This window comes from Pseudorasbora parva, chromosome 2 (assembly GCF_024679245.1).
Source record: "Pseudorasbora parva isolate DD20220531a chromosome 2, ASM2467924v1, whole genome shotgun sequence".
Taxonomy (NCBI): domain Eukaryota; kingdom Metazoa; phylum Chordata; class Actinopteri; order Cypriniformes; family Gobionidae; genus Pseudorasbora; species Pseudorasbora parva.
Window position 1 is genome coordinate 61,666,646 of NC_090173.1, and position 60,948 is coordinate 61,727,593.

The 60,948-nt window shown below is 41.2% G+C and overlaps 1 long non-coding RNA gene across 1 annotated transcript; it reads right to left on the reverse strand.

Moving 5' to 3' along the window:
- Positions 1 to 43,254: 43,254 nt before the first annotated feature.
- On the reverse strand, positions 43,255 to 45,429 carry LOC137055647 (uncharacterized). Its single transcript, XR_010900046.1, has 3 exons — positions 44,619 to 45,429; positions 44,210 to 44,360; positions 43,255 to 43,950 (listed from the first exon to the last, which is right to left on the reverse strand). It is a non-coding gene; the product is annotated as an uncharacterized lncRNA (long non-coding RNA).
- Positions 45,430 to 60,948: the final 15,519 nt, after the last annotated feature.

A 60,948-nucleotide genomic window follows, 5' to 3' on the forward strand; every position in this document is an offset into this window, starting at 1 on the left:
GAATTCTCTCCCAGACCATTTAAAATGTATGCCAACATTACCATTTTTTTTTTTAAATACTAAAATGTGGTTAATTCAAGAACAATCTCGCTCGCATCTGTAGTTGTGTTTTGTTTTTTGATTAAATCCCCACTAGGGACAAGTGTTGTAAATTAGCTTTAGCTAAAAACACTATGCTGCATACATCAGATGAATGTTCAAGTTTATCAATGTTTCAATGTTTTTATCTGTCCCTATTCAAAAAATAAAATAAAATGGAACCTTTGGTAGTTTGGCCTACCCACCAGGCAGGCTCATGTGCTCCCCTCTCTGAAGGACGTCTATGAGCACACAGCCACCCCTCACGTGGCCTCCCTGTTAGTTAATTCTGTAGGCCTGTCTGGCCTCCTGAGCACTTCTGTCAGATAAGTGCTCGGTAGATCCTAAGATCGAGCAGGTGATCTCCACTGGCTAGCAAGGGTTAGGAAAGTGCTACGCTGAGTACTGCTCTCTAGGATACCCATCTCTGAGATCCGGTCTGAGGAGGATACTGCCAGTTCGCAGTCCCTCAGTCTGGATGCCTCACCAGAAGGCGACTTTCCAGAGGCTCTGTTTCAAACAGAAAGGGTTGGCCAGGCCGAAGTGTCCCACAGAAGCGACACCAGGTCTGGCCTCCCTGGTGGCATACGGGAAAGGTTTTTCCAAATAGTGACTGGCTGGGGTGCCCTTGGGCCCCCTGGCCACATTCCCTTAAAGGGACCCTTCTGTTGAAGAAGTTGGTCCCAGGCCTTTGAGCAGTCTGGGTAGGACCTCATGCGTATGCATTAAGGTTTCTCTTGAGGCTTATAGCTTGGGCTATGACCGTAGGGAGTGCTGTCACGGACAGCCCAGTGTGACCAGTAGAGGCTGACATTTTTCCGGGAATCCCACGGGTCACGGGATTCCCGTGGGATTCCTGCAGGATGGGAGTCATCTTTGCTATTAATCACAGGATTTGGACGGTACAGGATAAATGGTTAACGGGAGCAGACGGGAGCGGGAATCAACCAATAGCAAAGACGAAAAAAAAAAAAGTATATGCAACATTTTGTAGTTTCCTTTTAATACACCTACTAGGGCTGTCATTTTTGGAAAAAAACTAATTTGAACGGATATCAAATATCAAGCAATGTATTCAAATATAAAGCTTTCAGTTTGTCTACCGCATCAGATGTCGACGCGGTCCTCTCCAGCAGCCGGAATTTGTTTACAGATGCCATAGCAACTCTCAACGGCCACTAGGACTTATCTTACTGTCTATGGGACTTATACGGTTTTATAAAAGATGTTTATTTGTTGTAAAGTGTAATAATCATCTCAGAAAAAAATAAATTCTAATGTCAGGCGCAGTTGAAGGTACACAGCAAAATCCCCAGTGTTAAATCAACACTGCTCAGAGTGTATTTGGTCCCACTCCACAGAGAGTTAAAATAACACTGAAGCGGTGTTAAAGTTAATGAGATAATTAAGAGATGAATTAAGGGGTGATTGAACCATTAGTGATGAACACCTGATGATAACGAGCAGAATCACTGAAGGACAGAGAAACACAACTGACTTCAGCCACAGCTTTAGATGAAATCAACTGAAGATAAAAGAAGACATTAAATCTCTGAAGATCTCAGCAGAGGATTAAACAACTCCAGAGTTATTCCTGTCATACTGTTCATCTACATACGCTCTTATTGAGAATTAACAGATTTAGATGTTGATGTTTTTTTGGAAAATGTTTGGTCACCATTATGCTGATCAGTGTTTCCTTTAGTTGGGCAGTTTGACTTGGCTTTTTGAAGAGTGGTGTTGTTAACAGTGTTTTCTAAAACACTTACTTAGTTACAATGGAAGCCAGAAGCATATCAGTTAATATAGTTTTCATAATGAAACAGAATGATTTACTAATCTCATCACTGACCAAATGTGCTATTTAGTAGATTGGTTTGCCACAGATCAAATTTTGAATTTAGATTTTTTTTTTTTTTTCAAAATTACAGAACCAAAGATTTTAGCCAGACATCAAGAATCAGCATATGATTCTCAACAATGGTGACATGGTGCATGCTGCAATGCATACTGGGAGCCAGGCGTTTTATAATTGGGTGGCTCCCAGAATGCATTGTAACATAAAACATTTTCACCATTGTTGAGATTCATATGCTGATTCTTGTTGTCTGTATCCAAATAATTTTTTCCCCTATAATTAAGAAATCTAAATTTGGTCTGATTTGTGGCAAGAATTTCATGTTGTCGAATGATTTACTTAAAATCAAATAACTGCTTTTGTTCAGTATAAGATTGGTGATCTTGACCTTTAAAACTTTTCTTAACAACAAACGGTATGAGGCATAAAACAGATCACACTTCTTTGCAAAAAAAAAGTGTTTTGGCAAACACTGTTACAAAGATATAAATGTTAGTTTAAAGTCAAACTGCCCAACTAGATGAAACACTAATCACCATAATGGTGACCAAAGGATTTCCTTAAAACATCAGTATCTAAACCTCTGTTCATTCTCAATAAAAACGTATGTAGAAGTACAGTATGACAAAAGTAATTGTGAAGTAGTTTAATCCTACTCCGCTGACATCTTCAGAGATTTAATGTCTTCTTTTATCTTCAGTTGATTTCATCTAAGGCTGTGGCTGAAGTCAGTTTTAGTAATTCTTGTGTTTCTCTTTTCTTCAGTGATTCTGCTCATTATCATCAGGTGTTCATCACTAATGGTCAATCATTACTTAATGAAACTCTTAATCTCTTAATTATCTCATTAACTTTAACACCGCTTCAGTGTTATTTTAACTCTCTGTGGAGTGGGACCAAATACACTCTGAGCAGTGTTGATTTAACACTGGGGATTTTACTGTGTAGTTGATTGTTTGCTTACATAAGTTGGTAGGTTTAGGACAGTGTCATTATGCCAACATTATCTTCATAACTTCTTACGAAATAAAAAGTTTATCCCTCAGACAAATGTATTTTCCTCTCTTGTCAACATTATAGCTTGGTGCATGTGAGCGCTGTGCGCGCTCTTTAGTGGTGAAGGCGCGCGCTGTGTCCGTCATAAAAGGACGCACACTCAAAAGTTTTTGTCAAAGGCTTCCCGCCAGAATTCAAAGAGCAGTGCTCTAAGAACTATAACTAAAACTGTAAATGTAAACTATAAATGTATTGTTTACTCAACAATAAATGAGTAAAATGCAGCTTTGTGTGCTGTTTGGATTTATTAAACTATTGTAGACATGGTGTGAACTATGTACTGTTTTTCTTTTATTTGCTGTCTTCCATTTTCTGAAGAAAATCTAGAAACGGGCTCAGCAGCTGGTCTAAAACAGGATGGAGAGCAGATTAAATCAAATGCTATGTATTAAACACTAATTGAAGAAAAAAATATATGGGAGCGGTACAGGAGCGGGAGTCAGTTTACCAGGAGCGGGATGGGATGGGATTATTTTTTCAACTTTGGTCTGGGAGTGGGACGGGACAAGATTTATTTCTATGGGAGTGGGACGGGCACAGGAGTTAAAATCCACTTCTGTGTCATCCTCTAGTGACCAGAGGGGGAGTGGTTTAGGCTTTTCAAGTTTTATTTTGCTTGTCCTGACAGTTATCACTGCCAGTGGGCATATACTCCCCTCAGCATGGCGGTGTTGGTATATCGTTCCCCGAAGCATTCTAGGACGCAGTGCAAGTTCCGTTTCGAAAGGGAACGTCTCAGGTTAAGTATGTAACCTATGTTCCCTGAGAACAGGGAACGAGACACTCTGTCTCGTTGCCATGCCTCGGGGCCTGCCTGCCAAACACTCCCTTCAGACTAAAGATGGTGTCATGTTTGCAAGGCACCCTTATATATTTCCTGGTCGCACATTGATGATGTCATGGGCTGTCGCCGGTCAATAGGATTGACGTGATTCGATAGTTTAGCTTCAGACACCTGTCACGCTGGAGGCGTTCCCCGAAGTGCTCTAGGACGCAGTGTCTCGTTCCCTGTTCTCAGGAAACATAGGTTACATACGTAACCTGAGACTAGACATGTGCCGATTTTCGATAATGCGATTTATCACGATAATGAATATGCACGATATTGTTATCGTGGGCACTTTGAAATTTATTAATTTATTAACAATTTATAATTTTTTTATAATGAACTCAAGAATACTTTGCCCATCAACAGTATAAATGCTCAACACCGCTGTATTCTGCGTCAAAGGGACACGCGCTCAGATATAAACAACCCCAACGTGCGTTTGCACATGACTGAACCGGTGGAGGAGACGCGCTGCTGAAGTGCCGCTCAGTGACAGCAGAGGGCGCTGATGAACTGCAGAATGAAGCCGGTTACCCCGGAAACCAGCAAACAAACAAAAAACGCGTGTAGTTTTTAAAACATCCATTCGTTTTTGTAATCTCAATGTTGTTCATCACAGCACCAAATACTTAATACTTAAAGACTTAATAGGCTATTTATTTTCAAATTTAAACATTTTTATGTTTTAATCTGGACAACAACATACCCTAATGATTAGAACTGTTCTAATTATTTGTTATTGTTCAGTAAAACTTTGAGATATGACTTCATTAGTTAACATGTTAATTCATTATTACCAAACACAATGAAAAATACTTATAAAGAATTAGGCCTAATCATTCTATGTTAATTTCTTAGTTACTTTTTAATAACATTAAAATCAAAATCAAAATAACTTTTTTAATGGACCTAAGATAAAACTAACAATGATCAGTATTTCTTAACTAACATTACCAAAAACATTATACTTTCTGTACAAAAATGTAGCTATTGCTCAATCTTAGTTAATGCATAATTTAATGAGCCCTTATTGTAATTTGTAAGCCTACCTGTTGTTCTTTATAGCCTAATTCTTTTGCACTTTAATCTGTTTGAAAATTATACTTTTACAGCTCTGAAAAAATCAAGAGACCACTTAACATTGATTTCTCAATGAGGGGTCTCTTAATTTTTTTACCAGAGCTGTATATATTTTTAGTGCATTATTGTATTTAAACATTCAGTTATTTTTGTTCTTACAAAAATAGATCTTAAAGCTGTTATGCTATGGCAACACTTTTTTTTTGCAACTTATTTCAATATCGTGATAATATCGTATATCGCGATAAAACTTCATCAATTAATCGCAACATAAAAAATTGATATCGGCACATGCCTACCTGAGACGTTTTCGGACATTGGGTCACAAGTGATAGAAGACATGTACTCTTTTAAGGAAAATGATTTTCTTGAGACAACAAACTTTTTTGGTAAAGTTGTAGAGGTAGAACAATTTTTTCCAGATGTGGATACATTTATCACATCAGTGGTGTGGCTGCAAAAAACTGTGAGCTATGAAGCTTTGGAAAAGAAAAAGATGATAACGAAATTAAGGAGAGGAAAAGTGAATGTTTCAAAAAAATTGAGATGAACAAATCACAAGTGGTGTTCTTTACTCAGTGCTTTTTCTTTTCAGTTTCTTTCCATTTCTTATTTATCTATATGGATGTGTGGAGAGTAGTGATCGACCGATATATCGGATTCCTGATATTTTTCCCGATATTTAAGCATTTCCCACAATCGGGTATCGGTTTTGTAATATTGGATTTCCCGATAAATGGCGCCGTCTTGTGGACGTTTTGAGAATTGCATACAAGCGTGCCATTAACGGACTGTCTGAGGAGAGATGAGTCAACAACAGTGTTCAAAGGTAAAACCTGCATCCCTCAATTAATAAACTTTGTTTGACATAACATTAATGCACAATTGAGATATGCACAAATACGATGTTATGAGATGATATTATGTAGTTTAAACTTGGCACTGTAGAGACAAACTCACTGACAGTCGTCAGGTAATCCATCATGTCACAATAAAGACGTAACTTCACATGAATGAAAAACAGCCATGAAAGACAGCATGTTGGAAGTAAAAGCACTGAATTTCTTTCTCTTGGTGTTGTTTATGCTCTATCGCATTCAGCCGTTCTCTCACCGAGTTGCTGCTCCAGCATAGGATAGTCACCGTATGTAAACAAGACTGACTCATTTAAAACTCCTTAAATTATATTAACGTCTGCTATATAACATTTATATAATAAATATCTATTTAATTACAGCTCTGTATTAAACCTATCTCCGTGAGACTTGTAAGTTAAACGCAGAGATGAAAACAGCGCTGTCGTCAGCATTTCATACCGTACTAGATGAGATTGACTCTGTAAGAAAAAGAAACAAACCCGTGAATACATCATACCTATAACAATTCCAGAGAATATTCAATCTTTAGTCTATTAAACACATAAACCTTTTAAAACTGTATTTTAAAATGAATGCTTATATCTATGCTCATAGTTATGGGGATTTGATAGACTCAACTCTCATTTATGTTCTCCATTTGAAAATATTAGACTTAAGAAATGTATTTTGCCTGTTGTTAATATGGCTGTATTTATAAATAAAAAGGTGAAACAGCATTAATGTTAAAAAGACTGCACTGTATTTTAAAAAATGCAATTTTTTAAGATTTTTTTTAGAAAAAATCTCTGGATGGACTAATTACTTTTCAAGAGATTACCGAGGCAATGAGACAGTTATCAAATGGACGTTCTCCAGGAATTGATGGATTGCCAGCAGAATTTTATCAGACATTCTGGAATGTATTAGGAAGTGATTTGTACGAAGTGTTACTAGAAAGTATAAAGAAGAAGTTACTTCCTAGAAGTTGTCGAAGAGCAGCCCTATCTTTGCTCCCTAAAAAGGAGGATTTATGTCTTCTAAAGAACTGGAGACCTGTCTCTTTACTGTGTATGGACTATAAAATACTCTCAAAATGTTTAGCAAATAGGATGAAACATATTTTGGATTTATTGGTTCACAGAGATCAAACATATTGTATCCCGAATAGGTCAATTATGGACAATCTTTTTTTGTTAAGAGATGTAATTGATTTTAATCAATTCAATAATGTTGACCTGGGTGTGCTTTCATTAGACCAAGAGAAAGCTTTCGATAGAGTTAATCGTGCATATCTGTTTGAGGTTTTGAAAAATTTGGGGTTTGGAAAGTATTTTATATCATATATTCAACTGTTATATTCTGACGTTTCTGTGATTTTAAAAGCTGTGCCCCAATACCCGTATTAAAAGTGATTAGGCAAGGCTGTCCACTTTCTGGACAATTATACAGCCTTGTTATTGAACCGCTGTTGTGCGGGCTAAGGGTGCTTTCCCATCTCTAGTTCGGTTCATTTGGTCCGAACCAAGGGCAAACAATTATACATTGTTGCATTTTTCAGCTTTTTTGGTTCCTTTTCACACGACATTGATTGCTTTGGGCCGAACCAGTTGAAATGAACCAAAACGCAGGCACGTGACAACATCCACATCACTCATTGGCCATGGCATATTTCCTAAACTGCTTTTCGATTGGTCAGAATTTACGTGTGGGAAAATTCCAACAGAAGAGGCAAAGCCAGCAAACTATAATAACACTATGGATAGACGACTGCGGGCTGGTTTTGTCCCTGGCCATAATCTACTACACTGTGTGTATTTACCACAGTATGCAAACAAAACATTTCTATAATGTGCGGATGCGACATGAAAACAACGCTCTAATGCACTGCAGACGGCGAGCGCACGTCGCTCGTCACGTCAAGGAGAGGTATGCATTAATTATTCTTAACTGAAATGCTCATCTTCCCGAAAATATTGCCAATGATCTATCAGGTAATAATGTCATGCACACAATGGCCCTCATTTATCAATCTTGCGTAGAAACGGGCGTATATGTTGGCGTAAGATTATGCTTACACTCCTCTCACCGCCTGATTTATGAAGCTGTGTGCACCTCTGCAATCCAGGTGTACGCAATACCTGCCCTTGATAAATGCCGCGGCTGAAAACGATCGTCATTAGAATAACACGCCCCTATATATTCAAGTCTCCGCCTCCCCCACGCCCTCATTTTACGCCATGGACACACGGAAGATGGCAAAGAAGCGAAACTTGTCCGACGTGGAGATCGGGCGCGCTCAATCATCTCACTACTCCACTAGTCAGGGCAGTGATTAGGACATAAGTCAATGGGCTGACTCCCTGGAACTAGTGAGATGATTGAGACGCGCCCATCGAGACCATCCCCAGGGAAGTGGGAAAAACACAATTGTTTTATTTGGGAGTTTAAAGAGTGGGAAGGGCACCCAAAAAACAAACAAATATGGACCTAAATTATGAGTAGCCTACTGTTAATAGTGTGGAGGTTGAGAAGCGCACTCCAGCAGTTTAAAGCTGTTTGGATGAGAAATTACCTCACAATGCATTATTTTACAGCACATGTTTTGAAACAATTAGCATTTAATTTCGTATCACGGCACATGTATTGGGGTGTACGATATGATGATGATGTGATGTGGAGTAGCCTCCATTTTGTCAGTCTGAATTATTCAGTCCCAGCGCAGCTGCCGCACAGGCTCGCAACTGGAGAAATACATCAAATGCTTTGGTAGCCTATAGTCACACATTGAAGTCTACGTTGCACAAAAATAAACACTGAAGTTTATAATTACTATGTTGTTGTTGTTGTTTTACAGTGGGTCATAATATAGCATATCTTTGTCAGTGCGTTTTGTGGTGTTAGGAATAGTTTTTCTGCGCATTTTCGCACAAACTCAAACGTGCGTACACCACCTCCTGAGCTGGCGTAGGATTGGAGTGTGTGTGTGAGTGTGTGTGTGAGTACACCGCCTCCTGAGCTGGCGTAGGATTGGAGTGTGTGTGTGAGTGTGTGTGTGAGTACACCGCCTCCTGAGCTGGCGTAGGATTGGAGTGTGTGTGTGAGTGTGTGTGTGAGTACACCGCCTCCTGAGCTGGCGTAGGATTGGAGTGTGTGTGTGAGTGTGTGTGTGAGTACACCGCCTCCTGAGCTGGCGTAGGATTGGAGTGTGCGGTACGTCAATGTCCATATTGATAAATCTCAAAGTCACCGTGGGTTTGGGTGTACGCTGGAAATTTGGTGTACGCACTTTTGATAAATGAGGGCCATTGTCAGCACAGCTAACTACGGCAGCTGGTTCAGTCCAAAAATCATCAGTACTTTTGCAGTTGGTTCTGTTCGAGGTCGGATCACGTTCTCACCACAAATGAACCGCTCCAGAGTTTGTTTGAAAGCGTACCGAGACCAGCTCTTCAAGGAGGTCTCGGTACGCTTGTTTGGTCCGCTTTTGGTGCGCACCCGCGTGCGATTGCTGCTTTCAGACCTGACCAAACGAACCGCACCAAAGAGGGAGACGAACTCTAGTACGATTCAACCGAACTAAATGAGGCAGGTGTGAAAGCACCCTAAGAAGGGATCTTAAAGGGATTTATACTCCTGATGTAAACATCATGCATGATATCTAAATATCTGCTTATGCTGATGATGTTACTGTTTTTATTTCAGATCAAAATTATGTTAATATTTTAACAGAAACTGTGAAATATGAAAAAGCATCATCAGTAAGGGTAAACTGGGGAAAGAGTGAGGGACTTGTTATTGGTCAATGGAAAGGAGGACAAGGACCTCCAAAATTACCTGGTTGATTGTTGTGGGAAAGAGACTTGAAGGGCTTAAAATGCTAGGTGTTCATTTTGGAAATGAGCAATTTCAGAAAAAAAAATGGAAGGGAATGTTGGAAAAGGTGTCTGCCCGACTTGGTAAATGGAAGTCCATATTGCCACTAATGTCATACAGAGGAAGTGTCCTTGTTGTAAATAACTTGGCTGCCTCAACTTTACGGCATAGACTTATTGCAATGGAACCACCTAAGGAATTGACTTGTAAAATACAGAGGACATTTGTGGAGTTTATTTTGGAGTGGTGAACATTGGATTCGTGCAGCAGCACTCTACCTTCCTGTTTATGTGGGAGCTGGGCAAGGTCTGGTAGATGTGCGAAGTAAGATCTGTGCTTTTCGAATACAAGCAGCAAAAAGATTCCCGTATTATAAGGACTTAGCCTGGACTCAGACTGCAAAAATGATTCTACAAACAGCAGGTGGTCTTAGATAAGAGACATCTGTTTCTAATGGAACTGGAAAAAGGGAATCTGTCTGAAATTACCCCATTTTATCGGTCAATGTTGCACTCTTGGAGACCAGTTTTTAAAGTGGAAAGAGATATTGATGACTCTGGGAGTTGGATACGAGAGGAATCGTTGTTTTTTAACCCAATGTTACAGACAAGACTTTTATCTTCTGTAAGCGTGAGAGGATGCTTGATTTTTCTGATTAGGCAATGTTTATTACGGGCGTTTTCACACCTGAAAGTCCGCACCGAGGTCTGAACCAAAGTTCGTGTTTTGATGCATTGTATCCGTTTTGTTACTTTTGGTTTGCTTTCACATTGCCGTTATGCAAGCGCACTAATGAACTTTACATGACGCACTTGCATCCTGTCGTCATCATCTATGTTGCCTGCATCTTAACATTAGCCACCTTTACATTCAAACTTTTTTTTCATTCTGATTAAAATCATTCGGATTGAAAGATTTAGTGGACTGTTTACATGAGACTTTATCTAAACCGATCTGGTGTTTACATGTGCTGTCTTTCCATCGCAATCATTTTTTGACATGCAGTTTGTCTGCTGCATCAAGGGGGTCGCACACCGGATGCAAAGCGAAGCGCAGCGCGCACCACGTCTCTAAAAATCAAACATATTGTTTTCAATGAGTGTAAGCACACCGGCGGCAGCATCCGCGCCACGAGCGCCATTTCAAGATTTTATATTAAATTTATATTTAAATTTAATTTATATATATCTGATCAATATACTGATTCAACCCGATCACACATAAATGCGTATAAATAGTACGCAATGTCGTGGAATGTATACGCCAAAACTCATTTTGGCGTGCATATGATACGCTGTTTTTCGCGTGCATATGATACGCAATTTATGGTGTATATATGACACGCTTGGGTAGGGAGATTTTTGTGAGAATACCCTGACTGATTTGACCCTGTGCTACAAGATACACCCACCGTGCAGCTCTTCTGTCAGAAGTTATTCAGAATTGAGCTTGCGCGTATATTATGTGCGCATCCGGCGTGAGATCCTGCGACGCGGTGCTGAGCTTCAGTCCGGTGTGCGAACCGCTTCCATCAGAAATGTTGACGCTGTCCTCTCCTACAGCTAGAATGCATTCACGGATGCAATATCAAGTCTCAACGACCGCCAGGACTTACACAGTTTTATAAAAGCTATTTATTTGTTGTAAAGTGTAATAATCATCTCAGAAAAATGAATTCTTCTGTCAGGCGCAGTTGAAGTAAAAAGTGCCTGGGACAAACGCTGTCAAGATGAGAGGGTCTAGCCAGGCTATGTCTGTGTCATTATGCCAACATTATCTTCATAACTTATATATAATTTTTATTCCGATTGAGGTGTTTATATGGAGCATTTTCATTCGGATTTGACTTTTAAACTGATTACAGTGCTCCATGTAAATGCACCTATTGATTGGTTTGTTAGCGGACGTGCGTCTGGCGTCAGTATGTTGTCAATTCAGTGGCTAACTTTGACAAGAATGAACAGACGTGATTCTGTTGGTTTGTTTAAGTTTGTATTTATATTATTCTATTATTTGTTTTTCCCCCTCGTGGGTTTTGTTTTGAGTTTATGTTTTGTTTTTGTAAATAAATCATCTTTTTTCTGCACTTGAGTCCTCGCACCCTTTTCCCTTGTCTGTGACGTGACAGACCTTCTGAAGGTCTGTCACGTCACAGACAAGGGAAAAGGGTGCGAGGACTCAAGTGCAGAAAAAAGATGAACTGGGGCCACCGGAACTGGGACCACTGGAGTGGGGGCAGAGGAAGCCTTTCTCCTCCTACGCCTTGGGGCCACTGGAGCAGGGACTACCGATCTTGGGACTGCCAGGGCAGGGGCCATCTCCCTGGCAGCTCTCTCCTGCTGGCAGGCGATAGCTTCCACCATTGCCTCAAATGTGCCTCCGTCATATGCCCTTCTGAGCCACCACTCCATGGGCTCATCTAGGGCATAATTAAAAAGGTCCTTGAGTGCAGAGTCACTGAGCCTCAGCCCCTTGGCTGTCTCCAGGAACTTCTTTGCAAAATTCCTAATCTCCATTCCCTCCTGGTGAAGTAGGTGGAGGACTCGAAACCGTAGAATCCGCTCATAGTAAGGACAGGTGGTGAGCGATTCCGGGATCGAGTCCTCTCTCTGCTGAGTCCTCAACATGGTTGGATCCTTCTGTCACGTCTAAACACGAAGTAAAACTGGTGCGAGGACTCAGGTGCAGAGAAAGATAATTTATTACAAAATAAACATAAACTCAAAACAAAACCCACAAGGGGGAAAAACACATAATCATAAAACATAAACCAAAGACTCAAACCAAAGGAATCACGGGGAACTGGGAGACGTAGACGAGACATACACAAGGATCCAACACAGACTGACAAACACAAGGAGCTTATAAGGGGAAGAAATCAAGAGGGAACAGGTGGGGCAAATTAACAAATAATCAGATAACAAGAAGGGCGGGGTTGACAGTAGACCGGAGACATGACAAAACCCACATGTGCACACAAAACAGGACAGGCATGTGACACTATGTCAAAGACATCGGGTCAGAAATGATTTTGACCACTTCATTAAGTTTTGTTTTGTAGAAAGCTTTGTATAAATTGTATCTTAATTTTAATAAATGTTTCATCATTTGCCTGAATTTAATAAATAAGCTTCAATAAATAATATAGCAGACAAACCCTGACGGAGCGATCATTTGCGTTGCACATTAACTGGAGCGGTCTCATAAATAAACCGAAACTCAGCATATAGGCTACTTGACTCACAGACATGAGAAATGATATATATATATATATATATTTCTCATGTAAGAGAAAATCACATTGCTTTGGCAAGGTTGGACAGATTTTATTGCTGTAAGTTTCAGTCGTCTCAATGCTATAAAAGTTGTCACATATGTTCAGTAGGTTTTTCAGATCATTCTATGGTGATTACTTCTGTTTACATTAATTATATATAAATTAAAAGTGCATATTGGCATTTTAATTGTGCATTTATTGAAGATTGTAATTTTAAAAATGTTTTAGTTTTTTTGGGGGAAAATGGAGATTGCAAAGAGAATTTTATTTCATTGCAACAATGGTGGGATGCTGGAAAGCTTCACATTGAGCAGTTCTGTAAGCAATATGCTTTCAATGTGACTAAGGATATTGAAAGATCTATAAAAAAAATTGAATTTGAAATTCTGGAGCTTCAAAATGCATGTGGGTCCATAGGAAATCAGGATAACTTTAAAGCACTGAAAAATAAAAAAATATTTTGGCTGATCTACTTGGAGTTAGAGCACAGGGGGCACTGGTGAGATCAAGATTTCAGAATATATTTCTGAAATGGATGCCCCATCCAGTTTCTTTTTTAGCTTGGAAAGAAAGAATGGCCAAAGTAGATGAATGCATTGTTTAAGATCTGAGGATGGAAAAGAACTTAGGAAAACTGCTGATATACGCAGAAGAGCAACTAAGTTCTATGAAGAGCTTTATGCCAGTGAGCATGAAGATAATTTAATGCCACAACAATTTTATAAAGTTCTTCCTAGAGTGCATAAAAACACATTTGAAGAATTAGTGAAACCTTTATCAAAGGATGAGTTATATGTGTCCTTACAAAGTTTAAAGAATGGCAAAGCACCAGGAAGCGATGGCTTGCCTGTTGATTTTTACAAGGCTTATTGGGAGATTTTAGGAGAAGATTTGTTCATAGTTTTGAATGACAGTTTAAATGGAGGAAATCTGCCACAGAGCAGCAGAAGGGCAGTTTTAACCATGCTACCAAAGGAGACCAGTGGCGTTGTTGTGTGCTGATTATAAAATCTTATCGAAGACCTTGGCTAACCGGCTAAAAGAAGTGATGGGAATGATAGTACACACAGATCAGTCACATTGTATACCTGAAAGATCGATTGTGGACAACATCTCACTAATTAGAGATGTCTTAGAAGTTTCTAGGTTTTTTTGGTCTAAAGTGCGGTCTGATTTCACTGGACCAGGAAAAAGCTTTTGACCAGGTGGAACATTTTTATTTATGGAATACTTTTAAAGCTTTTGGTTTGTCTCCTGGTTTTGTAGAAATGATAAAGGTCCTTTATGAAGACATTCTGTTTGAGGTAGGAAGTGGAATCAGACAAGGATGTTCAATGTCTGGCATGTTATATTCAATTGCTTTGGAACCTATGATAAGTCAAATAAGGGAGAATATTTGTGGGTTCAAATATGATTAGATTAGAAGACTAGATTAGAAATTATTGTCAATTCATCTTTATTCTCACAAAAACCATATAAAGACATCCATAAACCACAACAAAAACATACCTAGAATACAAACAAAACAAAAAATTACATAATCCATGCATTACAGACACATAAACACAATAAATATATAAACTTATTGCAATAAAACCATAAATAGGATAACTAGATCATATTTCTAAAAAGAGAACCCTTAATTTCATTTATTTAATAAACCAATGGCAGATGGTATGAAGGATTTCTTAAAAATATTTATTTATGCTATGGGTACCCTATATATCGCCTGCCTGACAGGAGTTTTTCAAATTCATAATGAAGAGGGTGAGAAGTAGGGGTGTAACGATTGAAATAAAACAGTCACACTGATTTCAATTTTTGGCTAAAAAGTTACTGAATTGATTTCAAGTCACTGAATCGTTTCGGATCATATCGCTCTAAATGAACCAATATCGTCCTTAAATCGTATCGGCAACAAATTGAATCTGCCCGAAAATGTTGTCTAGCAACTCTCAATACCCGTATGAGCTGTATTCCCCTAACTCTTGCTGGGCCAATCACATCGTGTATAGAGTCGGTGGGCGGGGCCATAATGACGACGGCCGAGTTGCATTTGCGTGCTTCTAGTAAACACAGAAACTGGCGAACGGCGGCGGTCTTTCGAATCAGCTCTGACCGCGACTCTGGAAGACTTGGAGTTGAGCTTTTCTCTGAGAAAAGAACAAAGAACGGCACTGAAGACATTCTTAAAAAGGGAAGATGTGTTCGGAGTTTAGCCGACTGGATACGGTGAATGTTTAATCTGTCAACGAGCTCTGCTTCACCTTCGTTGCTCTGGTTGGTGTAGCGCTATCCTATCGCGTGCAGAGGGAGTTTGAAAGACAACTGTTTATCCGCCCCTCGGATTGAGCTGTCAATGGTGAGTTTCCAGAAAGTAAGGAGGAAAGTAAGAACTAATGTCATTACAGCATGCTGCAACAGCCTCTGATGAAGATATTGTCTGTTCAGATTAGTCAGTCTTGGCAATTCCCACATGTCGGCTAGGCTATTGACATCCGCTTTCTGGTCCTCAGATAGCTCGCTGTTGCCTTCAAGCTGAGGGAGAAAAAATAAGTTCCCCACATTAGTCTCATATTTTACCACACAGACACACCTAAAAAAGCTTCACAACAAAACTCTTCCTACCAACTGGATTGTGTTCCTTTGATCGATATCAGGGCAATCCTCCAATACCAATTTCGCCGTCTCCAATTGGCCTCCTAAGAGCACATGGACTACAGCAGGACTGATCCCTGCCAATCTCGGGCCACCATATAAATGAATGTCCAACCATTCTACCTGCCATCAGAAAAAGGTCGGAATCAATGAGTGACTGGGAGGCACATGGGATGAGGTGGTCCTTCTGTCTCTCAAACAACCTAGTCACATCAGCATTATCTGTAAATAAAGATGAAACAAGAGTTAGCATAAGGCATAGTACATGTTTTTTCAAGTTTAGGTTATGCAAATTTCCCAGTGTTGAAAGATATAAACACAAAACTAAACTAAGACATACCAAAATTGATGTGGAATCCAGACTGCAAGGTCTGCATAGCAAAGCTGATGAAGTACCGACTCACACCTTCACCGATTGCAGCATCACCTAAACCAAAAATATAATTGTTAAATCACTACAGTATTTGATTGACTGTCAAGGACCTGGAACCAATCACAATGTAGGGTGAATGTAAGAGGCGTTCATGTCAAGCTAGTATTGCTTGTGTTTACTTTGTTTATAGCAAACACTGAAAATGTGTAAAGTATGTAATTCAAACATTGGCCCAAATCTTTTATAAGGCTGTGTTACAAAAACTCCAAAAAAGAGAAATATGTCAATGATAGAAAGGAGCAATGTCTTTTTGAACCCGTAACACCTGCAGGAAGCATCAACTATTGTTGTCCGAGTCTGATGAGATATATGTGAGGGGGGAAGGACAAAAACAAAAGCACACTTAACCTAGTATTTATGCACAATATAATTTGCAATTGAATGTAGTCTGAATAATAATTAAAAGGAATTAATAACAAACCGAACAGTTAACTGGGTAACTGTGAGTGTGGCCCACTCGAGAATGCAATTTCAGCTGTATTTTGCATGCATGTGGTTACAGGCTTATACCAGGTTTGGAACAACTTGAGGGAGAGTAAATGATGACAGAATTTTCATTTTTGGGTGAACTAACCCTTTAATAAAGCTTTGCTTGATTTATATGCCTAATATGATTGCCTACCCAACCCTGCACACTGCCCCTGGATCCTGCTCTTCCTCTTTTCTCCTCCTCCTGCTGCTCCTCTTTCTATTTTCTCATCCTCCTTTCTCCTGCTCCTCCTTTCTTCTCCTCATCCTCTCTCCTGCTCCTCCTCCCCCTCCTTCTGCTGCTCCTCTCTTCTCCTCCTCCTCCTGCTGCTCCTCTTCCTCCTTTCTCCTCTCTCCTCCTGCTGCTCCTCTTCCTCTTTTATCCTCCTCCTTTCTCCTCCTGCTCCTCTCTCCTGCTCCTCTTCCTCTTTTATCCTCCTCCTCTCTCCTGCTGCTCCTGTCTCCTCCTGCTGCTCCTCCTCCTATCTTCTCCTCCTTCTCTCTCCTGCTGTTCCTCCTCCTCCTCCTACTGCTCCTCTTCCTATCTTCTCCTCCTTCTCTCTCCTGCTGTTCCTCCTCCTCCTCCTACTGCTCCTCTTCCTCTTTTCTCCTCCTCAGTGTGTGTGTGCCTAAAACTGTCCTACCTCACATCACCAGCAATCTTTGGAGGAGTTTACTTGACTCTGCAACTCTGTCTATGATTCCATCGTTGTCTAAAGTCATTAGGATCTCTTTCTCTGTGCACATTAGCATGAATGCCTCAAGACGCTCCTGTGTCAGGGTGCTCTTCAGTCTGTTCTTTACAAACTTGAGAGTAGAAAAGGTCCTCTCACAGGCCACTTGACTGAAAGAGAGTGTAAGCAAGAACTTGTAGGCCAGTCCAATGACGTGATAGGCATCAGTGAGAAGGTTGTATTTGGAGAGGATATGATAAACACAAATTGCACAATCTTTACAGGAGGTACAGCTGGTGTTATTCAGTTCCATGTCTTCTCCATCTTCTGTCTCTTCTGCAGCCCGGACAGTGTATGACTCCAAATGTGGCAACTTAAGTTTCTCCCACTGGTTGGCCAGACTACAGAGCTCGGCATTGAGCCTTCCAGATGTTGCTCTTTCATCGAACCTAAGGAGGCATTAACTGAGGTGTTTGAGTGATTCAGATGGAAGCCCTCTATCTCTTAGTGTACCAAAATTCCTTGGGTCGAGGCATGCAAAATCATCATAAAGAGCTCCATTTGCAGAATAGCGAGTCTGAATGCTCTGAGTCACTGTGTCCAAAATGACATTGTGCACACTGATCCTGTACTGATCCTCTGTATTCAACGAATGTTCTTCCTCTGCTACTTCACCTGGCATGGACTTCTTCTTTCTGTTTTTTTTAGGTAGAGCCCCCTGAACCACCTCTTTAGATCCATTCTCCTCCAGCTCCTTGTTAGCCCATTCAACAAAGATATTTGCAGCTTTTGTGACACCATCCATGTCCCTGTTGCAGAATTTTAGGCTCTCTTGGGCCCCCATAACTAGTCGATGAGCAGTGATTAGGTCCATGCCACTGGTCTGGAGGTATCTGGAGAGTGGTGAGGTAATCTCAAAGATTCTCAAGAATAGCTGTGGTGTCAGCACTGTCTCATGCTTCAGTAGGGCCTCCATGTACCCCTTAGCTCTTGCTCTGACATGTGCTTTGATTGACATATCTTCCGCTATCCTTTTCAGTGTTAAGATTAAATCAACATACAAAGCATTGTCAGGGTTACCAAAACAGCCAAATATCTTGTTTAGGGCCTGGTCCTTGGCCCACCATCTTGTCTCCCCTATAGGAGACAGCCGTCTGTGTCGCTTGTCATCACAACAAGATCAGAACAAGATTAAGCACATTTGCATAGCACCAGATGTGTACTTGGTTAGGAGACTCTGATGCCAGTAAAGCAGAGAACCCCTTGTATTGGCCTTGCATGTTTGCGGCTCCATCGGTTGAGTTGCCAACACAGTTCCTAAGCTCAATATCCCCCTTTGCTAGAGTTTTTTTTTAAGTAGCTCCACAAAATACTCTCCAGTTGATTACTCACAATCAACCACACCTATGAGCTTCTCATGGACCACATCAGTCACATATCTGAGGATAACAGCACATTGATCTGTGGAGGTAACATCTTGCGTGGTGTCAATCTGCAGAGAAAACATTCCTGCTTGCCTTACTTCCCTTGAAATGCTTTCTTTGATTACATGGCTGATTACATCAATCACTTTGTTAACAGATGTTTTAGAGAGCAGTGTAACGAAAGATCCTCTTCCTTTAACCTCTGTCTTATTTAGGCTTTGGCTTTTTTGCACACATTCATTTACATGTTCTTGCAGAGAGACATCAAATTTGCTCAGCAGAATGATCATTTCCAAGAAGTTTCCATGATCAACAGCAATGTTGTCCCATGTGTATGCAGCTTCAAATTTGGTGCCTCTATAGCTAAGACCACACTTTCCAATGACTTTTATCACTTCAATGACACGGTCCATGACTTGGCGTTTCTTTCTGACTTGGTCAAGGTGAAGAGACACTTGTTTTCCACTTAGTAAGCTTACTATGTCTGCTTGACTGGCCATCATAAAATATGCTTCTGCACTGTCTCTGTGAACTTGGTTTCTTTCATGTTCTTCTATTCTCTGATGTACAATGCTTCCAGGCTGTCATTCCCCCCTTAATAAACACACTTTCTCTTGCAGTTTAGACAGCTCCTGTTAGCTACAAGTTATGGCAAGAACAGATTTAGATCAGGCATACTAATGGGGTCCTAAGCTCCAACTCATCTCTTCAATAGGACTCATTTGTTCACCACGCCGGAATGGACTGTTTTCTTAGCGGTACCAATACAATCGTTTTTAAATCAATAAACTCCTTTTCAAATCAATATTTTGTGTCATTTATCACTAAGGCCGGCGGCCTAATCGTGCACCTATCCTGTCCATGCTGCTGGGTCCTTCCTCATCTGCACCTCCTGCCACAGCACCCTTTTCAGTGCCGAAAAGGTTCGTTCATTTGGCACATTAAGCTGCCTCTTGTGCCAACATTTTTTTCTTTTTCATTCTTATTTTTTCGGCACCACCCATTTCTTTCTCTTCTTTCCTTCTTTTCGCCATTTTTACCGCCTGTCTCCTGTTGCTGAGCATTCACACAAACCCAAACCTAACCAAGTAAACTCCTTTGAGCCAATCGGATGTCAGGAAATACGCGGATCTGTCCAAGTTGGGAGGGGCCGCTCGTATCCCCCCTCAAGATTGGAAGTATTGGTTTGGCCCGGTCTGAAACACACACACACACAGCCGGCCACAGGCCGATACGGTAATGTTACGTATCATATATATAAAAAAAATATATATATATTTTGCCCAGTGGTCGGTTCGGCCTGAACTGGACCGGCCGTTCGGGATTGTTCCCGGTATTCCCGATTGCCAATCCGTCCCTACCTGCATCCCAAATTATTGTTATATGTGTTTCTAAACCCGACAGGAAGGTCCCAGTTTTGCCAACCTGAGCTAAACTAATCAATCTCAATAGTGAAGTTTTGACTGAAAAAACTCTGACTGAAAGTTATGCCAATAAAAATGTAAGGACACATTATTACCTCCCAGCACACAGTGAATTGGGGAGGCCCATTTAGTTCTCTGAGTCTTGTAGAATGCAATTACTGCCTTTTCTCTCTCTTCAACATCAGAATGAAGGTCCATTGAGAAGCGAAGAGGTATCTCCAGCTGTTGCTCCCTCAAGATAACTCTTCTGAACAATATTGCTGCAGTTGAAGCATTTATGATTTGCTTCCATCCTACGAAATATAAAATAAATACACAAACAAAAAAATAAACAGTAAACAGTCAAATACATTTCAGTGTGATATTAAAAATGTACAGAGCCTGATTACTACCCAGCCAACATTGATATGTGGGCCCCATATGGGTTATACCTGGGCAGCATGGGATCTATGTGGGCATGGGCTGCAAGTGGGCAATTTATGTGGGTCCCATTTGTGTTTCATAATGTGGGACCCATATGGGTTTGAACCAAGCCTGCAGTCTCCCTCTCATTTACTGAAGCTTTCGCGCCTCCCGGTGACCGGTCCCAGTATAGCCGCCCCTCTGTGATTTCTAATGGACGCGAGGCAATCTAAATAATAAAATTACACTTCAAAAATGTTTTCCCCAAAGTTAGTTTATGTCACTGAAGGCAGTTATCATCACGATGATTTCATTTCAGGTGTTCGTTTTAAAAATAAGTTTAGTTTGAGTTAGTTATTTGATGCTATAAAAACGGGGGGTGTGACGTCATGATTGACAGCTGAGACTGACGGCTTCTCTGAGTGAAGTTGTCACTGAGGCACTAACAGACTTTTTTCGAAATTTTTGGGAGCAGATTAGAGCTTTAGCTTTAATTTCTACATTTCCATAACTGTTTATTTCACACCAACATAATTAATTGTTCTGCATCTGCGAGAGTGTGGGCGGGCTTTTGATATCGCGACTGTACTTCCTGCTCTACTTCCTGCGCTCTACTGCGCAACTCCGGTCCCGAAATCGCTACTGCGCAGACTCGGTCCCAAGATGTCAGCGCCGTGCAAGGCTGCCTGAAAGCTTCAAATATGGCAAGCGGAAACGGATGATGTCGAGTCGTCCATATTTTTTTACGGTCTATGGTTTGAACATATGGGACCTTAATGGGATCTATGTGGGCTTGGGCTGCAAAAGAAAAAGTATACACATTTGTGTCCTCATATTTCACAAAAACACAAACACACACTCACACACATACACACACAAGAGGATGACACGGGAGTGGATTTTCACCCCTGTCCCGTCCTACTCCCATAGAAAGAAATCTTGTTCCGTCCCACTCCCAGACCAAAGTTTAAAAAATAATCCCATCCCATCCCGCTCCTTCATGGGATCTATGTATGGACATGGGTAATGTCCTCATATTTCACTCTCTCCTGTAATACCTATGTCATTATACACATATTTCACAAAAACAAACACACACTCACTCATACACACAGGTATTCTCACACAAAATCTCTCACTCACACACACACAGCCACACACACACACACATTTGTTTTTGTGAAAAGTGGGGACATGGGTAATGTCCTCATATTTCACCCTCTCCTGTAATACCTGGCGGTAATACAAGGCGGATTCAAAGCTCAAGTCGATTTGCGTTCTATGCGTTCTTAAATTATGTTTTATGAATGGGTCACATGTGTTTGCTAATCAGCCTGAATCCTCGAGTTACAAAACATTTGCGATATTTAGGCTACTAAATGTCAAAAAAAAAGAAAGAAATATTGCGAAATGACAATAGTTTTTTCCCCCTCTCATGATAAGTCATTCCAAAAAGTATGCAACCTATGTTGGTAAGTTTATGTATATCCCAGCCACCACACTACCTAATATCTTTAATGGAAGGAGACATATAGGCGTGTTATCCAAGCATTAATTAAAATTCAAAGAACAAAATGTTTGAATTTGCATGGTGGCAACTGATTTTTTTTTTTTTTTTTTTTTTTTAACCACCATTTCGTTATTTTGTCTTTGTATTTCGTTTGTTAAAAATATAAACTGAATTTAGAATTGCTTTTAAAATTAAAAATGCGTTTAATAAACAAAATAAATTTTTGAAATGAAGACAGCGTTTGGAATGAGTGCATGCAAAATAATCTGTTCCCAGAATCAATGACCTTTGTGATAGTACACAAATGAAAGTAGATAATTTATGGTTTATAATTATGTATTGCAATTATCTGTATGGCTAAAAATGTCAGAGTACTGTGAGTTGTCCATCAGAATGTGCCCGCGCCTTCGTTGGCCATGGGTTAAAGAAAACGCAGCCTATTTAATTAGGCTGTTTAAATATCAGCCTATCATTTTTTTTTTCATATATTGATTATGAAAAGTGAGCAGCATGAGAAAGATAGGCTATACATAAGATGCGCACTACAGTACGGGCTAAAGGTTTGGACACATTACTGTAATGTTTTTGAAAGAAGTTTCTTCTGCTCATCAAGCCTGCTTTTATTTGATAAAAAATACTGAACAAAATGTAATATTGTGATATATTATTACAATTTAAAATAATTGGTTTTCAATGTATTCTACTTTAAATGCTGATTTATTTCTGTGATCAGAGCTGAATGTTCAGGATGGTTCCTCCAGTCTTCAGTGATCATGATCCTTCAGAAATCATTCTCAGATGAGGATTCATTATCAAAGTTCATTATCATATTTGATGAATAAAAAGTAAAAAAAATATATATATAGATAAATAAATAAAAAAATAAAAAAGCAAATCTTTTAAAAATCTTTTGTAACAACAATATACACTACTGGCCAGTCATTTGGGGTCAGTCATTTTTCTTTTTCTTTTTTTGAAATAAATCAATAATTTTATTCAGCAAGGATGTGTTAAATTGATAAAAATTGATAGTAAAGGAGTTTTATTATTTGAAAATATTTTTATTTTGAATAAATGCAGTTCTTTTGAACCTTTTATTCATCAAATATATTAATCAGCAGAACAGTTTCCAACACTCCAACACATAATAAATCCTCATATTAGAGTGATTTCTGAAGGATCATGTGATAGACGGGATGTCACATGTGACACTGAAGACTGGAGTAACCATCCTGAAAATTTAGCTTTGCATCACAGAAATAAATGATCATTTAAAGTATAATAAATTGAAAACCAAATATTTTAAATTGTAATATCACAATATATATATAAAAAAAATCTATATTTTTGATCAAATAAATGCAGGTTTGATGAGTAGAAGAAACTTCTTTCAAAAGCATTTAAAATAGTAATGTGTCCAAACCTTTGGCCTGTTCTGTGTGCCTGGAGACTTGGAGTGGGGTCAGGCATGATCACGGTGACTCCATTGAGTATTGTTTTGAATAAAAGTCTCTTTAGGCTAAAGTAAATTTCGTTTCGTTTTTGGGCGCGGATTTCTAGTGTAGCCTATTGACTTGAACTTCTTAGGTAGTCTAATATCTATGGTTTCAGAGGGAGCCAAAATCAAAATCAGAATTTGAATGGCCTGAATAAAGCTCTCTACAGGCCTGATGTGCGCGCACTGAGTGACATATGCGCATGAATCACTGTCTCATGCAACGAAAATATTGCAAGTTACCCAACTGCATAAAATTTGAATAAGCAGAATAATACAGCGTCAGGGTACACATTTTTAGCTATGTCTATGTCTTTTAACTATTACAGTATTTTGAAGGACAAAAAAAATACTTTAACTACTGGCTTTTTACATAAAGTCAGCTGTCACTTTAGTTTGCGCGAGGCCCTGTGCGGCCTCACACTTGGCACAGCCCTGGCGACGGTACTGAATTTACTAGGGGTGTAACGATTCGTTTTAACAACGATTCGATTCGTATCACGATTTGAGGTTGTCGATACGATTTAAGGACGATATTGGTTCATTTAGAGCGATATGATCTGAAACGATTCAGTGACTTGAAATCAATTCAGTAACTTTTTAGCCAAAAATTTAAATCAGTGTGACGTGTGTTAAATCACACGTCGAGTGTTAAATCGATTTCAGTCGAATCGAATCGTTGTTAAAACGAATCGTTACACCCCTAGAATTTACCCCTATGGTGTTGCTACTGTATGTAACGGTGTCTTCCATAAATTTGGCTGACCCAACCAGACCTTCTGGGAAAAATAACCTAGCTGGTGTGTGGTGGGCGTTCTGGCGCAATATGGCTGCCGTCGCATCATCCAGGTGGATGCTGCACATTGGTGGTGGTTGAGGAGATTCCCCCCTTTAATGTAAAGCGCTTTGAGTACATTGAAAAGCGCTATATAAATCGAACGCATTATTATTATTATTATTAAAAATACAGTGTATTTGCACTTAATGTAAACGACAACATCACTGTAAAACCATGTTTTACTACTTCATACATATGTGAAGACGAGCGGAGAAAAAGCTAGCGAATACGTGGATGCATGCATAGGCTATATCAACAGAGCATATTAATTAAACGTGACCATAATATGGTTAAATGTTAAGAAATTAAGTGTATCAGTAATCATAAATCAACGAACAAATTTATAAGAAATATATTTGACCTAGGTGGCGAGGATCACTCAGTCGTTTTGAGTACGAAACAGCGCAGGGCGCACCTTTGCTTATTTAGGATTTCAGAATGGCCCCAGAGACCCAGGGGAAAAAAAAGAGATAACCCGAAAAGTCCAAACACAGAAATTAATGAAAAGCTTATGGAAACTTCTTCACTTCTAGTCCCTGCTGTCTCCGGTACTGGGCTTTCCTCTTCTGCACTCATTTGTATGTCTAGATCACCTTCATGGTTTGACCCATCCACATGGTTTTCAAAGTCAACATTACTGATTGTACTGAGAAAAAGACAGAGAGACAAATTAGAGCATGCACAGATTAGTATCATAATTGTTTACAGTTAAAACCCTACTTCGTCATACTTTATTCATTTGCCCTGTATGTTAGAGACATTTAATTAGAAGTATATTAATGTAAAAACTACCTTCTATTTTGTAAGAAAATATTCAGGAAAGAAATTGCGGCAGCGTATTTCCACTCCTGTTGACGCATTGCTCCAGAGCCATTTGGCAATTGCTGTCTTTTCTTCCATTTGATGTAGTTGTCTCGGAGTGCCTTCCATCTTGTTCTACACTCATTTTCTGTGAAGAGGGAAAATGAATGTTTATATCAATGCTTATGTTTTACAGACATCTGGCCACAGGAAATTCAGTTAGAACAATTGCCTTCAACTATCGAATGGGCGAGAGCACAGTGGCTAAATCCATTCTGAATATCGCTTCTGACTAGTTCATATTGGAGTGTATGGATGGTCGAGTGATGGAGGTGTCTTTACTGGCTCGGCCATAGGACAGGCACTGGATGCAAAGAAGTTGGAGGTGCGAGATGATATGCATGTGTCAGGAGCAGAACATCTGGGGAACATGCCATTCACCATTGTCGGGATGCAGCATTCCCGTTGAAAACCTACTTGATGCGGCCTTACCCTGGACATGAATTGTCAACTCAACAACGCATCTTCAACTACAGATTGTCTCGAGCGCGCAATGTGGTGGAAAATGCCTTCGGAATATTGTCATCTCGCTGGAGGATCCTGCATGGCAGGATCAACATGCACCCTGACAAAATAAACAGCCTTATTTTGTCAGCCTGCATCCTGCACAACTTTCTACTCAAGCCAGTGGAAGTAGAGAGGTGGCTGAATACCAGTGCTCCAACTACTAGATCGATGGATAGCATCTCCACTGCTGGTGGACATCGTGGTGCAAGGGAGGCCTACACAGTTCGAGACAAATTCTGCTCGTATTTTAACTCTGAGGGACATGTAACTTGGCAGTATGAAATGGTTTAATGGTCACCATGATGTTTTTTAAATTATTTATTTATTACATTCAATTGATTTTTTAGAATAGATCACTTAAAAGTGATATCTTTTAGAGTAATGTAAGTATTATATCTTAATGTATGCCTGCTCAATTTAGTCTCTGATTAGCATAGTGTTCATATTAGCTTGTACTCATCAGTTATTAGTAAAAGTATTATTATAAAGCAATTTCAATATTTCTTAAAGCTATTCATATTATTTGTTTGTTTAAATAAAACAAAGAGGCTACACGTTTTTTGTGTAAGCTATAACGTTACTTGTTTCGTTGTTGTCTTCAATTAAGTTATAATCATATTCCTGACTGTGTTTCACTGAGGCAGGTTGTGTCACATGCCTGTCCTGTCTTGTGTGCACTTGTGGGTTTTGTTATGTTGAGCATGTGCTCGTGTCCCTGTCAGTTCCCTCCCCCTTGTTATCTGATTATTGGTTAATTTGCCCCACCTGTTCTCCCTCATTATCTGCCTTGTTTGTTCCCTTTATAATCTCCTTGTGTTTGTCAGTCTGTGTTGGATCCTTGTGTATGTTATGTCTGCGTCTTCCGGTTCCCCGTGATTTCTCTGTTGGTATGTTTTTGAGTTATGTTACAGTTCTGATTATGTGTTTTTCCCCCTCGTGGGTTTTTGTGTTGAGTTTGTTTTATTTTATAATAAATTATAATTTTCTCACTGCACTTGAGTCCTCGCACCAATTTCCTGTTTCCTCGTGTCCGTGACGTAACAGAAGGATCCAACCACTTGAGGACTCAGCAGGACTTGTTTTTTTTTTGTTGTTTTCGTTTTTGTTTTTGTTTTTTCTCCCGGTATCCTCCTATGGAGTGGGAGAAGAACCTGCGGGTAATGCGTTACCTGAACTCCCGGTACATCCGTCAACAGGGGACGGATGTGCAACAGTTCGCAGGCAGGTTCCTCAGGGAGGTGGACCATTTTAGACTCAATGAGGCAGAGTGGAAGGAAGCTTTTAATCTCTGCCTCGACATGCCCCTCTCTCCGGAGGTAATGGATAGTATGGGGAGTCTGGGATTCTGGGAATTCATCAACCGCCTGGGCCCCAGTCCTTCCATGGTCCCAGTACCGGCGGATCGTGTTCCGGTGGTCCCGATTCCGGCGGATCGTATTCCGGTGGTCCCAGTACCGGCGGATCGTGTTCCAGTGGTCCTGAAACGGAGGAGGAGAAGGAAGTCTCCCTCCGTGCCTTTTCCGGTGGTCCAAGTTTCAGTGGTCCCTGTGCCGGTGGTCCCTGTGCCGGTGGTCCCAGTGCCGGCGGATCGTGTTCCGGTGGTCCCAATGCTGGCGGATATTATTCCGGTGGTCCCAGTGCCGGCGGATCATGTTCCAGTGGTCCCAGTGCCGGCGGATCGTATTCCGGTGGTCCCAGTGCCGGCGGATCGTGTTCCGGTGGTCCCTGTGCTGGTGGATCGTGCTCCGGTGGTCCCTGTGCCGGTGGATCGTGTTCCGGTGGTCCCTGTGCCGGTGGATCGTGTTCCGGTGGTCCCTGTGCCGGTGGACTCCGTTCCGGTGGTCCCGAGTCCGGAAACGGCCTGGAGGGCTGTGATGGGATGCTTTGTGGTGGCAGTCCTGCATGCGTGGAAGGAGCACAGGGCTTTATCCGAAGCCCCGGAGGCAGTTTCGGTGGTCCCAGTTCCGGTGGATCGTGTGCCGGTGGTCTCAGTTCCGGCGGATCGTGTTCCGGTGGTCCCTGTGCCGGTGGATCGTGTTCCGGTGGTCCCAGTTCTGGCAGATCATGTTCCGGTGGTCCCAATGCCAGCAGATCGTATTCCGGTGGTCCCAGTGCCGGTGGATACTGCTGGACTGGAGAAGTTTCCCCAACGCCCTGCCTGCGCCGCTGAGGCGCCCTGCTCTCCCTGCGCCGCTGAGGCGCCCTGCTCTCCCTGCGCCGCTGAGGCGCCCTGCTCTCCGTGCGCCGCTGAGGCGTCCTGCTCTCCGTGCGCCGCTGAGGCGTCCTGCTCTCCGTGCGCCGCTGAGGCGTCCTGCTCTCCGTGCGCCGCTGAGGCGTCCTGCTCTCCGTGCGCCGCTGAGGCGTCCTGCTCTCCGTGCGCCGCTGAGGCGTCCTGCTCTCCGTGCGCCGCTGAGGCGTCCTGCTCTCCGTGCGCCGCTGAGGCGTCCTGCTCTCCGTGCGCCGCTGAGGCGTCCTGCTCTCCGTGCGCCGCTGAGGCGTCCTGCTCTCCGTGCGCCGCTGAGGCGTCCTGCTCTCACCGCGCCTCCCTGGCGCCCCCTGCACTCACCGCGCCTCTCTGGCGCCCTGCTCTCACCGCGCCTCCCTGGCGCCCTGCGCTACCCGCACTGCCCTGGCTGCCTGAACTCTATGGGCCGCCCCGGCCGCTTGAACTTGGTGGGCCTCCCGAACTCGGTGGGCCGCCCTGGCCATTCGAACTTTGTGGGCCACCATGGCCTCCTGAACTTTTTGTTTTCCTCGTTCCTCCCTTGTTTACCCCTCCCTTGTCTGTACCTTCTTTGTCTGTCCCTCCCGTGCCCCCCTGGTCTGTCCCTCCCGTGCCCCCCTGGTCTGTCCCTCCCGTGCCCCCCTGGTCTGTCCTTCCCGTCCCTCCTTGGTCTGTCCCTCCCGTCCCTCCTTGGTCTGTCCCTCCCGTCCCTCCCTGGTCTGTCCCTCCCGTCCCTCCCTGGTCTGTCCCTCCCGTCCCTCCCTGGTCTGTCCCTCCCGTCCCTCCCTGGTCTGTCCCTCCCGTCCCGCCCGGGTCTGTCCCTCCCGTCCCTAGTGGAGCGTCTGGTAGCCGCTCCTTAAGGAGGGGGTAATGTCACATGCCTGTCCTGTCTTGTGTGCACTTGTGGGTTTTGTTATGTTGAGCATGTGCTCGTGTCCCTGTCAGTTCCCTCCCCCTTGTTATCTGATTATTGGTTAATTTGCCCCACTTGTTCTCCCTCATTATCTGCCTTGTTTGTTCCCTTTATAATCTCCTTGTGTTTGTCAGTCTGTGTTGGATCCTTGTGTATGTTATGTCTGCGTCTTCCGGTTCCCCGTGATTTCTCTGTTGGTATGTTTTTGAGTTATGTTACAGTTCTGATTATGTGTTTTTCCCCCTCGTGGGTTTTTGTGTTGAGTTTGTTTTATTTTATAATAAATTATAATTTTCTCACTGCACTTGAGTCCTCGCACCAATTTCCTGTTTCCTCGTGTCCGTGACGTAACAGGTTGTCTGTTTGTGGTCAACAAAAGTGTTATTTTTAAGGCCATTATAAAATTAAGATAATGTCTGTACTATACGTTATTTTACAGTTTTACTGTACAATTAAATACAGACGTTGCTAACGTCATACACTGAACATTTTACCTCAGGTCGTAAAGTTACGTTAAGCTAAAAATTAGAGAACCTTACCTGAAAATCCGATAACTTCGGCGATCTTCCTCCACGCTGCTGACTTTCTGATGTATTCTTTGAAGAATCTGTAGTTTGTAGCAAATATTTCAGGGTATTTCTCTACTTCATTGATTAGTTTTTCGTCATCCATTGTGGTCGCTACTACGCTATTGAAAGGCACATGGCCTTTCAATAGCGCCATGTGCCCTAATTTGCGCTACTGTGCCTAATTGCGCCATGTGCCTAATTTCTCTAATTTGCGCAATCATTCAGGCACATGTCCTCTCATATCATTGCTATGCTGATGACACACAGCTCTACCTCTCATTTTAACCAGATGATCCCACAGTAGCTGCACGAATCTCAAGCTGTCTTGCGGACATCTCGGCATGGATGGAAAAACATCACCTGCAGCTCAATCTAGCAAAGAATGAGCTGCTTGTTTTCCCTGCTAACCCCACCATACAACACGATTTTACCATCCAGCTAGGTTCATCTTTGATTACTCCTTCAGGGTCGGTCAGAAATCTTGGAGTAATCTTTGATGACCAGCTGTCCTTCAAAGACCACATCTCAAAGACAGCTCGGTCATGCAGGTTTGCATTGCACAACATCAGGAAAATCAGACCGTTCCTTACGGAGCATGCAACACAGCTTCTTGTCCAAGCCCTGGTCATTTCTAGACTTGACTACTGCAATGTGCTTCTGGCTGGACTCGCTGCAATTGATCCAGAACGCTGCGGCACGTCTTGTCTTCAATGAGCCCAAAAGGGCTCAAGTTACACCTCTATTAATCTCTCTGCATTGGCTACCACTCGCTGCCCGGATCAAATTCAAAGCCCTGACTCTTGCTCATGGATCTTCCACAAGCGCAGCACCAGCATACTTTGACTCACTCCTACGAGTCTACACCCCCACCAGAAGCCTTCGCTCCGCTAATGAGAGAAGCCGTCACTCAGCTAATGAGAGACGGCATGTGGTACCATCACAGAGAGGCATCAAATCCCTCTCTAGAACTTTTTCTTTCATTGTTCCTGGTTGGTGGAACGATCTTCCGTCCTCCATACGCACGACAGAATCACTCGCTTCATTCAAAAGACAGGTAAAAACTAATCTCTTCCATGAGCACTTAATCTTACATAAAAATAAATAAATAAATAAAAACACTCTTTCCTCCTCTATCTCTCCTTTCTTCTTCCCTTTTCTGGTTTTTGCTACTCTGAGTGGTATACAAATCGTGGTATTTACGGCACTTTTTGTGTTTCGTTGCCCCTTCTTGACGGATCGCTTCATGTTCTCCTGAGTTGTAAGTCGCTTTGGATAAAAGCGTCTGCTAAATGCATAAATGTAAATGTAAATGAAATTACCTGCAATGTGTATAACCTGGTAAATCCAGTATGTTGCAGCACAAGACTGAACGTAACCACGAGAGGCAAATGGTACATTTGCCTGTCTGTGCTTTATTATTTCGCATCACTGTGGTTATTGTATGGAAAAATGGCACAACAGAGGCAAATAAAATATTTTAAAAGGCTACGTTTATTATACATTTCCCCAAAATATGTTTAGACTTTATTCAAGCTGTTGAACTCAGAATGTAAAACAAATGTGTCTTGTAGCAAAGGGTTAAATCAGTATACCTTAACGATTTGAGGGAAATATAATATACTTTTAATATAAAGCCTTGAAATGGCGCTCTGTGGCGCGGCAGGATTTAGAACAACTTCCTGAGTGGCGCGGACAGGCGCCGAATGCCGCCACCGGTGTGCATACACTCATTGAAAACAATGTGTTCGAATTTTAAAGACGTGGCGCGCCGCCGAGCTCCGTGTCCGGTGTGCGACCCCCTTTGCACGGCGCGGCGGAAGAATTTGTCACCTGTAGAAGACGATGAGGAGTTTGTGATGGAAATTTGTTCGACTCAGTATTGATACGGTAAGCCAATCTATGTTTTGCGTTCACATTTCAACATTGTTTACATGAATGTTTTAAATTTGTGATCATGGTTTGCTACCGCGAAAACAATCTGTTCTCACCTCTTTACCAAGATTATGAGATATTTCACAGGATAATATTGAACATATTATTAAATATCCTGCTTTTGATCTATATATTTTTTTTCCGTTTCAGGCTTGTATTAGAGACCGAAGACAGTGTAAACAAGCAACGTAAGTGATTTAGTAAGTTAACATTGTTTGTTATAGTCCATTTGTCAACAAAAATGCTAATGTGTAAGTTCTGTGATCGTGCTTTTGAATCGTTGTCAGCATTTTGCCAGCACATGAAAATCCATAGTCATGTTCCTAATACTTTTTTCAAATGTGGTATTCCTGATTGCTCCAGAACATTTAAAAAGTTCACTGCTTTCAAGGCTCACGTATTCAGGGATCACAAAGAGAGGCCCTCAAAGACATCTGTTGAGCAGTTGATGCTTTAGTCTGTGACATTGGTGTCTGTCAAGTAAAGTGCAGTGATTTGAAAACCTTTGTTTTACACTTGAAATCTCACATCAAAGAAGGCACCAGAGTGCCATATCCATTTACATGTAATAAAAGCTTTTCTGTAGCATCTACTTTGACCTCACATTTATCCAGGAATCATCGAAACTCTTCAGCAGAGAGGTTGTGTCATAATTTAATGCAGTCAAATGTTTCAGGTCAGGCTGCATGGTGAGTTATCCAACATAGCTGAACACTCAAATCCACAGTCTGAATCATTTGATTGTTGTAATGGAGAAGAACAATTGAATATTACACTTTTACCAGATAATGCAGATGAATCTCTCTTTTTTAAAGAACATGGCTCTGTTTTATCTCAAATTACAGGCAAAGCATATTCTCCCATCATCTGTGATTCAGTCGGTAATTGATGAGGCATTTCCACTGATACTCAGACTAGACCTGATATAGGAACTGATGAGGGGATGATAGTTTTAAGCTGGACAGTGTAATGAATCCAGAAAGAATGTTAATTAATCACAACATCCAACATTGCATTTTTCTGCAACAATTGTTTTGTTTTTTTTCTTCTGTTTTTTTTAGACGCTTTCTTGACATCAATCCAGAACGTGGATCAAAAACAAAGAAAGGAAAAGTAATTTAAAAAAACTGGCAAAGTTGTGCAAAAAAAGAACACCACTGTAAACGCACAGGTTTCCTCACTTCTGCAAAAACTTGTTTAGATTTCAGACTCTTAGATTTCAGACTCTTAGATTTCAGACTCTTTGATTTCAGACTCTTTGATTTCAGACTCTTTGATTTCAGACTCTTTCAGACTCTTAGATTTCAGACTCTTAGATTTCAGACTCTTAGATTTCAGACTCTTAGATTTCAGACTCTTTGATTTCAGACTCTTTGATTTCAGACTCTTTGATTTCAGACTCTTTCAGACTCTTAGATTTCAGACTCTTAGATTTCAGACTCTTTGATTTCAGACTCTTAGATTTCAGACTCTTAGATTTCAGACTCTTAGATTTCAGACTCTTTCAGACTCTTTGATTTCAGACTCTTAGATTTCAGACTCTTAGATTTCAGACTCTTAGATTTCAGACTCTTAGATTTCAGACTCTTAGATTTCAGACTCTTTCAGACTCTTTGATTTCAGACTCTTAGATTTCAGACTCTTAGATTTCAGACTCTTAGATTTCAGACTCTTTCAGACTCTTAGATTTCAGACTCTTAGATTTCAGACTCTTTGATTTCAGACTCTTAGATTTCAGACTCTTTCAGACTCTTAGATTTCAGACTCTTAGATTTCAGACTCTTAGATTTCAGACTCTTTCAGACTCTTTGATTTCAGACTCTTAGATTTCAGACTCTTTCAGACTCTTTGATTTCAGACTCTTAGATTTCAGACTCTTAGATTTCAGACTCTTTCAGACTCTTAGATTTCAGACTCTTTCAGACTCTTAGATTTCAGACTCTTTCAGACTCTTAGATTTCAGACTCTTAGATTTCAGACTCTTTCAGACTCTTAGATTTCAGACTCTTAGATTTCAGACTCTTAGATTTCAGACTCTTAGATTTCAGACTCTTTCAGACTCTTTCAGACTCTTAGATTTCAGACTCTTAGATTTCAGACTCTTTGATTTCAGACTCTTTGATTTCAGACTCTTTGATTTCAGACTCTTTGATTTCAGACTCTTAGATTTCAGACTCTTTCAGACTCTTAGATTTCAGACTCTTAGATTTCAGACTCTTAGATTTCAGACTCTTTCAGACTCTTAGATTTCAGACTCTTTCAGACTCTTAGATTTCAGACTCTTAGATTTCAGACTCTTTGATTTCAGACTCTTAGATTTCAGACTCTTTCAGACTCTTAGATTTCAGACTCTTAGATTTCAGACTCTTTGATTTCAGACTCTTAGATTTCAGACTCTTAGATTTCAGACTCTTTCAGACTCTTAGATTTCAGACTCTTAGATTTCAGACTCTTAGATTTCAGACTCTTTCAGACTCTTTGATTTCAGACTCTTAGATTTCAGACTCTTTCAGACTCTTTGATTTCAGACTCTTAGATTTCAGACTCTTAGATTTCAGACTCTTTCAGACTCTTAGATTTCAGACTCTTTCAGACTCTTAGATTTCAGACTCTTTCAGACTCTTAGATTTCAGACTCTTAGATTTCAGACTCTTTCAGACTCTTAGATTTCAGACTCTTAGATTTCAGACTCTTAGATTTCAGACTCTTTCAGACTCTTTCAGACTCTTTCAGACTCTTAGATTTCAGACTCTTTGATTTCAGACTCTTTGATTTCAGACTCTTTGATTTCAGACTCTTAGATTTCAGACTCTTTCAGACTCTTAGATTTCAGACTCTTAGATTTCAGACTCTTAGATTTCAGACTCTTAGATTTCAGACTCTTTCAGACTCTTAGATTTCAGACTCTTAGATTTCAGACTCTTAGATTTCAGACTCTTTGATTTCAGACTCTTTGATTTCAGACTCTTTGATTTCAGACTCTTTGATTTCAGACTCTTTCAGACTCTTAGATTTCAGACTCTTAGATTTCAGACTCTTAGATTTCAGACTCTTTGATTTCAGACTCTTAGATTTCAGACTCTTAGATTTCAGACTCTTTCAGACTCTTTGATTTCAGACTCTTAGATTTCAGACTCTTAGATTTCAGACTCTTTGATTTCAGACTCTTTGATTTCAGACTCTTTGATTTCAGACTCTTTCAGACTCTTAGATTTCAGACTCTTAGATTTCAGACTCTTTGATTTCAGACTCTTAGATTTCAGACTCTTAGATTTCAGACTCTTTCAGACTCTTTGATTTCAGACTCTTTGATTTCAGACTCTTAGATTTCAGACTCTTAGATTTCAGACTCTTTCAGACTCTTTGATTTCAGACTCTTAGATTTCAGACTCTTAGATTTCAGACTCTTAGATTTCAGACTCTTTCAGACTCTTTGATTTCAGACTCTTAGATTTCAGACTCTTAGATTTCAGACTCTTTGATTTCAGACTCTTTGATTTCAGACTCTTAGATTTCAGACTCTTAGATTTCAGACTCTTTGATTTCAGACTCTTTCAGACTCTTAGATTTCAGACTCTTAGATTTCAGACTCTTTGATTTCAGACTCTTAGATTTCAGACTCTTAGATTTCAGACTCTTAGATTTCAGACTCTTAGATTTCAGACTCTTTCAGACTCTTTGATTTCAGACTCTTAGATTTCAGACTCTTAGATTTCAGACTCTTAGATTTCAGACTCTTAGATTTCAGACTCTTAGATTTCAGACTCTTAGATTTCAGACTCTTTCAGACTCTTTGATTTCAGACTCTTTGATTTCAGACTCTTAGATTTCAGACTCTTAGATTTCAGACTCTTTCAGACTCTTAGATTTCAGACTCTTAGATTTCAGACTCTTTGATTTCAGACTCTTAGATTTCAGACTCTTAGATTTCAGACTCTTTCAGACTCTTTGATTTCAGACTCTTAGATTTCAGACTCTTTCAGACTCTTTGATTTCAGACTCTTTCAGACTCTTTGATTTCAGACTCTTAGATTTCAGACTCTTAGATTTCAGACTCTTTCAGACTCTTAGATTTCAGACTCTTTCAGACTCTTAGATTTCAGACTCTTTCAGACTCTTAGATTTCAGACTCTTTCAGACTCTTAGATTTCAGACTCTTAGATTTCAGACTCTTAGATTTCAGACTCTTAGATTTCAGACTCTTAGATTTCAGACTCTTTCAGACTCTTTCAGACTCTTAGATTTCAGACTCTTAGATTTCAGACTCTTAGATTTCAGACTCTTTGATTTCAGACTCTTTGATTTCAGACTCTTTGATTTCAGACTCTTAGATTTCAGACTCTTTCAGACTCTTAGATTTCAGACTCTTAGATTTCAGACTCTTAGATTTCAGACTCTTTCAGACTCTTAGATTTCAGACTCTTTCAGACTCTTAGATTTCAGACTCTTAGATTTCAGACTCTTTGATTTCAGACTCTTAGATTTCAGACTCTTTCAGACTCTTAGATTTCAGACTCTTAGATTTCAGACTCTTTGATTTCAGACTCTTTCAGACTCTTTGATTTCAGGCTCTTAGATTTCAGACTCTTAGATTTCAGACTCTTTCAGACTCTTAGATTTCAGACTCTTAGATTTCAGACTCTTTGATTTCAGACTCTTTGATTTCAGACTCTTTGATTTCAGACTCTTTGATTTCAGACTCTTTCAGACTCTTAGATTTCAGACTCTTAGATTTCAGACTCTTAGATTTCAGACTCTTTGATTTCAGACTCTTAGATTTCAGACTCTTAGATTTCAGACTCTTTCAGACTCTTTGATTTCAGACTCTTAGATTTCAGACTCTTAGATTTCAGACTCTTAGATTTCAGACTCTTAGATTTCAGACTCTTTGATTTCAGACTCTTTGATTTCAGACTCTTTGATTTCAGACTCTTTGATTTCAGACTCTTTCAGACTCTTAGATTTCAGACTCTTAGATTTCAGACTCTTAGATTTCAGACTCTTTGATTTCAGACTCTTAGATTTCAGACTCTTAGATTTCAGACTCTTTCAGACTCTTTGATTTCAGACTCTTTGATTTCAGACTCTTAGATTTCAGACTCTTAGATTTCAGACTCTTTCAGACTCTTTGATTTCAGACTCTTAGATTTCAGACTCTTAGATTTCAGACTCTTAGATTTCAGACTCTTTCAGACTCTTTGATTTCAGACTCTTAGATTTCAGACTCTTTCAGACTCTTTGATTTCAGACTCTTTGATTTCAGACTCTTTGATTTCAGACTCTTTGATTTCACTCTTTCAGACTCTTTGATTTCAGACTCTTTCAGACTCTTAGATTTCAGACTCTTTTTTTTGGAAGAAACTTTCAATTTTTTGTAAATATGTACATTAAAGGTGCACTATGCAGCTTTTGTCCACTGGAGGGCGCCTATGCAAAACAAATGCGTAGTTTGATGACGCTAAGTGTGAGCGCAGCATCTTGGGAGATGTGGTCTTCTCATCACAGCCGGTGAAAAATAGGACTCGGGGAGAAAACACGTTCATGCATGCGGTTATTAACGTTACTGTAGTCTAAAGCAGAGCAGGACCGAGTGTTATGGACCTGAGCAAAGCTGCTGGAGCGATTGTTAAACAAATACCCGCCTTGCGAATACCGGGACTTTTATTATGACGGGACGGGACTCTTTTGCCGGGCGCCTGCACAGATCCGCTCTTCCGGTTATGATTTTGAGGTAATGGAGCTCTGTTTATCATATTAGATACATTTAAGTGTGTTTAAAACGATGTTATGACGTTACTCAGTGCGTTCAGTTGTTCACACTGCTAAGAGTAAAGCGCTCCTGCCAAATAAAAGCCCAAACCGAGGGTAACGCAGATATGACGCGATTGACAGGCGACTCCCTCAAATGCAATGCTGCAACGTCCCTGTCCTTGGTTAAAATAGCAATTTTCTCACAATTTACAAATAGTTGGAAACATCTGGGATATTGTAGGTACTCAACTGAACAAAATATATAACACTGGCCTAGTGGTTTTTGGATATTTTACTGCAAAAATACTACATAGTTCACCTTTAAAAGTAAATACGATTACGGCACTGTGAACGTTCTGTTATTTGAGAATTGCACTTATAAAAATACAAGTGGAATTTCAGTCAACATGTTTATATTTGTTTTTCAAATATGTTTTTTTTTATGACTCTTTCTTGGGTCACTTTACATTTCCTAAAAAAACTTTAAATTTGTTGAAATTATACAAGATTACTGCATTGTCAAGTGCTTATTATCACCCTCTCCTGTCATACCCATGTCATTATACACATTGGTGTCCTCATATTTTACAAAAACAAACACACACGTATTCTCACACACAAACACATTCACACACACACACACACTCTCACTCAGACACATACACGTTTGTTTTTGTGAAAAGTGGGGCCATGGGTAATGTCCTCATATTTCACCCTCTCCTGTAATACCTGCGTCATACGCATGACATTATACACATTTGTGTCCTCATATTTCACAAAAACAAACACACACGTATTCACAAGTACACACAAACGTATTCTCACACACAAACACACTCTCACTCAGACACACACTAGAGGATGACACGGGAGTGGATTTTCACTCCTGTCCCGTCCCACTCCCATAGAATAAAATCTTGAACGTGTCCCACTACCAGACCAAAGTTTAAAAAAATAATCCCATCCCATCCCGCTCCTGTTTAAACTTACTCCCACTCCAGTACCGCTCCCATATATTTTTTTCTTCAATTAGTGTTTAGTTAATACGTAGAATTTGATTTAATCTGCTCTCCATCCTGTTTTATGAGCCACAACCGGTAAGTGTATTTTTTATTGTAATCGGTTGTAATCGATCCTCTTCGATATTCTCCGGGTCTGATTCCAGCTCAAATTGATAAGGCAATATAGACATTTTTGCAATAACATTGAGCGCGCGTATCTACCCTAAGAGGGGGACCTTTCCGTGCAACGTGCACTAAGCTGCTGTCCAATCACAGCGCAGGAAGCGCTGGCCCAATCAGAACTCGCTACGTGTTTCTGAAGGAAGGACTTCATAGAACAAGGCAATCATCAGGCCGTTTGTAGGACAGAGGAAACAGCGCTGTACAGATAAGTCAATTGTGTGAAAAATACTGTGTTTTTACAAGCGAAGCATGAACTCATGTTATATTGCACACTGTAAACATAATCAAAGCTTCGAAAACACGTGAAGAAAGGGACCTTTAACAAACTATTGGATAAGACAAAGAACAGCCCTGTAGAAGATCTTGTGCCACTGCTTGCTGCTTGCTTCTGAAGAATTTCAAGCAGTCACAGAAGCCTACATTAAAGGCAACAACAGCCCAAGCTTCATGTTTTGGTGGAGCTACATGAAGATGGTCTCAACATTCTAGCAAATGTTGCCCTATTTTATGTGGTATCACCACATCAACTATGCTCGATAAGGGACCATCTACCTGAACAAGATGCATTAACTTCCACAGCTTGTGAAGAAGGAGTGTGAGGCTGGAAACTTTGTAGCCAAACACTCTTTACACCGCTTCAACCAAGTGGATCCCAATCATAGTCAGGGGTGGCTAGGCTGTATTGGAAATAAGGGAGGAAGAATTGTTGGTATCACGAAGACATCTTCAGCTTTTGGCAGATGGGCTCTGTCTTTCAACTTCCAATCCCATCTTGCCCATGACACAAAAGTTGTCTTTGACTTTTGTCTGGATACAGATGATGACTACATCCACAATGGCCCTCATTTATCAATCTTGCGTAGAAACGGGCGTATATGTTGGTGTAAGATTATGCTTACACTCCTCTCACCGCCTGATTTATGAAGCTGTGTGCACCTCTGCAATCCAGGTGTACGCAATACTTGCCCTTGATAAATGAAAACGATCATCACTGAAAACGATCGTCATTAGAATAACACGCCCCTATATATTCAAGTCTCCGCCTCCCCCACGCCCTCATTTTACGAGATCGGGCGCGTCTCAATCATCTCACTAGTCCACAAGTCAGGGCACTGATTAGGACATAAGTCAACGGGCTGACTCCCTGATCAGTGCCCTGACTACTGAACTAGTGAGATGATTGAGACGCCCATCGAGACCATCACCAGGGAAGTGAAAAAAAAAAACGAAATTGTTTTATTTGGGAGTTTAAAGAGTGGGATTCAAGGCACCAACAAAAACAAAATATGGACCCAAATTACGAGTACTGTTAATAGTGTGGAGGTTGAGAAGCGCACTCCAGCAGTTTAAATAGCTGTTCGATGATAAATTACCATCACAATGCATTATTTTACAGCACGTTTTGAAACAATTAGCATTTAATTTCGTATCACGGCACATGTATTGGGGTGTACGATATGATGATGATGTGATCTGGAGTACCATTCATTCACATTAATAATTACATGACAATTTGTAAGATTCTTCTTATTATTATTATGATTATTAGTCTTAATGACGTTAGAAGAAGAAGGTCATTTTTATTATTTTGTCAGTCTGAATTATTTTAGTCCCAGTCTGTGCGCAGCTGCCGGCCAGGCGGGCCTGAACCGTCAGATGAAGCGCACCGGCTCGCGACTGGAGGAATACATATGCCTACAAATCAAACGCTTTGGTAAAGTCACACAAATGAAACATTGACGTTCATGTTGCACAAAAATAAACACTGAATGTTGTTGTTGTGGTTTTTTACAGTGGGTCATAATATAGCATATCTTTGTCAGGGCGTTTTGTGGTGTTAGGAATTGTTTTTCTGCGCATTTTCCCACTAACTCAAACGTGCGGACACCACCTCCTGAGCTGGCGTAGGATTTGAGCGTGCCGTACGCCAACGTCCATATTGATAAATCTCAAAGTCACCGTGGGTTTGGGTGTACGCTGGAAATTTGGTGTACGCACTTTTGATAAATGAGGGCCATTGAAACTACAAAAGGCAGAATAAAACGGGACACAATAGATGAAAATGTTTTCCTTTCAGTATTGCAGAGATTTGGTCTCTTTTCGCCTAACCTGCCCCAGACAATGCAAAACATTGCAAACAACAACTTTGCCACCCAGGATATTGAAGATGAGCTGTTGACAGCTAGCCTGGTTAAAACCAGACCATTCTCAGTAGTAACTGAGTTATGGTCTTGGAAAGTTTCATAGATAAATCATTTCCAAAGTGACGTCACCAACAGACGATGATGAATGCAGAGCAACGGAGAAACATCTGACGATGTAGGAAGATGTAGCAGTGGCTTCTGACGACTTTTGCCATTGTTGTAAAAAAATATGACAAAAGCTGTTGTCCACCACCACTACATCAACTTTTTTGCAAAATTTGGAAAACCTAATAGCATCTCAGACCAACTGAAACATCTCGGATTGATGGTCACACATCAAGCTCTGATCGTATCTGCGCCCGTTGTAAGGCATTTGTATCGGTTTTACCGAAAAGGACAAGTTTAAATCACTTAAACAGACCCAATAGCTGATTTGAACGAGTGATGTTCCACGGTGGCATCCATCTTTGTAATGTACAAAATCTGCTTCACCGTCGCTGCGTTGTCGTCATCATGTAAAGCAACGTTTCTGATTGCTCCGCGATTTCGACAGATTAGAAATGGCCTTGAATGGGCTCTTTGCCAGACTACTTCCAGAGCAAATCTAAATCTGCCGGAAGTTGTCTGGGTTTTCCCAGGCTAGTTGACAGCTACACAGAAAGGGCAAAGTCAACTGGATACATTTGTAGAGCACAGGATGTTGTCATCTGAGGGGAGAAGAGTCACTTTCAGGGATAAACTAAAAAAAAAAAAAAAGTATTTCCAGTAAACAAGAAATCCAGCAACCATTTAAACATTAAAAAATGTCCCTTTCATGTTAATGTTATTTTTTCATTGTTTACATATTTAAATATTCTGAGAATGCAGTTTAGTTCTAATGATTAATGTTTTAACTGCAATAAATGCATTAAAAAGATTTTTTTAATTGTTAAAACATTTTTTGGCAGCCATTTTGTCTTTATTGTTTATGCCAAAACAGTAATGTTTAGAACTTGCATTTTCTGGTTGTCAGCTTCGTTGCATTACATTTACTTCACCAGGAGATGGTGCTGCAATTTCTATCTGAATGAAGCTTCGAGTAATGAACCATTTTCGACACAATTGTATCAGAAAGCAATAATGCTTCGAAACGCTTCATTTGGCCATCACTAGATAGAACTAGGGATGGCTGACACGAACCTGACGTTTCGACGCTGTGTCGAGATCCCGAAGCGCGGATGTTTCGAAACGCTGCTCCGAGCTGTGATTCGACACACCAATGTCACGTGACTACAGCTAAACGAAGCACCGAAGTGTTTCATCAGGTGCGCCTGTCGAAACTGCTTTGATTAAAAGGGGCGGGGACAAACCACACAGTCACACATCTGAATGAACCTCATTCCCCACAGTTTAAAAGTGAAGTTAATCCATCTTCACCTCATGGGTTTTGTGAGAGAAGAGAGATTTTGTGATATAAGTGAGATTTATAGTGCACTTTGGTTAGTTATATTTAGGCTAGATATATTGACTGATAGGTATAGACAGCGACAGATAGTAAGGATAGATATAGGCTAGTGACACATTCAGATAGGCTAAGTTAGAATTATAGATATATAATATAGAATATATAGATATAGAAGATATTCTTAAGTGATATAGTCTAGATATGGAGGCTCCACATAAGAGATGTCACATAGACACTACATCTGGTGTGGGAGCGTGTCCATTTTGGAAACACCACATAAAGTGAGATGTGTCTAGTGTTTATTTTATTGGCCCAGAATGCATGATCCATTAACTTAATTTTCCCTCATTTGTATGTACTTGCTAATATATATATATGTTGACTAAATCCTTCACCAGCAGAGCAATTCATATTTTTGAATAAAAATGTTATGTAACAAGTAACACATTTTATTTCTTTTAATAATCTTAATTTTTCATGACAAAAACAAAAGACTAAACTTATTTACAATGAGGAGGCTACAGGTTACAAAGCCAAGTAGTTGTCAGCCAGATGTTAAAAACGTGTTTTTTGTTTTGTTTAGTAGTAGATCACTGTCAAGGTTATTTCAGAGCAATACACGCAAGTGTCCACTAGATGGCGTCCTGGAGACGGGTGTCGGGTGTTGTTTCGAAGCTTCGGCACATTTGCTTCAACGGTTTCAGTGCTTCACGAAGCCTCGGTCTGCCCATCACTAGGTAGAACTGTCACGTACACACAAAGGAATGGGTGCAAGGACTCAAGTGCAAGAAGATTAAGATTTATTTATAACAAATAAAACATAAATGCAAAACAACACCCACGAGTGGGAAAACATAACTAGAAAATACATAAACTGAAACTGAACACATACCACATAGAAGTCACAGAGGACCGGAAGACGTAGACAGTACAAGGATACGACCCAGACTGACAAACACAAGGAGCTTATAAAGGGAAGAAATCAAGAGGGAACGGGTGGGAGAAATCAACACTAATCAGATAACAAGGGGGGAGGGGTCAGACAATGACAGGAGCACATGCTCAGAATGACAAAACCCACATGTGCACACAAGACAGGACAGGCATGTGACAGAACACCTCTCCTCTATCAGTCTTCCCACAACACTGAAGCTACGCTCAGAAGGAGTACTTGTTGCGGGGATAGCTAGCAGCCTCTTGGCAACTGATACGAGCCCATCTGACATTTCCCGCCAGAAGTCAAGAAGACACTGGAAACGCGTGTCAACTTAGTGTCACTCATGTATTGCAGCACCAACTGGCGACCATGTGACTCCATATCACCACTGTCCTCCTTCCTCTCCTCCTCTTCTACACAACAAGCAAAGAAGTTATGCACCTCCGTAGCTCCTGGCTCTGGGGGTGGATCTTCAGGAAAAAAGACAGATTCTTATAGAACATTGTCATTTACAATCTAATTCTTTGTAGTCTAACACACCTATATTAAAACACTCTACCTATAAGGTAATCCTCACACCTGTCCTTTATGTGTGTGTCACTCTAAATAAATGAAAATAAACTCATCTGCTCTGCAAATGTTGTTGATGCTAGTGTTATTCACCATCTTTCCTCACAAGGCCTCTCACTCCCTCCTCTGTCCCTGCCGTTTCTGTGAGTGCTGTCAGGGTGCTGATGACCTCCTCATACTCCTGACCGCTGAGAGTTTTCCTTAAGAAACTCCTCAGGCTAGGACTAGGAGAGAGAGCTGTGGATACCTTATGGTACAGGTGGACTTTGAATCCCATCTCCACTGCCTGGGCTAACTTCCCTTTCAGCTAGATACATGCAACATCATTGCACTGTGCTTAAGTTTGCTACTTGAATGACCACCAACTAAATGAAAATCAGAAAAGTGTGATTGTAAAAGAGGTAATACAATACAGTCTCCATCCTGGATCGACAAACCCCTCAGTAGAGTAGCCTTGGTCGGGAGGACAAGGTGAAGGGTAAGTGTCTGATCAGTGGAGAGATGCCTGGTAGCCTCATCGAAAGGTTTCAGGAGTTGGGTGATGTCTTCAAGAAGTTCGCAGTCTGTGTTGAGGCCTCCCAGATCTCAGAGCATCATTAACAGATTGTAGCATTGCTAGTCTGGTATTTCACCTCGTCTCCACAGATTGCTTCAGTGACTGGTCCAGAGCTTTTTGCAACCTAAAATATAAAGAGATTGCACAAGAAAAATGGATGTTATGGTGACATAAATTCCTATTCATTGGCCTCTCTTTTGGGAAAACATTTATAAAAAATAAATAAAAAAAGATTTATTTAAAATTGAGTAAAAAAAAAAAAAAAAAAAAAAAGACCTGTGCAGGTATTAATTACAGTAGCTTCTTTTTATTTATTTCACTTTAATTTCTTTTAAATTATATAAGCAGCTTTACCAGGAAGACAAAATTGTATGCTATTTTACCCTGCTCTTTAGAAGTGTGTGACAAGGGTCTTTGTGTCCTTAAACAGCTTGATGATGTTGCTGTGCACTGGGTTGTCCTCGTCAAATACACGTTTTAAGACTAAGTTGATATTATGGCCAGCACAGGAGAGTCTGACATAATCCTTGAATGCTGCAAACACATTTGAGCAATCATCCGTTACAAAAGCAGTGTAGTTGACAAAAGCTTTGCAAAAAGAAGCCCAGATATAAGAGCATCAAAACAGAATGCCTACCGATCCTGTAACTGAACAGAGAACTTTTCAATACATTTTTATAACTATATTAGGACAAAACATACAGTGTTTACACATATGCATAACGCGTTAATATTAATTACATATGCCTCGTGGATAAAGATGATCTGATTTGAGAGACAGACAGACGATACCTGAAGGATTCTCCACAGTCCTTGTGTGGTCACTGGATTTAACACCTTCCATCCTCTTGTGGCCAGAATCCGGTTTACCATCTTCTAGTCAAGGATGTAATGCACTGTAACAGTGAAGTAGTGTGTGTTGGTCCTTTCCTCTGTCCAAAGGTCTGTGGTTACAGCATGGTCTCTAGTCTGCATTAAAAAAGGAAGAATTATATTTTTAATGGGACACAAAATGTCTTGCATGTAAAAAAAGATGACCAGTTTAGAATGTACATATTATGGCGTACAATACAAGGTACAGTTTATACCTAATAGAGGTACAATTTATCAGTGGTGGAATGTAACGAAGTACAAATACTTTACTTTACTTAAGCACATTTTTCACGTATCTGTACTTTACTTAAGTAGAATCAATAGTGCATACTTTTTACTTTTACTTCATTACATTTTATCATAACATTATTTAATGCAGTTGTAATTTGTCAGTGTAAATTATTTAATTTAACAACCCTATAGCGTTATTCTAATTTAATTTATTGATCAAATTTAAGACTATAAAAGGAAAGCTGAAGCATATCCTATATTTAAGATTAATCCTCATAAATATGAAGATGTAAATACATCAAAGCTGATGAAAATGTTCTTCTGAATATTGATATTTAACTCTGCAGATCACAGATCACCGTTCAAACTGTTCAAAGTCACCATAACTTTAACGTTTTTTTAAAGTTTCGAATACAGCCTCACCCTTACGAAAAATAACCATGGATTTATTATAGTAAAAGTGTAGTTAACCATATTTTTTTGGCTAATTGACTACCATTCATATAACCAGTTTTTGTCACATGCCTGTCCTGTCTTGTGTGCACATGTGGGTTTTGTCATGTCTTGCATGTGCTACTGTCAACCCCGCCCTTCTTGTTATCTGATTATTGGTTTATTTGCCCCACCTGTTCTCCCTCATTATCTGCCTTGTTTGTTCCCTTTATAATCTCCTTGTGTTTGTCAGTCTGTGTTGGATCCTTGTGTATGTCTCGTCTACGTCTCCCAGTTCCCCGTGATTCCTTTGGTTTGAGTCTTTGGTTTATGTTTTATGATTATGTGTTTTTCCCCCTTGTGGGTTTTGTTTTGAGTTTATGTTTATTTTGTAATAAATTATCTTTCTCTGCACCTGAGTCCTCGCACCATTTTCCCTTTTCCTTTGTCTGTGACGTGACAGAAGGATCCAACCATGTTGAGGACTCAGCAGAGAGAGGACTCGATCCCGGAATCGCTCACCACTTGTCCTTACTATGAGCGGATTCTACGGTTTCGAGTCCTCCACCTACTTCACCAGGAGGGAATGGAGATTAGGAATTTTGCAAAGAAGTTCCTGGAGACAGCCAAGGGGCTGAGGCTCAGTGACTCTGCACTCAAGGACCTTTTTAATTATGCCCTAGATGAGCCCATGGAGTGGTGGCTCAGAAGGGCATATGACGGAGGCACATTTGAGGCAATGGTGGAAGCTATCGCCTGCCAGCAGGAGAGAGCTGCCAGGGAGATGGCCCCTGCCCTGGCAGTCCCAAGATCGGTGGTCCCTGCTCCAGTGGCCCCGAGGCGTAGGAGGAGAAAGGCTTCCTCTGCCCCCACTCCAGTGGTCCCAGTTCCGGTGGCCCCAGTTCTAGCGCACCCTGTTCCGGTAGTCCCGTTGCTGGTGGATCGTGTTCCGGTGGTCCCGATGCCGGTAGATCGTGTTCCTTCTCCTCCTCCGTTTCAGGACCACTGGAAGTCTCCCTCCGTGCCTGTGCCGGTGGTCCCTGTGCCGGTGGTCCCAGTGCCAGCGGATCGTGTTCCGGTGGTCCCAATGCTGGCGGATCGTATTCCGGTGGTCCCAGTGCCGGCGGATCGTGTTCCGGTGGTCCCTATACTGGCGGATCGTATTCCAGTGGTCCCAGTGCCGGTGGATCGTGTTCCGGTGGTCCCTGTACCGGTGGATCGTGTTCCGGTGGTCCCTATGCCGGTGGATTGTGTTCCGGTGGTCCCTATTCCGGTGGATCGTGTTCTGGTGGTCCCTATTCCGGTGGATCGTGTTCCGGAGGTCCCTGTACCGGTAGATCGTGTTCCGGTGGTCTCTATTCCGGTGGATCGTGTTCCGGTGGTCCCGATGCCGGTGGTCTCTGTTCCGGTGGATAGTGTTCCGGTGGTCCCTGTGCTGGTGGATCGCATTCCGGTGGACGCCGCTGGGCCGGAGATGCCTCCCAGGCGTCCTGCTCTCACCGCGCCTCCCAGGCGTCCAGCTCTCACCGCGCCTCCCAGGCGTCCAGCTCTCACCGCGCCTCCCAGGCGTCCAGCTCTCACCGCGCCTCCCAGGCGTCCAGCTCTCACCGCGCCTCCCAGGCGTCCAGCTCTCACCGCGCCTCCCAGGCGTCCAGCTCTCACCGCGCCTCCCAGGCGTCCAGCTCTCACCGCGCCTCCCAGGCGTCCAGCTCTCACCGCGCCGCCGAGGCGTCCTGCTCTCCGTGCGCCGCCGAGGCGTCCTGCTCTCCGTGCGCCGCCGAGGCGTCCTGCTCTCCGTGCGCCGCCGAGGCGTCCTGCTCTCCGTGCGCCGCCGAGGCGTCCTGCTCTCCGTGCCCCGCCGAGGCGTCCTGCTCTCCGTGCGCCGCCGAGGCGTCCTGCTCTCCGTGCGCCGCCGAGGCGTCCTGCTCTCCGTGCGCCGCCGAGGCGTCCTGCTCTCCGTGCGCCGCCGAGGCGTCCTGCTCTCCGTGCCCCGCCGAGGCGTCCTGCTCTCCGTGCCCCGCCGAGGCGTCCTGCTCTCCGTGCCCCGCCGAGGCGTCCTGCTCTCCGTGCCCCGCCGAGGCGTCCTGCTCTCCGTGCCCCGCCGAGGCGTCCTGCTCTCCGTGCCCCGCCGAGGCGTCCTGCTCTCCGTGCGCCGCCGAGGCGTCCTGCTCTCCGTGCGCCGCCGAGGCGTCCTGCTCTCCGTGCGCCGCCGAGGCGTCCTGCTCTCCGTGCGCCGCCGAGGCGTCCTGCTCTCCCTGCGCTGCCCCGGCGCCCTGCCCTGCCCGCGCCACCCTGGGTGCCTGAACTTTTTGTTTTCCTCATGTGTCCCTTGTTGACCCCTCCCTTGTCTGTTCCTTCCTTGTCTGTTTCCCCTGTCCCTCCCATGCCCCCCTGGTCAGTCCCTCCCGTGCCCCCCTGGTCTGTCCCTCCCGTGCCCCCCTGGTCTGTCCCTCCCGTGCCCCCCTGGTCTGTCCCTCCCGTGCCCCCCTGGTCTGTCCCTCCCGTGCCCCCCTGGTCTGTCCCTCCCGTGCCCCCCTGGTCTGTCCCTCCCGTGCCCCCCTGGTCTGTCCCTCCCGTGCCCCCCTGGTCTGTCCCTCCCGTCCCGCCCTGGTCTGTCCCTCCCGTCCCGCCCTGGTCTGTCCCTCCCGTCCCGCCCTGGTCTGTCCCGCCCGTCCCTAGTGGAGCGTCTGGTAGCCGCTCCTTAAGGAGGGGGTAATGTCACATGCCTATCCTGTCTTGTGTGCACATGTGGGTTTTGTCATGTCTTGCATGTGCTACTGTCAACCCCGCCCTTCTTGTTATCTGATTATTGGTTTATTTGCCCCACCTGTTCTCCCTCATTATCTGCCTTGTTTGTTCCCTTTATAATCTCCTTGTGTTTGTCAGTCTGTGTTGGATCCTTGTGTATGTCTCGTCTACGTCTCCCAGTTCCCCGTGATTCCTTTGGTTTGAGTCTTTGGTTTATGTTTTATGATTATGTGTTTTTCCCCCTTGTGGGTTTTGTTTTGAGTTTGTTTATTTTGTAATAAATTATCTTTCTCTGCACCTGAGTCCTCGCACCATTTTCCCTTTTCCTTTGTCTGTGACGTGACAGTTTTACCACAAATACCATGGTTAAAGTAGCAAAACCATGGTTAATTTGTGGTTACCATGGTTTAACTACAATTCACTAGTTCGCACTTACATCAAATTAAATAGAGTAAAGATTATGCGTATTTGGCGTGCTGTCCGGGGGAGGGCGCTGGGCTCGGAATTTCGCCCGAACCCAGAGTACCCCCCCTCATCATTGGTTGAGCAGTCGGTCAATCCCACCTCTCCAGTAAATACGACTTGAATGGACTGTACGTCAGCAGACAGCAAAGCATTGGCCAAGAGCATAAAGGCCCTCCCTTCAGGATTTTTTTAAGTTAAGGTTGCGAAGCTTCATTTTCGCTCAGTCTGAGTTTCAAAGATTCAGAGCAAAGCTGCGTGACAACGCTGCCACAAATTACGTGAGTCGCAAGCTCAGAACTGTATGGCTGTATCTCCGCAAAATGCAATAGGATAGCAAATGTAATGTAATGTAGTAAGTTTCGCTCTTTCAAACCTCGGTTTTCAGAGTTTCAAAACTTTATTTCACACATTCGCACACCAGTTTACAGATCACCATTTACAAGGTTTCAAATCTGGAAAACAAAAAATACAATGGGAGAACAGTGACAAATTCGAAACTCTGAAAAATTGTTTGGCTTTTTTTTTTTTTTGATTTTGCCTGGTGGAATGATATGGGCAACTAGGGGTATTTTTTGGTGAACCACAATGCAAAAGAATTGGGAAAATGTTTTGGAAAGAATTCAAGGAAGATTGGGGAGGTGGAAGTGGCTTTTAAAAAAAATATATTTTAGAGGGAGAATTCTTATAATAATTAATAATAATAATAATTCATTACATTTATATAGCGCTTTTCTAGGCACTCAAAGCACTTTACACAGAAGAGGGGAATCTCCTCAACCACCACCAATGTGCAGCACCCACCTGGAGGATGTGACGGCAGCCATATTGCACCAGAACGCCCACCACACACCAGCTGATTGGTGGAGAGGAGACTGAGTGATGAAGCCAATCAGGATATGGGGATTATTAGGAGGCCATGATGGACAGGGGCCAATGGGCAAATTTGGCCTGGATGCCGGGGTTATTATACCCCTACTCTTTATCGAAGGACATCCTTGGATTTTTAACGACCACAGAGAGTCAGGACCTCGGTTTAACGTCTCATCCAAAAGACGGTGCTCTTTGACAGTATCGTGTCCCCATTACTACACTGGGGTAATTAACAATTTACTGGCATCTATGTTATGGCACCGCTTGGCAGTATTAGAACCCCCAGTGCGCTTGCTGGAGAAGATTCAAACCCATCTTGTTAATTTCTTCTGGGACAAATTACATTGGCATCCAAAGAGCGTTTTGTAACTTCCTACAGAAGAGGGAGGACAAGGGTTGATACACCTTGCAAGCCGAAAAGCCTTTTAAACTGCAGTTTGTAAAAAAGCTATTGTATCAAAAGTTGTCTTGGACAAATAAAGCTTTTAAGCTTCTATGTGTGGTTGGGAAGGATGGATTAAAGAGAGAATTATTTTGGACAAAATCTTCAAAAATGGGTTTGAAAGAAATCTCCTGTTTTTATGAAGGTGATCGAAAATCTTCTAGTTTGATGAAAATAACAAGGTCCACTGATGGAAAATCTTTGCATTGGTTAATGCTAGAACCATTGATGAATGGATCTCGTTTGAATTTCCCCTGTGAAACAGTACCATGGTTTGAACAAAAGTTGAAGAGTGAGAAGATTATAACAATGAAGGACTTGGTGGAAGTGACTGGATGGAATTTAAGTAACATTGTTGCATTGACTCAAAGACTTGGACTTTGGTCCGATCGAGTGGTTGGACAGATGTTGGAAAAATGTAGAGACACGTTATCTGAAGAAGAATGGACGCTTCTATATGACTTTTCAACATTAAAAAGTGAGTCAAATGCTGAAGACTTGTTTCCAGCGATGAGGATTTCTCCAGACTTGCCAGATACAGATACTAATTGTCCTTTAACAATGTCCAAAGATTGGAAGGACCGAAATATAAGGTTTATTGGTGGAAAGAGTTCTTATAAAATGTGTAAAGGTGCTGAATAAAGAACAGTTGATGCATTGTTCTGATAATCCTTGGCGATGTCATTTAAATGTGGATTCTAGTTAAGCCAATGTGGACTACATTATACAAGCCACCATTGACTAAATTTATTGGAGACTTGCAATAGAGAATCATGCATGGCATTATTGCTGTTAATGCTTTTATTCCTATTCTTAATCTGCTTGTAAAAGACAGTTGTGATTTTTGTGAACAGAGAGAAACAGTATTTCATTGTTTTGCATATTGTGAGAGGTTGAAGCCTTTGTTTGAACTGTTAAAAGTGTTTTTTATTGCTTTTGGTGAAATATTTAAAATAAATGTTTTTATTTATGGTTTTAAGGATACTAAAACACAGAAAAATGGGCTGTTTGATCAATTTTATTATTGGTCAAGCAAAAATGCCTATTTATTTAAGCAGAAAATAGAAAATTGTATATGGTAACGAATGTAATATTGTTAGTATGTTTAAAAGGCTTATAAAAGCGAGAATTAAGCATGATTTTTCTTTTTATTTATATATGAAAAATGTATTGGAGTTTGAAAAATCTGGAGGTATGGAGATGTACTTTGTAAAGTTGAAAATAATGCTATACAATTTTCTGATGAATTGAGATGAAGTATTATGTAGAAACTGTGTGAATGATTACTGTATAGTAAAGTTTTTCTAAAAATAAAAAAATCTTTGTCTCTGTCTCTCTGTGCATGCTGGGAAGATTTGGGTGTGCGTGAGGTGAGGGTGTTTGCGGGGAGCGCATGTTTTTTTTTCTATTAGTGAATTAGTTGTTTCGTTTTCGTAATTGTAATTTCAGTCGTTTTGTTGGGAACTTTTGTTTTTTGCGGCATCGTGATGGCGTCTCACCCTGCGTCCGCGGAGGTGGCTGTGTCACCTGTGTCGCTCCGTCACGGCTTCAGGTGTGTGCCCGCAGAAGGCGTGATGGTGGAAGATGTGTTACTGCCAGTTGGAGAACAGGCCGGCTACGAAAGCATTTCTTCGGCCTCAAGAATGAATAAGGCGGTAGTGGTGTTTGTAAAGGAGGAGGAACTGGCGAACCGGTTGATATGCGATGGAATTGTGGTAGGTGGAAACTTTGTTATTGTTTCACCGCTGGTTACCCCAATGACCCGTTTAACCATGTCTAATGTACCGTACCACCTTTCATTCATAATGATGAGATCGAAAGAGCGTTGGCGAGATATGGGACGTTTGCAAGTGAAATTAGAACTATTCCACTGAGATGCAGAAATGCAGCTTTGAAGCAAGTGACGTCTTTCAGGAGGCAAGTGTTTAGGGAGCTGAGGATGTAAATCCAGGAAAAGATGATGATGGTTCTGAGGTATCTAACTGTGTGGAATTGCGTTCTGAATCTGAGATGGGAGATGATGATACCTTCTCTGAAATTTCAGATTTTGGTTCACAAAGCATGGAGGACAAGTACACACCGCAGGAAATAATGCCTTTTTAGATGTAACTTTTGGAAAGACTGTGGAAGTGAATGATTTTTTCCCTGATACAGACACATGTATAGTGTCAGTGACTTTGTTGCAAAAAACTGTTGGTTTTGAGGCATTTAGCAAGCAGAAAAGATTTCGGTTGAGGAAGATTTTAACAAAGTTAAGGACGAGTAAATCAAATGTTCCATTAAAATGATTGAACTACACAGGGTGTCGGTAACTCTTTGTCTTTTCACTCTATTCCTGTCCTCTTTATATCTTTTTCTCTTTATGGAGTTTTTGAGAGCAGGCTCCTTAAAGGGATCCCCTGGTGTTGAGACTTGTATGGCTTAATATAACATAAATGATGTCTCTTACTGAATTATGTAGTAGAAAACCCATGAAAGATCTACGTTATTTTAAAAGTCGATTTTATATTTGGACCATGGGCGGCGCCATTTTGTTTGCGTTCTAGGTTGATGACGTAGAGTGGTTGAACTCCTCAATCAGCTGGCATTACCCGTTGCTATTTTTACCACAACGCAACTCGAAAATTGTTTCAGAGTTAAACAAAACCAATGAATTCCTTTGTAATTATACTTAAAACACACTCAAACATACATGTGCACACAAACTCACCTACACAAGTCACAAACAGATCGGCGGGCGCGCTCACGACAGGCTCTGTCTCAATCGAGATGTTGGGCTGCTCAGTCTCCACGACAGGGGCTGAATCTGAAATCGACCCTATACCCTTAAATAGGGCATTATTTGAAGGGACGGACATTTGTAGTGTTGTCCGACACCATAGTGCATGTTCGAGTGCAGTCATTCAGTCTCACGTTCCACCGCAATAACGAGTAAAGCCGATTTACAAACAGCTGTCCGACTTCACGCACTCAAACATACATGTGCACACAAACTCTCTCTCTCACACAGACTCTCACACACACCCCAACAGATCGGCGCGAAGACACACCCCAACAGATCGGCGCGAAGACACACCCCAACAGATCGGCGCGAACACACACACACCCCAACAGATCGGCGCGAACACACACACACACGCACGCACTGCGCGCGCATACATAACCCTCAATCTATTCCCTGTGTTGATATCCTGTTCAACACATCCTGTTCCCTAGATAGACTGTTGATAGTAGATTAACTATAATGCCTAATGTGACCAGCAGAGGGAAATATCTAGGTAGGACGATGGGATAAAGTAACGTGAGGAAGAGAGGCAGGATGTTTTGGTGATGATGCATGCGATTGAGACAGAGCAGTCAGGTGTGTGTGTGCGCGCCCGCCGATCTGTTTGTGACTTGTGTAGGTGAGTTTGTGTGCACATGTATGTTTGAGTGTGTTTTAAGTACAATTACAAAGCAATTCATTGGTTTTGTTTAACTCTGAAACAATTTTCGAGTTGCGTTGTGGTAAAATAGCTACGGGTAACGCCAGCTGATTGAGGAGTTCAACCACTCTACAGCTGTGTCCCAATTCAAGGGCTGCGTCCTCTGAAGGCTGTGTCCTTCGAAGTGCGCGGCCGACGCGGCCTTCAAAGGACGCACCGAGACTTGTTTACAGTGGAAGGTATAGCGGATTGCGTCACCGCGGCGCGACGAAGACTGTCCCAATTCAAAGGTCCTTCGAAGGCTCCTTCAAAATAACACCTGCAAATGCGTCCTTCTTTTCCCGTGAAACGAAGGATACTCGGATGGATGCTTCGCAGCCTTGCCAACCCCAGAATTCATTGCGCGCCGCGACGTCAGATTTTTTGTTTAAAGAAAGCCAGATTACACATAAATGTAACGTAAGCATTGGGATTCAATTTACTGCAGTAGCCTTATCTAATGATAAAAAAAAAAATGCAATAAATTTTCAAATGTCGACTGATAGGCTATGTAACTAACACGCGAGTTTATACTCTTTATTATGTACATAAATGGACGGAAGTGAACATCTTTAGTTGTTTTGTTGTTAGGCAGTTCAGTTTGTTACTGCTACTCTTCAACGGCAGCTGTCACAGTTGCTAAACATTACAAATGCTGCAACAAAATATATTTACTCTGTATTTGAGTTTAAACTTCATCTCAGAGGCAAATATTGTAGTTCAATGAAAAACTGACTTTTTATACATGGATATTAGATTTTGATATTGTTTAAAAAAATATGAACATTATAGAATCCAAAAATAAAATACACTAAAATATGTCTCAAGATCCGGGATAGGAACCATTGGTCCTAGAGGGCCGCTGTCCTGCAGAGTTCAGCTCATAGAACAGTTATGCATGTTCAAATATGTTATGGTTTGATTTTAAGGATGTAAGTTCATTTAATTTATTCATCACTCTTTCTGAAAACATCTATCTCTATTGTCTCTATTGTGCAGCCCATCCAGGGTCTCCACCCTGCTCAATAAAAGTTTACATAAAACCCTTTCTTCCATTATTTTTTATGTACAGTTCATTTAACATTTTATTTAGTTTTTCCCATCTTAAACGTAACTTATCTTGTAAATACTTGTAAACAAGTACTGTAAATATTTTTTTTAGAACAATTTATTGTTTCATTTACAAATTAATTGACATGACAAAAATAAATGTAGCCAACAGAATAATTGATTTCATTTACAAAACTTGCATGACAAATATGTAAACAATTTATTGGTTTCATTAAAAAAAAATTGCATTACAAAAATAAACAATGCAGAGAAATAACTTTTTATTTACAAATAAAAGCTGAAGTCCCTCTGAAATGGGCCTAGCGACGCCCATGGTCCTCAGGGCTGGAGGCCATGAATGCCTGTCCCAACACCTCATCCATGAGGACAAACCATGGCCAAGTTTTCCACTCCCTCACCTGTCCCAGGACACTTGCAATCCTAATGCAGAGAAAATAAACATTCCTGTTAAAAACAACAAACACAAAAGCAATACATGTCAGCAAAGATGTGTCTATTAACTTGCATACATGTATTTTTTTTTAGTTGTCCCAATTTTTTTTTGTATACCTGCAAGGCAGGGGTGGAATTTTAAATATATGATGCAGCTATACATTTTGTATACATGTATTATACATATATATACAAAATACTCCAGAAATCCTATTTCTAGATACTCAAATTTGGTTAAAACATTTGTAGACACAGCTTTTATGATAGACAATTGTTATCAACTGGATAAGGGGGGCTATAAGTAAGGGATAATGTACACCCAGCCTATCGCAGAATAAACCTTGACAGAGTGATCAGTGTCAATCCACACTGGCCGAGTTTTTCGGCCGGGTAAATAAATACTAATTTGCTGCCCTTATTTTAATAAAGCTGTCTGCTAACTGCTCCATAAAACAAAACAAAATATTACATCAGATCACCTAAGGATAAAGCCGCAGTGGTAACCCAGGCGTCAAGTTCACGTTAAGAAATAAAGACCCCAGGTTTTTAACACGTTTCGTTGGTTATTTGAGTAAATTAAAACACAATACTTACATTTATATTTGAATTCCTCTGCCGTGGGATGGCAGGCTAGTGGGATGGGCTAGGCTGCGAAGAATCCGTTCAATCCTTCGCGTTCCGGGGATATAGGGTTGCCAGGTCTCTGCAACAAAACTAACCCAAAACTGCCAACGCAATTTTCTCCATTGAGCGGCCAAATTCTCCCCTGAATTTGTGCGTTTTTGGGATGGTGGAGCGCCGAAATCGTACTTACAGGGTTGAAAATCAACCCGTGGAAATATTTTTTTACCCGCAACAACAACAACATAAAAGCAGCCCAATTCGGCGTGAAAACCGCGGCCTTGGCAACACCGACGGCAGGCCGCATTAGAAGGCTCCTTCGAATTGGGACAGCCTCGTCGCTCTGCGGTGACGCAATCGGCCTTCAAATGCGGCCTTAGGAGGATGCAGCCCCTGAATTGGGACACAGCCTACGTCATCAACCTAGAACGCAAACAAAATGGCGCCGCCCATGGTCCAAATATAAAATCGATTTTTTAAATAACGTAGATCTTTCATGGGTTTTCTACCACATAATTCAGTAAGAGACATCATTTATGTTATATTAAGCCATACAAGTCTCAACACCATGGGATCCCTTTAAATATAAATGGGGGTATGGATAGAAATAAGTTTGCAATGGGGTCAGAATTTTTCAAAATTAAGAATGTGGATGTGTTTTTTTTTTTACAAGAGACACATTCCAGAATAGATAATGAGTTAGAATGGGATAGATGGTGGGAAGGGAAATGTGTGCTGAGCCATGGGACGAATGTTAGTTCTGGTGTAGCCATATTATTTTCTAAAAACATAAATGCAAATATCTTACTTGGGAAAGAAATTGTAAAAGGAAGAGTATTATTGGTGCGTGTTGACTTTGAAGGAACGGTGTTTGTATTTATACATTTTTATGCACCAAATAGTGGGCCTGAGCGGGTGGAAGTTTTTATGAAACTAAAAAATGCTGTTCAAAAATGTGGAGATGATGTGTGTGTTATCACTGGAGGTGACTGGAATTGTACTGTTGAGTTTATAATTGATAGGAAAGGGGAAGAACCTCATAATGAGTCAAGTGTGGTGTTGTCAAAAATTATAAAAGAACTTGATTTGATTGACATTTGGAGAAAAAGAAATTCAGGCGTTAAACAATACACATGGCTTAAAGTATCTGACAGTAGATTAGTGGTGCAAGACTAGATTGATTTTATATTGATAAAACATGGAATAATAAGGTGATGAATGCTGTTATTTCACCTTGTGGGTTTTCAGATCACCATTTGGTTTTATTTGATTTAAATATGAAGAAAACCATGAAGCCAAATTATTTTTGACATTTTAATATTAAATCATTACAAGATGCTTTATTTTTGGATAGCTTTAAATTATTTTGGAATAAATGGAAACTCCAGAAGGATTCTTTTGAAAACATTTGTCAATGGTGGGATGTTGGCAAAGCAAATTTAAGTTTTTTGTCAAGACTATAAATCACATCATCAAGGATGAATTTTGCACTAAAAAGCTTGGGAAAAGACATTCAAAGACTGGAAAGTACTTTTTTGAACAATAATGGAATTGGACAGAATTCTTTTGAGTAAGAAAAAGAGTGAACTTGGCTCGTAACTACAGGAGCAAGTGAAAGGAGCACTGGTACGGGCAAGAATCTGTTCTATTAAAGAAATGGACGCTCCGACAACATCCTTTTTTAACCTAAAAAAAAGAAAGTGCCCAACAGAAACAAATATATCATCTTTGACGGCCAGATGGGACTATAACATCAGACCCTGTTGAAATAAAGACACTGGCAGTGAATTTTTCAAAGAATGCTGTATGATGCTGAGATCTGTGACGCTGAGAGTGCTTCTGATTTGTTGAGTGATTTACCTCCGGTGTTCCCCAGGAGTAGATGGACTGCCAGTTGAGTTTTAACAAGCATTTTGGAATTTATTAGGACAAGATCTGTATGAAGTACTGATTCAAAGTATCAAAAGTGGAATCCTTCCTATGAGCTGCCGGAGAGCTGTACTGTCCTTGCTTCCAAAGAAAGGAGATCTAGGTCTTCTGAAAAATTGGAGACCAGTTTCGCTATTGTGTTTGGACTACAAAATACTTTCAAAGTGTTTAGCAAATAGCCTTAAGTGTTATTTAGATTTGATGGTTCAAAATGACCAGACTTACTGGTCTTAATTTTTAGGTGTTTAGGAAATAACAGTTTAAAAGATAAAGATTGGGAGGGGCAGGTGGAGAGCCCTGTATAAGCCTCCTATAGAGAAGCCTCCCGCTGATCTACAATGGAGGCTTATTCACGGGGCGATAGCTACGGACAGACATGTGGCACACCTGAACCCAGCAGTGGATGAAAACTGCAGGTTCTTTGGGATGGGGAAAAATTTGGAGCATTTGTTTTTCAGATGTGGAAGGTTGAAAGGTCTTTTTAATCTTCTTGATAGATGGTTTCAAGCATTTGATGAGGAATTCTCAGAAGCAGTTTTCATTGGGGGTGTGAGGTATAGATTCTTAATCAGAAGGAAAACATGTTTGTTAAATTATTTGATAGGAACTGCAAAGTTAGCAATATGGAAGACAAGAAAAAATGAAGGGCTGAAACTTCTAAGTACTGATGCAGAATTAACGTTCAAGAATTTGGTAGCTGGAAGGTTAAATATAGAATTTATGTATTATAAAAAATTAGGTTTTTGATCATATTTGGTGTTTGTTTTGTATACCTCTACCAAACAGTTTTACTTGTCTCTCTTAAAAGGATATATTTTCCTTCAGAAACCTCCCTAGATCCCCCTTGAGGTGGGGAGAAACATTACATCATCTCCCATGAAACAGCTTTTCAGAACTTTTACACCAGCAACGGCAAAAGGCACGGTGGATTGTGTTTGCTGGCAATGTTTTCTGGAAGTATTCCTGAGCCCATGTTGTGATTTCTATTACAGTAGCATTCCTGTATGTGATGCAGTGCCATCTAAGGGCTGAAGATCACAGGCATCCAGTATGGTTTTCCGGCATTGACCCTTATGCACACAGATTGTTCCAGATTCTCTGAATCTTTGGATGATATGCACTGTAAATGATGATAACTTCAAACAACTCTTTACAGTTTTTCTCTTAGAAATTCCTTTCTGATATTGCTTCACTATATTACCGCAGCATTGGGGGAACTGGTGATCCTCTGCCCATCTTGACAATTGACCTAATAAGTTGCAAATTGGTTCTCCAGCTGTTCCTTATATGTGCATTTAACTTTTCCGGCCTCTAACTGCCATCTGTCCCAACTTTTTTGGAATGTGTAGCTCCCATGAAATCCAAAATGAGCCAATATTTGGCATGACATTTCAAAATGTCTCACTTTCAACATCTGACATGTTATGTATATTCCATTGTTACTAAAATATATGTTTATGAGATTTGTAAATTATTGCATTCCTTTTTATTCAGAATTTGTAGTATTGGGTTTATACAATAATATAAAGAAAAACTTGAATGAAATAATTATTCTCTGCATACACAGGGACACATAAAAGTTGGCTCTCAACCCATGCCAGAGAAGATATGTATGCAAAATTGTATAGTCTAGCCTAAAAAAACCAAATTAAAATAAATAAATAAATAAGAATAAATAAAAAAAATATTAATCGCAAAACACAATGTCTTGATTCTTTATTAAGATCCCCATTAGCTCCTGGCATACCAGTTGCTTTCTTCCTTGGGTCTTCTCAAATTCATGACATACAGTATATACAGGTCCTTCTAAAAAATTAGCATATTGTGATAAAGTTCATTATTTTCAATAATGTAATGATAAAAATTAAACTTTCATATATTTTAGATTCATTGCACACCAACTGGAATATTTCAGGTCTTTTATTGTTTTAATACTGATGATTTTGGCATACAGCTCATGAAAACCTCCCAAAAAAAACCTAATCTCAACCCATAATGTTTTTTAAAAACCTAAAAAATTAGCATATCATGAAAAGGTTCTCTAAACAAGCTATTAACCTAATCATCTGAATCAACTAATTAACTATAAACACCTGCAAAAGATTCCTGAGGCTTTTAAAAACTCCCAGCCTGGTTCATTACTCAAAACCGCAATCATGGGTAAGACTGCCGACCTGACTGCTGTCCAGAAGGCCATCATTGACACCCTCAAGTGAAGAGGGTAAGACACAGAAAGACATTTCTGAACGAATAGGCTGTTCCCAGAGTGCTGTATCAAGGCACCTCAGTGGGAAGTCTGTAGGGAGGAAAAAGTGTGGCAAAAAACGCTGCACAACGAGAAGAGGTGACCGGACCCTGAGGAAGATTGTGGAGAAGGACCGATTCCAGACCTTGGGGGACCTGCTGAAGCAGTGGACTGAGTCTGGAGTAGAAACATCCAGAGCCACCGCGCACAGGCGTGTGCAGGAAATGGGCTACAGGTGCTGCATTCCCCAGGTCAAGACACTTTTGGGCTACAGAGAAGCAGCACTGGACTGTTGCTCAGTGGTCCAAAGTCCTTTTTTCAGATGAAAGCAAATTTTGCACGTCATTCGGAAATCAAGGTGACAGATTCTGGAGGAAGACTGGGGAGAAGGAAATGCCAAAATGCCTGAAGTCCAGTGTCAAGTACCCACAGTCAGTGATGGTCTGGGGTGCCATGTCAGCTGCTGGTGTTGGTCCACTGTGTTTTATCAAGGGCAGGGTCAATGCAGCTAGCTATCAGGAGATTTTGGAGCACTTCATGCTTCCATCTGCTGAAAAGCTTTATGGAGATGAAAATTTCGTTTTTCAGCACGACCTGGCACCTGCTCACAGTACCAAAACCAATGGTAAATGGTTTACTGACCATGGTATTACTGTATTACATATATAATCATTTTCACATATCCACTACAGACAGCAGCCTCTTGGAGGATAAGCAGCGTATGCTAGGTCTAAAGCCAGAGAAGCTAATCAATGATTGTGTGACCCGATGGAGCTCTACCTGCAGTATGTATGTATGGCATCTGAGCAACAATGATAAGCCATGATATTTGACAGAAAAATGTCTAATCCTGTATTTACATTACCAGATTGATCATTTAAGGAACAATTTGTTTGCAGGCAGGGAGTCAGAACCAAACATATATTGTGCACAAACTTTAATATATATATATATATATATATATATATATATGTTGATATATAGCTCTGTGTATGGAGGTCCTCCCTGCTTGGAGGGCCTGCATTGCATGGCTTGGCTCAGGGCCAGCAAGGATGTTGGTTCAGCCAGAAAGATAACCTGACAAGCCAGACCTACATCAAGATGTTTGGTCTGGAAACTCACCATTGACAGGGCTCAATCCAAGGGGCGGGATAAACGGTTGTCTTTCAAACTCCCTCTGCATGGCGTGCACGCAATTAGCTACAAGCAACCAGAGCAACGAAGGTGGAGCGGATCTTGCTGATAGATTAAACTTTCGCCAGGTGGTTGTTAGCCTCTCAGTCACGAGAAGTCAGAAGG